Consider the following 71841-nt stretch of genomic DNA (forward strand, 5'->3'; position numbering starts at 1 on the left):
TAGTGATAATAATTTTGAGAATTTAACTAATTGTATTGAAATAAGAAATTAAGTATTTTTTGTTTTATGTTTATGATTTATTACAAATGATTGTGTATTTATTTGAAATATTAATGTATTATATTTATTTAATGTAGTGTGTCCTAAGCGTGTGGATGTCTTACCTTTTTAAAAATATATCGCGTACGTTCCTGTATCTTTTGTCCTGTGTCTGTGCAATTTAACTCCTAGTTTATGAGACTGCTCCATACACCAAGTTAATCAACCAAGGTTTTTTTTATTACCAAGAAAAAATGAAGTATGCAACCTAGCTCCTGATTTATGAAACTACTCCGCACACCAAGCTAATCGACCAAGGTTTTTTTATTACAAAAAACAAATGAAGTTTTTTTTTTAAATTCGTTTTTATCTCTTTTTTTTTTTATTATTAATGAATGATCATAAAAAATAAGGAAACTAAATTCTTTTTTGGAAAAAACTTATGTGGAAATAAAGGAAAAATAAAATTAATTTTTCTCTATAAATTTATTTTTATAGTTTTGTTTTATTTTCCTTCTTATTTGAAGATAAAATTATCGGAATTATTTTCCCTTATATTCTTTTCTTATTTCTAAATAAAACAGTTTTTGCTTATTAATATTAGTTTAGTTTAGTTTTCTTTTCTTTTTCCCTCTCACATGACATTATCTGAAAATATAAAAAACAACTTATCTTCTTACAACCGTTGTCGTTACAATTTTTCTTTTTACAATTATGCTAAATAACTGCTTTTATTATACTTGATAATTTGAAAAATTTATACTGAGCCATCATCTAAGATAACTTCTCTGCTTTTATATATTATATAGATTTTTGGTTCTGTACGCTTGACAAATACTGCTTTTTTTTTTTTTTTTTTGGGGAAAAATTCAAGGGTTTAAATTAGGTTACTAGAATCAAACCGTAATATATCAAAAACCAGGGTTGTGGAGTACTATTCCACTCAACACTTTCAGATACAGAACCACGACTCTTGCCATGCAACGAGCAGTCTGATTCGCTAAACGATCCATAAAAGACATATAACCCAAAGATAGCTCTTGTATTTGAGCTTTACAATCAGAAAACACAGAACGAAAGGGCGAATTATCAAGATATGAACTGTTAATAGCATTGACGACCTCCTGACAATTCGATTCCATTAGAACTCCTGACAACACGATAACAACTCACGAACCCCTAAAGCCTCATACAATCGAGCTTCATTAAAACCAATATCGGGTTTACAACTCCAGCAAGAAATGCCCATGAAGATCTTTGCAAATAAAAGCAAAAACCTTCGTGTACAATCTTGAGATATTGACGCGTTAACGTTGACTGTCCAAAGGAGGAGATATCCATTTCTCAGTAATTAAAACTGCTTGGTTACGACCTGCAGAATCTGTAGAACCATGAGCCATTCCAATCCTCTAAATACCTATCAACAACTCTAACAAGATAGGAAGTATTAGACCGCTTGTTATTCTAGACCAGATCATTGCGAGCTTTCCATATAAACCAAAGAAGAGATAGTTTGACATATGTCAGACCTGGAACATATTTCCTTTAACACCAAGAATCGGTACCAAAAACTACCAACCTGCCCCCAGTAACCAACAGTCGATTGCAACCAATAGCTCCTAGTAAAGACATAATGAATCAAAGCATGAGCAGAGGTCTCATTAGCCATATGACAAATCGGACAAAGTGGAGACATAAGGATACACTTTTCAATTAAATTCTCTAAAGTAGGTAACACATTATTCAAAACTCTCCCGCAAAAGTTTCTAATTTTTAGTGACAAAGATAAACTCTATAAGAAACGCCCCACCCTGCTGCTATTGAGAAACATTAGCCAGAACCTGAGAACAAAGTCGATAACGAACATAATTTACTTCGTGTTAAAGCCACATCTTCAACGTTAAATATTTTTGACAATAAATCAACATCCCTACGTCCATCCGCACCAAATAAATCAGCAACAACAGTATCTTCTATTCCCATGTTATTTATCTGAACTGACAAACGAATTATTTGGATAATTAAGCCGTGGATCACATTAGGCTGTTGTTGATAAACTGTTACTAAATCATCTAAAACAACTACGAGGGAATACTTCCCAAGCCCTCCAGATACTGTTCCAAACATAGCTAACATTATTCCCTCTCTCTGATTCCAAAAAAGAACTCGAAAAATACCGAGCCTTCATAAGTCTTGTCATCAATGAATTAGGCTGAGTAAGCATTCTCCAATCTTGCTTAGCTAATAATTCAAGTTGAAATTTCGAATTACTCGAAAACCCAATCCACCATTTTCCTTCCTATTACATATCTTTTCCAAGACATTCACTGTATACTAGAAGAGTTGCTACCCCATTAGGCCACCAAAAAGCATTTAAACATCTTTTAATAGATAAACAAATATTCATAGGTAACATATAAATACTCATCCCGTAAATAAGGATAGCCTGGGCAACTGACCAGATTAACACTTCCTTTCCTGCTTGGATAAGCTTTTTGATTTCCAACTCTGAAGGCGTTTCCAAACTTGATCCACCAAAAAACAAAAAGCTATATTTTTATTCCTCCCTAAACTCATCAACATGCCCAAGTAATTGGCAAAAGTCCTCTTTAGAAACCTGTAATAAAGCACAGAGCTCCTCCTACAACTCATTTGCAACATTAGGACTAAAGATAACCGAACAACTTGATATGATGTAGCTTCATAAGCTGATAAGAAATATTTAATCCTAACAACCTTTTCCTGTTTTGCCTTTAAAAAGAACATGCTATCATCGACAAAAAGGTGTGACACCACAGGGCTGCACTATTCAATCCAATACCAGGCAAAAGACCTTACCTCTCAAACTTTTAAGTAATTGTGGAAACCATTTTGCACATAGAATGAAAAGGTAAGGAGAAATAGGATCCCCTTGACTTAAACCACCGGAAGGAACAATAGGCCTTATATCATTGGCTCCACAAGCAATAGAGTAACTAACAGTGTTAACCAGAATCTTAGGAGTTACACAATTCAGAATCTCATCACAATGACTTGATGAAGTAGTAAATAAAGAACGAAAATATTGAATAATCAGACCATCCAAACCTGTATTCCACGTTTTCCATTTCCCAAGCTCATCATGTAATTGGGACAATATATTCTTCCGTTTTCGACTAGAAAGCTAAAAACATGGAAAAACAACAATTTTTGTCACCATCCGCCAACCAGAACTGTTTCGCCTTATGTATCCAATAAATTTCTTGTTGCTCCAAAATAACATATAAAGCTTCACAGGCAGTACGATACATTTGGACAGGGAAAACATTCGTAGCCCCCTTATAATGCTGCATCTGCTTACAACAAATATCTAATTTCCATTTAAAGATAAGTTGGCATTGAAGATCCCAATCATTCGGCACCTTTGAACATGGCCAATCTGTAAATCGATCAGTTAACCAGTACCACTGTTCCATCTATCACACACTATTGTTCGACAATCCTCATCCTTAGTCAACATATCCTCGTGTACCATCTTAACAGATGCTGTTAAGATAGCATAATATGATGCGTTTTGCTCATTTTCAAAATATAAATTAGTGATTGGATGAAGATTTTATTTTAAGGCGCCTCGATCGTTTTCTCTAATTCTCTTTGTTTTTCACTTTGAGCCGAACCCATATACTCAAATTTGATCATGAGAATTAAAATTTTTAATCAAACTGAAGTTGAATTCCAAGTTTGGAGTCTTCTAGTTGAGTCAGTTCAATCTCACATTGAACTCAATTTTAATTGATTTATACTTCCTTAATAATAATACCATCAATTATAATTAAGGATGAAATTGTAACAGAGATTTTACTGTTACACAAATACTACTTAACGAATTGAAATGTAGCAATGATAAATGATAGAGTCTATGCTTTAGGAACTACAGGTGATAATAAATAGTTGAAAAAGCAAGTTGAAGAAATTACAAAATAGATAAACAAGAACTCCATTTCCATCTTTTGGCTTGATCGTTTTCCAAATCTAAGCTTAATATTTATTTATTTTATTAAATTAAAGGTCTCAATATGAAATTGAAATTTGTTTAGATTAATTTTTTAGGTGGAAAATAAAATCCAGCAAGGATGTACACGTTAGCCCAATTGCACTTTTTAGCCTAAAAACCTCTCTTCCTTTACCCTTTCCCATCAAAATTCTCATAAATCAAAAAGTTGGATTTTGAACTGAACCATGCGTTTAGCATGTTTTGTTACTTGTTAGGATATTAAGACTGGAATCTTTGTTTGATTTTTTATTTGAAAAAATATATTTCACCTAAGCAAATTTTAGTTCATCGGCTGAAATTAACATTTAAATGAAATGCTAAAAATTAATAGTATTTTCCGAAAAACCTATTCTAAAGTGTAGTTTGATAAGTTTTTTTACTTTTTATAACAATGCGTAAATGAGAGGATTTTGAATTGAGTATCTCCGAACGCATAATAAAACTTCATTAATTTGGTAAAAATTATTAAATTAATGTTTTGTATGCTTTCTTTGCCTTGTTCAATTATTAGATTTATGAAAAAGCAAAAAATTGCAACATTATTATACAGAATTTCCAATTTAAGGAGTTAGATTAGTGATAATAATAATAATAATAATAATAATTAGGCTGCTAACTCAAGCAAAGGAAAAAATGCACAGTGAGTTGAGTCTTAACTCTTAAAAACATTCCTTCCTTCAATTAAATAAACAGAGCTAGAATTTTGTATGGATGCTCTTGTACGTGTCGCACTGCTATCTGAATGCTTATGGACAGAGAAATAGTACAATTCACTTTAATTTTAAAACTTGTACTCATTTCATTCACAGTCAAGCAAGGTACACTGAAGCTACTGTATTACTAAATATTTATCACATATACGTGGATTTTCCAAATAATAAATTATTTTTCATTTTTACCCTATGGTCGTTTATTTTAATTCTTTAATAATTTATTATAATTTAAATAAATTAAAAATAATATAGTCAATTCATTCAAAAATTTATTATAATTATATCAAATATAACAAAGTATTTAAGAAAAAAAGAGAGTAGATGCTGTCATCGTATCCAATATCAAGAAATCTCAAAAGACCTTATCTAGTGGACTATTGGATGATGACAAGGAAAGTAAAATTATTTACACACAAAGAAAAAAGAAAGGAAATATCTAAAATAAATAAGAATTGTTTATGCAAGGAAAAGATGCATAAGATACTTCACATTAATAGAGATTTATGTTCATAAAGATTTTCTGTATTTATGCTGCACTAAAACTAATAGAGAATGCAAGGAATTATTCACAAGTGCACCAGCAAAGATATTGCATTTTCTGGTAAGAGAGGCAAGTTGAAGAAAGAGACAATAGGTCTGTCTTTATAGCAAAATTTCAAATTTTTCAAAAGTGAATTCCCCACTACACTTATTCTCATACTTTTGACCTTATTTAGAAAAAATTCTTCCTTACCACTGTCATAAACACAGTACTTTAATTACTTCCCTACCAATTCACTTCTTTATTCCTCTCCTATATCACAGCAATAACACATGTAAAAAGAAAATTATAATAAGCTAATAATACCCAAACATTTGAACTGCCAAGATTTAAATTTTATTACAGACCTAAATAATACGAGAAAAAATAAACCCAAGCATTTGCCTAAATTGTACAAGTTTTGCTTTTGGGTCCCTCTTTTTTTTTTTCTTTTTTTTTTCTCTCTTTAGTTTTTCAACTGGGCTAAGACACTTTTTAATTTGTTCAATAAGATGGTGAAATTAATTTTAATTGGATTTATAAAAATTATTCTAATTTCATCAAAGTCAATCAAACTCTGTAAAATCTAATAGAATCTGTGGAAATCCTACAATTCCATAATTCCATCAAACTCAACGATTCTTTTAAAATTTAAAAAGAATCGGGTTTTGGCCATATTCCGGTTTTGGAACCAGAACTGGAGGGGTTCTATCGGTGGCTCCAACACATTTTTTCATTAAAATCTCCAAATTAAACCCTCGTAACAACTAGAAATAGCTATATATATTACATTTAATTATGTTAAGAGTATTTGTGTAAGTTACATTTTTTGGATTTTAAAATTATGCGAACAGTCCAAAACCGATTCTTTTTTTTTTTTTTGAATTATAACTACGTCCGGTTTGAGTACTACGTCCGGTTTGAGTGCTGCAGGGTCCATATAAGGGGTGACTCTCCCAACGCAACAATTTCCAATCACTCCTTTGGTTAAGGGAGAAGGATCCCGAACACTCCAATTCTTAATTAAACTTTGGAATTGATGTTTGAGTGGTCAAAATGAAACAATAAAAAATAATTATAATAGTAACACACGCAAGAAAATGAATCTTGTTTTGCTCTTTCAGACTGAGTTGATGAAAACTAAAGCCTAGTGGGCGGACAAGATTTTAGACTTAGTGTCAGCCTGTGTAGCTCTCCTTTGCTTAAAGAACCAATGAACCAAAAGACATGACAAGAAGGAAGATGGAATCTATCTTTTAACTCAAATGACAAAAATACCCTCACAAGAAAGATTCTTACAATTGCATGGTGAGCATTTCTACAATGATACTTAACCATCAAAACAGGCAAAAATAAATACACATCAAAAGTAGATCAACATATATGCCACATGTATAATCAACATTTTCAATAATCGAAATACTAGATTTATATATCCAAAAGGGCAATAAACATGTAGTTTCCTGACACTCAGTCAGACAAATTAAGGTCATTATGGGAATTGAGAAATATTTTTAATGAAGCTTCTGTTAAAACAGGTGATGCTACATCAGCTTTTCATAATCTGCTAAAGCAACAAAGATAGCATATAAGAGAATTGTAAACAAGGATTCACACATACACACACAAAGTTATAAATATATAAGTGAAGATATCTTCAATCTTCAATCACTAGTTGCCATGATTTCCTTAGCAGATGTATATCATGTGGTGGCTGCTACAATTCCGCTCTATTTTGCTATGATGTTAGCCTACATATCTATGAAATGGTGGAGGCTCTTTACACCAGATCAGTGTGCAGGCATAAACATGTTTGTTGCTAAGTTTTCAATCCCCTTACTATCGTTCCAGGTCATTTCCAGCAACAATCCCTACAAAATGAATCTGAAACTCATATTGGCTGACTTTCTTCAAAAAATATTGGCTGTTTTAGTACTAACAGCAATCACTAAAATCAGCTCCAGAGGAAGGCTAAATTGGGTCATTACTGGTCTCTCTCTTTCAACATTGCCCAATACTTTGATCCTGGGAATTCCACTTTTGAAGGCTATGTATGGGGAAGAAGCCGACTCGCTCCTCTCCCAGATTATTGTCTTACAAAGCTTAGTTTGGTATAATTTGTTATTGTTTCTTTTTGAGCTCAATGCCACCTATGCAGCCCCAGTGACACCATCTTCAGAAACCACAGGTAGGCTGTATTCAGGTTTTGCAACCTTATCTTGGAAAAAAAAAAATTATTGAGGTTTTGCATTTTTTTGAGGGCAATCCCTAACATGAGCTATAGATACCAAATTCATATGTAGATCATTCCAAAATCTAATTTGACATCTCACAGATGGACAGTCTTTCAATCTCAATCCAGTTCAGTCAACTTTAGTTAGAGAAGATAACTCTAGTGGGCCCTTAAAACATTTCAATTATCTTTCCATTTCTTTCCTTTTATGTTCTTCCAATCAAATTCTCTCAATATGATTAAATACCTGTAATTAGAACCTTCATATAAACATCTCCAAGAAAGTAAATAAGAATTGAAAATTGATGGAACATGTTAAAATAATACAAATGTGTAACAAAATTGTTGATTTTGTTTAATGATTTAAATGTCCTTCAAAAAAAACAAAAATGGTTTCTTTTCTGATTCAAGAGGACCAGGAGGCCCCTGAAGAGGCACAATTAAAAGAGGGAGAAGATGAAACTCACACTAGACCAACAAGGAGAGTCAAGACCATGCTCATTCTCTTGACAGTGGGGAAGAAGCTATTGAGAAATCCGAATTTTCATGCTACTTCGTTGGGTCTCATTTGGGCAAGCATACATTTTAGGTAATTCTGCAGAAACATGAAAGAAAAATAGTTGCACCTTAGTTGGTTTCTAGTTAATAAACTTGTTTCAGGTGGGAAGTGAAATTACCAGACGTTGTTGATCAATCTATACGGATTTTATCAACAGGAGGGCTTGGTATGGCAATGTTCAGCTTAGGTATCATATCATATATCAGTAATATTATCAAATATTACAGGAATTTAAAAAACTGGGTTTTTAATGTCATCTCATTCTAATAGGTTTATTTATGGCATCTCGGACCAGTATAATAGCATGTGGCATTCGAATGGCAATAGTATCTATGGCAATCAAGTTTATTTCAGGGCCTGCCCTAATGGCAGTTTCTTCCTTTGCCCTTGTTCTAAAGGGCACAGTGTTTAAAGTGGCAATTGTGCAGGTGCATAAATTTTGTTTCTTTTGTTTACTAATCAAGATAAAAGGTTAAATAATGTTTCCATACTGCAGGCAGCTCTACCTCAAGGGATTGTTCCGTTTGTCTTTGCTAAAGAATATAATATTCATCCAGACATATTAAGCACAGGGTAACTAATATTTCTATGCACCTCAAACTCCAATTTTCAAATTTGCTCATGCCTTAACTTAATTTTCAGATATGCTTCTTTTTGTTGTAGGGTAATTTTTGGCATGCTTATTGCATTGCCAATAGCATTGGCCTACTACTCCCTATTAGCATTGTGAAAATCCTAAAGAATTATGCAGAACCCCGAAACAGCAGATTAGTACTACATTATTTCAAGGAAAGGGTCTAACTGTTGAAGATGAACTTTAGAAGTCTCATTCAATTGGTTCAATTTTTATCTTTTTTTTATCAGTTTTCTTTCATATGTTAATGTGATATGAAATATTTTTCTTTTCTTTTTTTTTTTTGTTTTCTTTAGCAAAAAAACATAAATGTATCTATCAAAAATTAGCAAGCTAATGCAATAATGAAACAGTCACTTACAAGTAAATTAGATTCAAATTATAATTAAAAGAGGGGAATAATTATAAATCTAAACAAAATTATAAAAAAAATACAAGTCTCACTATCAGATAAGATCAGAATGGGTTACCCAGTTCATTGTTCAGCTTCCAAGTATTGAAACAATCAGATTTACTTCTTTCATTGGCTTAAGAGACCAATACCTAAAAAAAATAAAATGAGAACACAAACTAATTAAGTGTGAACCAAACTCAAAACTTCCAAGAAATATTAAAAATAACAAAATAGTATTTTACAGCAAAATTCAACCTATGAATTCACAGAACATGCAGTTGATTTTCTTCAATGACTAAAGTTTCCAAGAAATGAAAAAAATATGTTTCTAATTTTCTCGCGAAGCAAGTGGAGGCAGAATATCTGTCAAAACAAGTAAGATCCAGTATCTGGTTTTCGACTTACTTAATTTGAAGCAGTGAACAATCACCACAATGGTTGGATTTCCAGCAAGCAATAGAGTCCAAATATAGGTATGAGCAGAAGCCTGTAACTATGTTTATCTGTGGATAGAAGAAATTCGCGAGGGTGGAACGGTCAATTGAAGTTCTAAATGAGGCGCCCAAGGGATGCTAGGGATGCTGGGTCAAAAGACTCGAACCATTATCTTATTATTATCCTTTCAGTAGGCGTTCCGTGGCAGCATTTCAACTAGCGTTTTGGAATTAAATTACCATTTTATAAAAATTTAATTTTATCGCTAAAATAACTAACAGATAAATTAGCTAATTTTTACAAACAGACACAACGACTAGTAACTATAAAAATTTTTAAACTATTCAATTTGAATTAATTTTTTAACTGTAGCTGATTCTGGTGTAATTTCAATGAACAACTAATTTCCACGATATCCATATTATTTATTTCATAAAGTTAATAGAAATTTATTTCTAAAGTTCCGTCTCTTTCCTTTAAAAATTAATGTGTATTTGGAAAAAGAATTAGTAAACTTTTTCAATATTTTAAAACGCTTATATTCATATAGAAAATAAAATTCATTAAATTTAAAAATAAAATAAAATAATCAAAGAAATTATGATTTTATTTTGTCTAAATATTCTTAATTAAATAAATTGTTAGAAAAATTTAAAAAATATTTCGAATAATGTAATTTTGGACTAAAGTAAAAAAATTTAAAAGGGAAAAACGTTGTTAGACTTTAGAGGTGCATATAATGAACTAAGTGATCATAAATTTTTCAAAATAAAAATAGAATTTTCGGTTTGAACTAGACCGAGAGCGTCATTTCAGGTTCATTAATATGACCTTAATTGGCCTATGAAATGTTGGTTCTAGATTAATTTTGAAAAAATGATATCGATTCAGTTCCAATTCATAATACAGTACGATTTGATTTTAGTTCGAACCAAACCAGTGGCATGCCTAAATACATGTAAACACCACGTGGAATTAAATATATGCTTGTTCATTAAGATTACGAGACATCAAATTTTATTTTTTAAAAAAAAACATAAATTTGATGAGATAGGTCATATTTTATTTTTAAAATTTATATTTGCTCCCTCTTTAAATGATGAGTTTCGAGCAATATCTAATAAGTCAAATAAAATAGAGGTACACAAGCAGTTGATCCAGTTAAAATCGAACCGGATAAAGATTTTGAAAGGCAAATAAAATTTCTTGAATAAAAACAAATCAAACCAAAATTACGATAAAAATCAAAATTGATTTGATTTGACTCGGTTCAAAAAATTTTTTAGTTTTTAATAGAATTGAATGGTTTTAAACCTAACCGGTTGGATTCTATAAAACTGAGAATTGAACGTATTGTGAGCAAATTAACAAAACTGAACACTATATATTTGTTCTTCAATTTAATCGATCCTTTTGTTCAGCCCTAAAATAAAAAATGAATATCCTTAAATATACTGTGAAGCATACAAATTTTAACGGATGATCTTAATTAAAGCGAACCATAAAGCTCAATTGAGTATAATGGTTTAAATTTCGACTCTTCTTAGAAGGAACCAGTTTTTATAATGTATTAGAATCAATTAGAACTTTATTGAATTGAGTTCTTGCTTTCTCTAAAATTAAAAAAATATATATATGAGAGATTTAAAATTCAAATTTCTTAATTTGGTAAAGATTATTAAAGAAAAAAAGCTTATTATAGACAAATAAAAGAATGATTTTCAATTAAAAACAAATTGAAATTTCTCACTTATGAAGCTCTCAAAGCTTTTTCCAATTTTGATTTTTGTTAGTAGTATCTACCATCTAGACTAAGTAAAGTGTTGGAGAATATGTCAATGGAATGGGCATTTATTTATTTGTCTGTAAATGTGGTGTAATGCACAAACAAAAGGGACCCACACGCTAACTTTTTACAGACAATAGGAATATTTACACTGCATGTAAAATGTAGACCATGTAAGATTAAGATAGCTGTTTTTATAGTTGAACTAATTCTTAGGTTGGTGTGGGGTCTATATGTTTCCAAAGTGGTCCCAATTTTCCCTATTATCATTTTCAGATAACAATTTTACAACCCAAATTGAGTGCACATATATTCACATTGAGGAATTTTGACAAGAATTGAAGTTTGGCTTTTAATTGTTTTTTTAATACTATTTTTAGTATTTTATAATAAGCATAAACTCCAATTTTTCTATTTGTAATTCAAAAAAAAAAAAAAATCAATTTTTAGCTTAATTTACTCCATGAATAGTGTAAAAAGTCCTCTGTTATCAGTTTGTGATTGGTAGAAATTCAAATTCAAGAGGTAAATTGAACGAAAATAATTAAGTTTAAGTTTTTTTTTTCCCTGAATTATAAGTTAATGGGAACAAATTGAGTTTTATTCTTATAATATAATAATATAATGGAACATAATCAAATATATTCTTGTTATCTACATATAATATTATGATTAACAAGCTAAACATGGTTAAACATAATCTTATAAGATAGATAATAATAATAGTTTAATTTTAAAATGCTGATGCCAAAAAAAAGGTTTTTAGTTTAAATAATATTTTTAATTAGAATAGAAAAATTGATATTATCATCTTGTAGAGTATTAAAAGGAAACATGACTTCCTTATTTGAACTCATTTAATTTTCATATTTTAACTAATTTATTTTTATATTTTGAACTTAAATTTTCTAATTTTTTTAACAAAACAATCTTATAAAACATTTAAGTCTATTTTCTCTAATACAAAATACTTAGAGGTTGATTATACACAACTTTATATTTAATTAATTAACTTTTTACATTAAGAAAATAATATAGTGAGTATCTAATTTTCTAATTCATATTTCACCTTAACCTATTTACTTTTAGGTCTTTATCATTTAAAATATATTCAAAAATACTCAAATTCTCCATCCTAAAAATTGAAAAGTCTGCCTTATTAGAATTAATTCCACATATGGAAGTGTCATTTTCATCAAAATCTTGTTCTAGACAAGTGCCACTATCACTTGCTTTATTGATTTCATTCTCAAATCTCAACATTTCATTACATTCTCAAATCTCTTTTACCAAATTGAATTTGACCTAAAAGTTAGTTGGATATAATTTAATAAAAGTCTCATATGTATAAATTCACCATTGAATTTTACAATTTTAATTTTGTGGCACCCTGAACTTTGCGGATGACTTATCGTTCACTTGAATTTATAAATTTTGGTAGTATTAAACACATTTCGATATTAACATCAATAATTTTTGGGAGTTTTGGCTTTTATCTATAGAATATCGACTTAATATATAGTTAACATGACTTCTGAAATAATAATTTTTAAAAATTTTAACTTTTTAATGAGTGTTAAATTTGCAGGTTGAAGTGTTCAATAAAATAATTTTGAAAATTGAAGTATTTTATAGATGTAGTTTTATAAGTTAAAATATTTAATGAGTCAAGATAAAAATTAAGAGTTTAAAGTAATAAAGTTCAGGTGAATTTATATATTCCTCCTTTAATAAAATTAAAATGGTTACTCTACTAAAATAAAATAATATGCCTATGTTTTTGGATATAGTGGCAAATTAGATTATTTAGCTAAACCTCATAAGTTAAAGTTTCAAAAAAATAAAAAAAAAGTACATAAAGTAAATATTAATATTATACTGCATATAAAGTTCTTACACATTTAAGGCTTAATAACAATACTATCAACTCTTTGTTTTTTTTCCTTTGAGTCAGCACCCACCAACTTATTTGGATAAAGGTGGTTCTTTTTCACTCTTTCTTTACTTAATTTTTTTAAATAATACATTATTTTTGTGATCATTTGTAAATTTATTCTCTCAAATTTATCATATAGTTGATAAATTTGAATATTTATGGTATCCTCTTAGTGGAATTGTGTCTAGGGCTGAATAAACGGTCAATTCGATTCAAATTGAACCGAACGGAGGCTATAAAATAAAAATCAAATTTTTTATAACAGATCGAATCGAACTGAAATTTGAATGTGAACTGAACTAATCGATTCGATATGTGTTTATCGATTTTTCCCATTTCAGTTCGATTTTAAATCCAACCGATGAATTTCTATGCAATCAATTCGAACCGGACAATAAATATGATTCAAACCAAATGAACCAATTATTCAAATCTCTCTTAAACACTTGACTGAACCGAACTAAAATGGATTGATTCGATTTTCAGTTAGGTCCAATGAGTAGTTTTGCTCACCCCTAGTTGTGTCTTTTTATTTTATTGTGTTTGAATATTTTCGTTTCTTTCATAGAGTTATTCCTCGCTGTTGACGATATTATATGTGTGGTTTTGATTCCTTCTTTGTTGGCACTTTAAAATACAAGATGATTTTGTTTTTTTTAGGTTTGTTGATTTATTATTATCACATCCTATTGTAATTTTTCTAATTTTTTTTTTTTTAAAAAACGTCAACAATCATATATGGCTCACATGATGGATTTGATTTAGGCCATTAATATATTATATGGTTACCCACTCTCTACGCTTCTAATTTTAGATATCTTTGTATTTAAATGCGAAAAAAACTCTTTAATTGCATTATCCAACTCCATTCCTTTATCCATTACTTAGCTAAGGTTCAAAAAAGAGAATTAAATAATAATAATAATAAATGGAGTTGGCTAAGATAGTTTTGATCTTTGTTCTTTTTGTTTCCACTATTATTCCAAATCTAACGGCAGCAGATGATACCATTGGCGTTTACGACGAGGTATGGAAAAAACGACAACAGGAAGCCAAGAGCCACCTGATGGACGCCTATGTTGCCGCCGCTACTGCCCAGTAATTATCCAACTTTTCATTTCTTTTAATCACGATTAGATGTTTTCACTAATTTTTCAGAGGTGGTTTAGATTGATAGAATTTGAATTATAAAATTTAAATATTTTATTATTTTACTGAATTTTTTTATTTAATTGAAAAAATATAGATAAAGATGGAATAAGATTTTCCTCAATTATTATATATATATATATATTATTAATGAAATTTAAATTATTTAATTTCATTTGGAAAATACTTTAATTGAGGTTTAAATCATTTTTCTTATTGCTTCAAAGGAAAAAAAAAAACATTAGGCCTGGCCCATTCAATTAAACTTGGACCCAAGTTTGGGTAAGAAGTTTTGTTCTCGGCCTGGCTCGTGAGAGCTAACTCTTAGCAAGGCCTTTTACATAGGACTTGTCCTCATAATAATAATATATTATATATAATATTCATTAAGAATATTTTGTAATAAAAATATTACCTTTAAAAAATATTTTTTTAAGTAACTGATTTTTTCTTATTTTAATTATAACATTGAAAATTAGTTAAAAACTAATTTTTTTTTAATTCAATAAGGTTACAAATATATTTTGAATTGGACAAAATTTAATTTTTTTAATAGTTGTCAGCTATATTAGTTACTCTTTTCATATTTATCAAATGTTGAAAGAAGCGACGTTTCATAATCTATTCTACAAATACTAACAGTTATGTTAAAATTATTGCCCGACAGGGACATAAATTTGAAAAAATTATGAAATTAAATTAAAAATAGATAAATCTATAATTATAAAAAAATATTTAGAAAGTAAAATTTGAAAATAATGTCATGTCATTCAATTGATGGTTGCAGTGGAAGTGCACCTGCAAATGCTCCAAGTGAACATTCTCCAGGTGCAAATGCTCCAAGTGAACATTCTCCAGGTGCACATGCTCCAAGTGAAAATTCATCAGGTGCAAATTCTCCAGGTGCAAACTCTCCAGCTGCGTAGAAAACAACACTAGAGACCCTAATAATTCTACTCTTGGAGGGTGATTTCTATTTGTACGCATCTTTAATGGATGATCCGCTGGGTTACTAGACTTCTTTATTTTATTATAATGTAAATTTATTCATTTTATTTTATATTTTTTAAAATTACTTCCAAATTTCTTTAAGTGGAGAAATGGTGGCAGATTTGAATTTATGCACTGTGCCATTATTATTATTTTTAGAATACTAATCATTGGAACAGCAAATTGTTCCACAAATTGCAATTTATTTAATTTTTTTTTTAGCATGGAAAATATGATTTGAGCTTGGATCTATTGTCATGTTGTAATGTACTTACCATTAAACTATGCCTTGATGTGCCAATTTATTTAATCTTAGAAATAATAGTAAATCAAATGAATTAAAAATGTAAAAAATTTATATATAATTTTCAAAAAGATAAAATATAAAATATGAAACTTTAACTATTAGTTTTGTTTAAATACTAAATATTGGAAGAAAAAAATTTATTCGAATATGTTAATAGCAACTTGTTTAGTCTTAAAAATAAGCATCGTGGTCCAGCTCATACTAAGTTGTGTTGCCTTCTTTAGGTTTTTTCATGACAACATTCATTGGCTCGAGAGCCTCTTGCTCTTCAGGCACATATTGAATTTTTCAATTCTGAACTTTATAGTTATCACCATTAAATTTAATTTCATTGTTGAGTTCAAGAACTATGTTTTTCATAATGTATGTCATTGAATAGATACACAATCTATAGTAGACAATATTTACTCACTTTTATTAATATGAAATACACACAAGAAAATTATTTTTAATATCCAATTGCACATATTAATAACAATTCACACCATCCATATACAATATGAGATAATATAACATAGCAAATAATAATAATAATAATTAGAAAAAATTTCTATTACATATCTATATATCGGTCAAATATACTAATTAGGACATACTTTTTATAAAATACATGATCATGTTCTTAAATTACGGTATTGTTAGACACTTTTGTCCTTCCGTTCACTTTCACTTTTTAAGCGTTTATCCGTGAGTCACAACACTAAAATGCGAGCAAAAGAGAGATAATATTTTTTATGACTAAAATACCCTCACTATCCTTCCCCTCTTACCATTCTCTCTCTTCATCTCCCGTGACCTTCAGCTGCAGTAATGGCGGCTGAGGAATTGATTCAGTAAAAGGACAACAATTGCCATGGAATTATTAACCAGTGAAGACAAATATTGGGACTACTTTGTTGGATTAGAGTAATTTTTTTAGGAGCTGGCTGAAAATGATCATAATAGGTGTGGGACACCTCCAGCTTCAAAAGTCGGCTATTGACGCTTTGTCTACCATCAAAATCACTAAGAAGTCGTTGAATTTGGAGAATGAATCAATTTGCTACTTGCAAAGATGAGTTCGAGAAGGAGCTGAGACAAATAAATGCCACGTAAACATGTTTTGAGGAATATTGTATTGTAGGTTTATACTAGAAAATTATCCAATAGTTTTTTTAAAAGTTATCCAAAAGAAGACATGAAAGACTCCCTTCGTTCTTTTTATATAGACAAATTTTTGTTTTTTTTGTTGTTCTTTCTATATAAACAAAATCAACTTATTTGGTAAATTTGGAAAGGATGCCTAATTTAATTTTTTTTCTTCTAAAAAATCCTAAAGTAATGGCAGACGAAAATTAAGTTGAGCATTAATTATTAAGAGAAATCATGGGGATTTTTTTTTAAATCAAATTTCCATTGAGTTTTTTTTATTGCTATTTGTTTGCAAAAGTGAGCTCAGTTTAAAATAGCTCGAGTAGTATTGGGCACTACTTATCAATATTTTGGTACAACTTCTTTATAGAGGGACTAACTGAATTTATATATTCAAAGATATTTTTTCGTTTGTTTGCCTTTCTTGCATGTTTAGATAGATCATTTTCGACTATCTTTCCAATGACCATCTCTTCTTCTATTGGAGAAACCTTTAAATTGATTAGAATTTCATTGCATATGGGAACAACTTACGAGTTTGTAGACGAGTCTTGGAGAAAATCATTGAGAGTTAATTGATTTGGTTGGATTCATGCTGGACGAACATATTGTGGATTGCAATATCTAATTGTGTTCCAGTCAAAAATTTATATATATGTTCTCGTTTTTATGAAGTTAAGGAGACTCTATAATTCAAATAAAAAAATTGGCTCTTAAATTTTGATTAATTTTTTCGTGCAAAAAGGTCAATGAAGGGCCTAAAATTAAGTTTCAAAATTTTGAATTTTCATTTATAAATGTGATTAGTTAATATCCCATTAATTAAGCAACAACCACAAATAATCCCTCCAAATTTTTAGAGAGACAATGCATTTATAGCTATATTAACCTAAGAAATGTGAATAAATATTTGCATTTTAGAGTAGTAGTTAATGTTATTTTAGGGATAATATAGGCAAAAAAGAAAAAAAAATTAGTTTAACTAATTTCTTGGTATTGATAAAAATTGTGCGTATATAAAAAGAAGGGAGTAGCTTAATACATAAATTTAATCCTGAATTTTCGTTCGTTCTTCTTGTGGCCCCTAAACTTTATAGGAATCCAATTATAACCATACATTTTCACATTTAAATAATAACTATATTCCTCACAAAAATAGCTTTGTAGAGGTTAAATGATTAAGAAGTTTTTCTCAGTTGAAGTTTTATATATTTGTAAGGTGTAGTTTTTTTTTAACTCTATTTTATTTTAAGTAAATTATTTCTAATTTCTAAGATAAAATATTTTTGTAATTTCTTATAACATATTTAATTTTCATAATTTTCCATATAAAACTCTAATTCAGATTCACAATATCTATTACTTAAATTCAAAATGATTCATTCATGAGATCATTATAAAATATCAAATTAATTCAAATATAAAAAAAATTAAATAAATGATTATAAAGTTTCAAATTAACCAATAATTTATGATTAAATATATTGATTAATTTATTATTATTAATAAAAATTTTCAGTACGACATTGAAAATTTTAAAGTTTTCAATATAAGTCAATAACAATAATTATCAAGTAACATGTAAATGTCCACATGCTACAAAGCACAATATACAGTAATAAAGCAACTGTGACGTGGATCTTCACCTAATGAATATAAAAACTCAAAGCATGATGGTAAAAAAAATAAATAAATAAATAAACATTAACGAAAAAACAATTATTATTAAAAAAAATAAACTCGAAAAAACATGATAGCAATCAGCAAAAAAATATCCCTAACCTAAGAATTCCTATAAGTGATGGGAATGGGCCAGGAGTTCATAATTCCCGGTCTCATCCCAAAATATTGGGACGTAAAAATGAAGTTCCAATCCCGTCCCAAAAGATATATAATTCCGTCTCATTCTGATTTAGAAAAGACAAAAATTTAGATTTATGCGACAAAATGGAATGAGTCAGGACGGAAATTAATTAGAATTTCCCATAATCTTACTAAATTACTTTTCATATAAAAAAAATAAAAAAATTACTATAATCATTAATTACAATCAAATAAAAGTATATATTGGAACCATTTGAGTGGAGCCATTTGTTATTTTTGGAAAAAGTATATATAAACATTGTTATTGGAAAAACTATATATTGCATAAGATTCCTGCAAGTGTTAAGGAAAACGAAACGAAAGGAAGCAAACTTACATAGCTGCTATGGAGGATTTGATTTAGGCCAGTAATATATTATATGGTTACCCATTCTCTGCGCTTCTAATTTTAGTTGTATAATCTTTTATTAGTTTGCTATTTATACATAGCCAAAATCTATAAACCAGCAGAGCAATAATATTGCTATGTACTAATAAAATCAAGCTCCTTATGGTCTAGTGTGGTCTGAACCCAGATCTTCTTTTGCACCAATTACAGTGGTCCATGGTTCAGTCCTAGACCTTCTCTATCTATTACCTAGATAGAGTTTTTAAAAAATTTTATATATTGAATAAAGAGAATAAAGAAAAGAAAAGAAAAAAAAAACAAGAAAAGGACAGAAAGAAAGAAAGAAAAACAATACAAAGTACGATAATTTTGTAGTGAAAATGGAGGTGGCCAAGATAGCTTTCATGTTTGTGTTTTGGTTTGGTTTTATTACTCCAAATCTAATGGCAGACATGAAAAAATATGATAAGGTCTGGCAAGAAAGATCAGAAGAAGCCAGGAAGAACATGATGGAAGCCTACGATCCTGATCCTATTGCAGTCACTGCAGAGGTCAACGAGCAAGTTAATCATCAGTAATTTATTCTACTTCATTGTTCTCTTCATTTCTTTTTCGTTTTGTAGGAATCAGATTTTACAAATACAACTATATATATATATATATATATATATATATATATTGACATCACAGGAGATAAATTAACTTATAACTGGGTGGAAATGTAAAAAATATTCTTCCTTTTACATCACTTTAGATATGTATAAAAAGAATATTGCGACATATCTTTTCATACAGCTTTCTCAAACTGATATTTTTTATATACCGAAATAGAGGATTCCAACATTTAGAGTCAAAAGGAATAGTTACGTGAGGTTTTTCAAACCAGAAAAAATCTTCATATTTATCTGTCAATATTTCTAACTTTGAATTTTCTTATTTTCATTCTGATAAAAAAATTTATAAAAGTGGTTTATTTCTATGGCATGTCTCTTTAAAGTGAAAATGGAATTCATCCTTTGTTTTATCCTTTCCATTCACTTGGATCTCTTTCGTTTTCGTCGATTTTATCCGGATCCTCATTTTCTTCTGAAAAAAGGGAAGAAGAGGATCTTCTTCGGTGGATCCCTCTTGTTCCGATTTAGTCCCCTCCGTTTCGGAAGTTGTTTCTCTTTCTGCATCAGTTTCATGTTTTAGTTTATTTCATTAAGTAGATTAGAGAAAGGAGACATAACCCATATCTATGAATTATGTTCTTGATTGTTGCAGGATAGATGGAAATGCAAAGACAAACTCTACAATTAACCACACAAAAGGGACTAATAATTTTGAAACCGGGGCAGAAGCCAACAACACTAGGAGAAGCCTTAAGCAAAAAAAACAAAAATACAATGGTCCATGCCAAGCCAACAACCCAATTGACAAGTGCTGGAGGTGCAGAAAGAACTGGGTCAAAGACCGGCAACGGCTCGCATCATGTGCACTAGGGTTTGGTCGTCGAACGACAGGAGGCAAAGGCGGAAAAATCTACGTTGTCACTGATAATTCAGACCATGATTGTGTAGAGCCTAAACCCGGGACTTTACGCCATGCAGTGATTCAAAAAGAACCATTATGGATTATATTTGCATGTGATATGAACATAAAGTTAAGCCAAGAGCTTATTATGGCTCATAATAAGACTATCGATGGAAGAGGATTTAATGTTCATATTTCTCATGGTGCTGGCATTACGATTCAATTTGTTAGTAATATAATTATTCACGGTTTGCGAATTCACCATATTTGTTCTACTTGTGGTGGAATGATTAGAGATTCGGTTGATCATGTCGGACTTAGGACAGCGAGTGATGGGGATGGAATTAGTATCTTCGGATCTACAAATGTTTGGATTGATCATGTTTCTATGTCTAATTGCCAAGATGGACTTATTGATGCAATTCAAGGATCTACTGCAATTACCATTTCAAATTGCCACTTCAGCAACCATAATGATGTAAGTAACCACTTAATTATATTTCCATGTCTGGGATGAATGGTTTTACCTTTGATCTTAGATAAACTTAATACAATAAGCGAAAGCTAACTCGCCATACCACAATCCATTACATTGAGTATTTTTTTAGATTGTGACTAACTATGGACCAAGTAATTTGAACGTCGGCATTGACGGAGTGAGGGGCTAGGGGTGGCCCCTCCTAACTTTTTTTTTTTTTAAAAAAAATTGCCCACTTTTATCTTCTAATCCTGGCTCCGTCACTGGCCGTCGAATCAGCAATACCATTACTAAAATTGACCAACTTCTCTAAGAAATTTTTGCTCGATTCAAAGAGTGTGCATGACTTTATAGGAATCACATCTCTGAAATTGCTATAGGAAAGAATTAGTTTTAGAATATGATATATAAATAATCAAGTTTTTGGATGATTTATGTGCAGGCAATCCTGTTGGGTGCAAGTGATAGCTTCTCAGGTGATCAATTTATGCAAATAACAGTAGCATTCAACCATTTTGGTCAGGGACTTGTACAAAGAATGCCAAGATGCAGATGGGGTTTCTTCCATGTAGTTAACAATGATTATACTCACTGGCTATTGTACGCCATTGGTGGTAGCATGCACCCCACCATTGTTAGCCAGGGTAACCAATTTGTTGCCCCAGATGACAAGTATATAAAAGAGGTAACGAAAAATTATAACAGAACTATATTTGTAATGAACAGTTTTCTGGTTCTGGAATCGTTTCCAAAACCCTGAGAGATTTAGAGTTTGAATCTTATAAACCACGAAGTTATTACACCAAGTAACTCACATATTTTTGTGTGGTTATAGGTGACAAAGAGGGACTATGCACCAATGTCAGAATGGAAGAAATGGAATTGGAGATCAGAAGGAGATTTGATGGTGAATGGAGCGTTCTTTGTTGAATCTGGAGAACCTGCCTTGCATCTAAGACCAAGTAAGAAGTTTATGATCAAAGCAAAGCATGGACGTTTTGCTACACAAATGACACGCTTTGCAGGAGCACTTGATTGTAAATATGGAAAAAAATGTTAGAAAAACGGGCTCTGATCATCAATTATGATTTACACATTGGATGGAAGAGACATGCATATATGAAATTTGCTGCTTTTGTTGGATGTGTGGAGAAGAACTAAGGTCATGTTTGTATGATTTTTTTTCTTGTTATTTATTTTGTTTGGGGAAAATGGGGAAAAAAAGTAGATTGGGATTTAGATGGGAAGTGGGAAAAAAGATTTTTTATTTGCCCCATATTTTCCCCCTATTTTTATATGTTGAGCTTGTATTAGTATTTTTTTTTTTTTTTTTACCTACTTTCATTGTGTCTTACTATTTTATTTTATTTTTTAATTATAGCAGGCAATTAATGATGAAAAGAATTGATTGGACAATTGAAATCAATTAGTTATGTACATGTAATTTTGTTATTAATTTTAAGTAATAATGACAATTTATTAAAAACTATTAGTGATATTATTGTTTTATTTAGTACCTTAAAGTAATATTAATTATTTTATTAATTAATAAAAAAACTTAAAAATTTTATTATTTAGAAAAAATCAATGATATTATAAATGTAATAACTAAAAAATATCATTAGTATTATTAATAATATATAAATTTCATCTTCATCAATTTCTAAATTAAAAGAAAACTAAATTATAAAAAGATCAAAAAAATTTTAAAAAAAACATGAAAAAACAAAATATATAGATATACTATTTACATAAATATAGATAAAAAAGTAATTTCTTTCAAAACGGAAAAAACTTTAAAAATATTAATGGTATTATTAATTTCACAATGACCTATATAGATCTTAATGATATATATATATATATATATATATATATATTTTAGATACTGAGGAGGGAGAGAGCCCAAACAAGAACACTACTTACAACATCTAACCACCCTCGGCTGAGCAACACCTCGTAAATCTTCCTGCAACAGAGTGCCCAACATAGGAAGAGGGGAATCATGTCTTTGCAAGCCAGCCACCATACTATCAACCGCTATAGCAGCCAAACCGTCCGCTACCCTATTATCCTCACAATAACAGTGCTCCAAGCGGACCTGCCAATCACGGGCAAGAACTTCTCTAATTAAGGAGACAATACCTGAATGCCTGAGCTGATAATCAGTAGAACGGAGGAGCTGCAGAGCTTCCTGGGAGTCCAAATTAACAACCACCCTCCTGTACCCCAGGTCCCAGGCACACACTAAACCATAAAACAGGACATGTAACTCAGCTACTATAGAAGTGCTCCTACAAAGCCAGATTGAAAAGCCAGCAATCCATCTCCCCAAATGACCTCGCAGCAGCCTGCCACCACCATCAAGGCTCGGATTCGCCCGGCAAGCACCATTAGTATTTAGGCTTCACTCACCCCAGCTCCGGACCCCTCCATGCAACAGCCACTACCCTCTTAGCTCGACAGGGCAGAAGACAACCAGGAGAATCCCAAGCCAGATATTAATGATATTATTATCTTATTAATCACTTCAAAATAATATTAATGATATTATTAATTTCACTAATCATTAACAACTGAAATATTTTGATTACTATTAAAAAAAAGAAATTTAAAGATTTTTAAAGTACTAAAACATCTATTATTATGGTCAAAAAATTATTGTGGCCAATTTAAAAGAAAATTTTAAAATTTCTTACTGAGTTAAATAGGAGAAAAATATTATAGATTTCAAAAGAGTTTCATCTAGGCATGGCCAATCGATTCATTTTGAACTGGAATCGAACTGTATTATAGATGAATTGAAATTAGATCGAAATTGTTGGTTCAAGGGCCGGTTAAAGTTCATGTAAATATTAAAATCTGAACATGATCCGGCCCAGAATCGGCGGTTAGTCGGCGATTTTTGGTCCAGTTCAAACCAAAAATTTTCTATTTTTCTTTTCAAAATAATAATCACTTAGTTTATTCTACACACATTTAAAAGTCTCAATAATATTTTACTACATGATACAATTTACTTAAGATTTTTTTTTTTAAAATACACTTTACTTTAAAAGTTAAAAATCTAAAAAATAAAATTGTAAAAAAAAAAGAGAAATATTTAGTCTAAACTTATATTGTTTTTACCTTTTTTTTCCTTTTAAATTATTTACTACGTTCGAAATAACATTCTTTGAAGCATTTTTCAAAATTTTCTAATAATTTATTTAATTAATAATATTTACACAAAATAAAGTGTCACGACCCATTTCCATGGACCGGACCGGCACTAGGACCTAGGTGGGCTTAAGGCCCCCGAAGCCCATAGTAAGCCTAACTTATTTAAATCTCACTTTCTATTCATAATTATGGATTCAGGCCCATTAACATTTTATACATATGCATCCAAAATGCAGTTCATATATTTAATATGGACTTTTACTATTTGTTTACAACCCAACTGGAATACAATTGCGGAACTCTACCTTTACATTCACATCGTTATTTCTATCATTAACAATCTTCTACAATAAGTGTCTCAACTCCATAGGGCTTTCCTTTCTTTCTATTACCTGAAAAAAAATAGTAGGCAGGGATGAGCGCCAAACTCAATGAGTAGGGTTAGATAACCCTCTCACCCCACACAATCACACAGATGCTAAAATATTTTTATCCGGTTACCGTTTAATTATATGATCATGCACTTTGTCACACAAATGGCAATACAACAGCAATCACAAGTATTATCACCTTCATATAATCACATCACGTGGAAATTAGTCAATGGCACCACCTGAATCCCCAGCGAGCCGTCCTCACACATGGCTCGCCCTCTCATACATGTGCACCAGGGAGCCGATCCCCCATACGGCCAACTGGTCTAATCCTCACTGACCAGTCCTCTCATTGTTTTTCCATTCTCTCTTTTCTTTTCCATACCAACAGGAGGCAACCCGGTGGTCTCCATCCAATCTAGATCATCAAGTGCTCACAACAGGAGGCCACCCTGCGGGCTACAATCAAATCTAGATTATCAGGTGCGCAACAACAAGAAGCCATCCTGTGGTTTTCCATATAATCCATATCATCAGGTGCACACGAGGGCGCCGATCTCCCATTTTCCCGGCCGACGGTCAAATTCCATATCATATCATATTCAGGATCCATATCACAGACCGTCCTCACAAACCCATGGTGGTCCACGTCATCCCAATTCCACACAAACAAGGCACAGTATATTCATAGCACAAGTAATCAAACAATTTTTAATATCAACGAATAGTGCATCATAATATGGCAATTCAACAAAATAATGCATGATAACATTTAGCCGTGAATGCATGAATGCAGGCGGATGACGCTAGTTATCTAACACTACTCACAGTTCTTTATTGTCCTTTAAAAGGACTGCCTTTTTAGCCACATGCTTCCAGCTTTTGTCCTCGCATTTTGTATTTTATAAGCCTTTAAAATAAACAAGAAAATTCTAAATAAGAATTTTAATTCAAAAACTTATATTTCACATTCGTTTATTTACTTTGGCTACCGGTCATTTAATTCACTTGTTATATATGCATATATATATCTAGGTTCTCTCATTTATATAAATAACTATTCTAATTTATAACCTTCAGATAAAATCTCTAATTATTCGGTGAGAAATATTATATAATGATAATTCTAATATTGTATAATATTTCTTAATACCTCAAATTTTCGTCGTCACTACTTCTTAAGAATAACTAATTTAATTCTTCATTAAGTGTTTTATTAAAAATTCGACAGCATTTCCTCTATAAACTGGACTATCCAAATTTTTTTCAAATTTTCACAAATCCACACACACAGCCCATCCATCGGGCAAATTCATATCCACTAATCCCGTCCGCCATATCCATCATTTATTCGGTCACTTAATTCACATAATCCATTATAATTAATTGTTCTATAACTATTTATTTGTTAATAAAATTCCTAAAATTTATTATTAGCTAGGAATATATTTTTTTTTTTGTACCAACCTTATAGTTATAATTAATATTCATAAAATCTATTTAATAATATTTAATTTAATTTACTTAAATACTTAATTAAGTTCATTAATTAATTAATTCAGAATTTATTCAAAAATTGCGGATTAAGCTTTAGAGTGTACCGATTTAAAATCAAATTTCATTTCCGTGTTCCGCACGAAGAGGAGAGCATTCTGTCCCTTGAAGTCTCGCCGGAGTCTCGCCGGCCGGTCGCCGGACCGCCGCCGCCGCCACCGTGCACGGTGGCCGGAAAATTTAACCTTCACCAAAATTGACAAACAATACATCATTTTATTCGTTTCGATGAGAGGATCACTAATATGTGTTCAAATCAAGGTGGGTGTGAACCAGTTGGCCGGAAATTGGGCGGAAAGGTTCGGTGATACCCATTTTGGGTTTTCCGATTCCGGCTATTACAGTCGACGAGGAGGCCATCAAATGAAAGAGGAAGAAGAGAGGAGTCATTTGGTACTCACCTTGTGTCCAAGGCTTGCCTGAAACGGCGTGAATCGTCGGAAAAAGGTGTCCAAAACTTCAAGCTCTTCCCCTTCAAAATAGACACAATTTCAGTTCAAATCTAAGCTATAATCTTCTTCCTCACGTTGAGTAGATATTTTTAGAGTATTCATTTGCTGAATTTGGTGGCCGGAGGAAGGAGATCGAAGGAGAGGAAGGAGGAGGAGGAGGAGGAGGCCACGCTACTGGAGAAGGAGAAGGAAGAAAAGAAAAGAAAAGAAAAAGAAAGAAAAAGAAAAGAAAAGAAAAGTGGGCCGATCCGGTTCGATTCGAACCGGTTCGGTCTGATTCAGTGATTTGGTCTCATTTCGTTTGGTTTTTCGAGTTTTCCGATCGATTTTCGGATCCTTCGTGTGGTTCTCGACAAATTAAATTGATTTTTAGGTCCGGTTTAATTTATTTTGATTATTTTAGTTAGGTTCTATAACATTCCTTCAATTTACTTAATGTTAATATTAATAATCATATATATATATATATATATATATATATATATATTTTTGATAAATTTCGATAATGTGTTTTGGGCTTGAGCCCAACTTCGTAAACTTGGGCTTGAATTGAGGCTATTTTATACTTGCAGTCCACATGATTAAAATTTCTGATTTTTGATTTAATAAAAATTCAAAAGTTTCGAAAATAAGAATTCGGGGTATTACAATCTCCCCCCCTTAAGACAATTCGTCCTCGAATTGAATCTAGTGGGAAAGAATAAGAATGGATGCATGGGGAATTTTAAAGTCACAAGAAATTGCTTCCACTACCAAGGAGACAGCTCAAAAGCGAAAATACAGATCGAGGAAAGGCAGTGAGTGGGGTATTCGGGTTGTACTTCTACAGCCAATTATCATATTTAGAATAAAATTTCGTTCAAGCTACATAGTACCACCTAGCTGAAGCTTATAAGGAGTTTTATTACATTAATCTTCAATACTATCATCGTTCGGCTATTGGAATCTTTAGAAAATCGTTCTTTAAATAAAAATCTTATAATTAATCGAGTTTTTCAATAAAATGCTTAATATATATATCTATGTTCCCCAAGATTATTTAATTTCATTTGAAAATTAAATTTTATTACGCATTCCTTTATGAAATCCAAATATATAATGTAAAATAAATTTGAAATTTAATTTATTTATTATAAAACTTGATTTATTTAATCTACATATGTTATGACTAAATATTTGCTTAATCAAAGTTGAAAAACTATTACTATAATCCAAAATTTTAAGAATTTTTTTTTTTTTTTTTTTTTTTTTGTAATTCCCATTGTTTATAATATCGCAGGGTGATTCCAGCTCACTCTATCAGTTCTTTTTTTTTTTTTTTTTTTTTTTTTTTTTTTTTTCACGACTTATCCGATTACTATTGTTTCAATCTAATCTTTATTATTTTCTTAAGTCCCGATCTAACGCTTTCTTACAATTTCGACATCACACCAATTAAGAAAACATCAATAACTCAATTTCTTTCACCCAACTCTGCGTCAACTAAATAATTTATTCATTTCCATATGAAAGTTCAATTTATGCCTTAATTATGAAATGATAGCAAGGCCCTAATTAGCCCTTATAATACTTAAGCTAATCGTTAAATTTCTCCATCCAAGTTTTAAAATATAGTATCAATTTATTTATCTCATCCTTACTTATTTATGTCTAGCAAGGTATTTATGATTTCCTTAAATTTATCCATGTAACCTTATCATTTCTAGTTTCTCAGGTTAGCACACTGCCACCTGGTATTATTATCTAGACCTCGACTGAGTTCTGGTCCTTCCTCCTTTCGCTGACATGTCAAAATTTTTATCCATTACCTTACGATTCACTTCACTAGCTTCTTTTATTCTCTTTTCTGTAAGGATTTAAATTTATTAATTGTTATACTTATTGAAAAGCCTGAAGAAATTAATTGCCACATATTTCCATTGAACTCCAAAATATCCTCTAGAGTTAAATACTTTTCTTATGATCTCATAAATTACCAGAAAATTTAAATTTTCACATCAAATCTCTTTAGTTCTGATTTGTCACAATTTACTACAGTTAAAAAGGTATAGTACTAAAACTTTCAATTCTAAATGTATCTATTTCTAAGTTTTCTTGATTTGTATTTCTTATTCTTGAGAAAATTTCCATTTTAATGAGTTCATTTATAATAATAGTCTACAACACTAATTATCTCATATCAGGCATTTCATCAAATGTGTCTACTAAAGATTTTTGAGTAACTTAAGAGTCCTCATTTATTCATATTTCCACTATACATTGTTTCACCGTTATAAATTATTAGATTAATTGTTTATTCAAAATTCGACTAATGAGTTGACAACTACAGCCTAGGTTGACCATCCTATGGGTAACTGACTATTTAGAAACTTTCAAAATAATTTTCCTTTCCAACTTTTAAAAACATCGGCATGTCACTCACACAAAACCTTGAAATTCTTTTAATAGAAATTTGCATTTACTTTTATTTTAAACCAATCTCAATCGTGGTATAAAAAATATTTTTATAAAGTTTGAAAATCAACACTCATTGTATTTTCTAAAACCTTTTGGTATTTAACAAAAATGAATTATCTATCTCCACGAGGACAATCCTTAAATCATCTAGTTCCAGTCTACTGTTACATATTTCATCCCTAAATGATCCTCTTAAACCAAGAATATTCTAATCTCCATCATTACTATTCCTTTCGCTATTACTAGTCTCTCAAGTAGATTGGTCCACACCTTAAATTTTCCCAAAAGTTATTTTCAGTAGTGATTTATATTTATATTTATATTTATATTTATATTTATATTATTATTTTATCTTTATTTATTTCGTTACTTATTTTATCATCATTTTTTTTTATATATATATGTATATTTCTTACATCTGAATTTTACTTCTTTCCCAATTTGTTTCTAATTATTTATTCTAGTATTTCACAGTAGATAAATTAATTGATCATCATTGGCTTTTCTATTATTTAACATCCCCCTAGTTCTATCCAAGTTCTTTAGCTGTTTGATTCATTTTAATCTTTCTTTTATCATTCATGTCTCCTTAGTGTACCCAACCTCATTTAAGTCCTATCCCTGAAAGAGTTTAATGCTGGGTACATGAATCTATGGCGTGAAACCGTTATTCTACACAAAATTTAATTCCGTCGTAAGGTCATTATTTCTTGAATTTCTTATTCTAATTTTTTTTTTTTTTTTATCTCTACTTCATCATTATGAGTTATCTTTGACCTTTATTCTCTTCCAAATTTATTAACTTTTATTTTATTTTATTTTATTTTAGCACCTCGATCTAAATTTGTACTTAATTCTTTAAAGCAGGTTTTATACACGTTTCTTATCATTACCTTAGATTAATAAATGGTATTAGTCCTTTCTACATAACTCTCTACCTAGATACATCCAATTTCCTTAATTTATTAAGCTTCCTACAGCATCCACGTTCCTTTCCCCATTCATTCCCCATTATTCATCATCTTCTACATTCATTTTATTATAATAGATTTATGAACTTAGTCTAGCCCTTTAAGCATCCTACATGTGCTAGGATCTTAATTATATAATATCTAATACACTTACTACACTTTCACCTTATAAAATTTTAGATTATACCAACTATCCCTTAGTTACACATTAGTTCCATAAGTCTATTATCGATTCAATCTAATTGCTCATTTTATTATAAAAGATTCATAATTATTTCATGGCTTGTAATTACTTCTATTAACTATTAGTCAATCTTTTCCATATTAATCAAATTTTCGATTCAAACTTTTGCCCAATTATTTACCAACCAATTTTACTTTTAATTCTATATTAAAACACCCAAAATCTTACCCTTCATATTAGTTGTGCAAAGGAAGTTTTACCCATTTCCTTATTATATTCTGCCTCACCTCAATATGACCTATCCAGTTAAAAATTATTTTCTTCATATTTAATCACATAATTAGTTTACCTTTGTCTTTTATTTTAATTTCATTGCTCTATTTAAATTCTATATGTCGAGATTCACCTCAATCAATACTTTTTAAGACACAAATTATTGTTTCCACGTCTAACTCTATTTAATTTTTCCAATAAGTCTCTATCCTCCTTAATGTTATGCTTAAGTAAGTTACAAATTTTCTCTTTACATCCTTAAGTTTCGCTTGGTTAATTGAGGATTTCTTGTCTAGTATGACTATTTGTCCTAAATCCTTCTTTTGCTAACCCTTAATTTAATGTACATTACAATTTTCACTTTTTATTCCCTAACAGTAACATTTCTAGAATTTAATCTATATCTTAATTGAAATTTTAATTCAAATTCATATTCTATACCATTTATTATTAATTTATCAATATTAATTTCTATAGGCCTAATTTAGTCCTCGGGATAGACAATATGATAAAATAAATCAAACATGCAATCATTGTAAATAATTTAAATTCTAAAATCAGATAAATTTTTTTTTGACATGCCGACAAAACAATAAAACCAAGCAATTAATTGCAACTTCAAAACAATTTCCAATAAGCAAATAATAAAACATGTTTCTCAAATCATAGTTCAAATAAATTTACTTTCTTATTGTCTTTAAAACTCCGAATTCTTTTCTAAATAATTTCAATTTTTTTTTTTTTTTTTTTTTTTTTTTGAAGCAGTGTCTCTTGTCGAATCATGGTGTACTGGGTGATCAGGCCATTACACCAATTTCTAACTGATCTTCTGCTTCAAAATAGATGGAGGGGATTTAGCAAAACTCGAAATGTTTATTTTATAAACGTCAGTTACCCGGACCTTTTTATGATTTACTATTACTTATATACATTTAATTCTCATCCTAAGTTTCATATAGATTTCCTTCCATCCTCGTGCACGATGCGTCCACCGGCACTAAAATGGAATTCAATCCAGACTACACCTCCTTTGTTGGTTACGGCCGATCCCAACATAGGAGCTCTCTATTTAATTTCCTATGTTCCGCAATTGATTCCTAAGGCCCGACTTATGCTCTGATACCAACTTTGTCACGACCCATTTCCATGGACCGGACCGGCACTAGGACCTAGGTGGGCTTAAGGCCCCCGAAGCCCGTAGTAAGCCTAACTTATTTAAATCTCACTTTCTATTCATAATTATGGATTCAGGCCCATTAACATTTTATACATATGCATCCAAAATGCAGTTCATATATTTAATATGGACTTTTACTATTTGTTTACAACCCAACTGGAATACAATTGCGGAACTCTACCTTTACATTCACATCGTTATTTCTATCATTAACAATCTTCTACAATAAGTGTCTCAACTCCATAGGGCTTTCCTTTCTTTCTATTACCTGAAAAAAAATAGTAGGCAGGGATGAGCGCCAAACTCAATGAGTAGGGTTAGATAACCCTCTCACCCCACACAATCACACAGATGCTAAAATATTTTTATCCGGTTACCGTTTAATTATATGATCATGCACTTTGTCACACAAATGGCAATACAACAGCAATCACAAGTATTATCACCTTCATATAATCACATCACGTGGAAATTAGTCAATGGCACCACCTGAATCCCCAGCGAGCCGTCCTCACACATGGCTCGCCCTCTCATACATGTGCACCAGGGAGCCGATCCCCCATACGGCCAACTGGTCTAATCCTCACTGACCAGTCCTCTCATTGTTTTTCCATTCTCTCTTTTCTTTTCCATACCAACAGGAGGCAACCCGGTGGTCTCCATCCAATCTAGATCATCAAGTGCTCACAACAGGAGGCCACCCTGCGGGCTACAATCAAATCTAGATTATCAGGTGCGCAACAACAAGAAGCCATCCTGTGGTTTTCCATATAATCCATATCATCAGGTGCACACGGGGGCGCCGATCTCCCATTTTCCCGGCCGACGGTCAAATTCCATATCATATCATATTCAGGATCCATATCACAGACCGTCCTCACAAACCCATGGTGGTCCACGTCATCCCAATTCCACACAAACAAGGCACAGTATATTCATAGCACAAGTAATCAAACAATTTTTAATATCAACGAATAGTGCATCATAATATGGCAATTCAACAAAATAATGCATGATAACATTTAGCCGTGAATGCATGAATGCAGGCGGATGACGCTAGTTATCTAACACTACTCACAGTTCTTTATTGTCCTTTAAAAGGACTGCCTTTTTAGCCACATGCTTCCAGCTTTTGTCCTCGCATTTTGTATTTTATAAGCCTTTAAAATAAACAAGAAAATTCTAAATAAGAATTTTAATTCAAAAACTTATATTTCACATTCGTTTATTTACTTTGGCTACCGGTCATTTAATTCACTTGTTATATATGCATATATATATCTAGGTTCTCTCATTTATAAATTTATAACCTTCAGATAAAATCTCTAATTATTCGGTGAGAAATATTATATAATGATAATTCTAATATTGTATAATATTTCTTAATACCTCAAATTTTCGTCGTCACTACTTCTTAAGAATAACTAATTTAATTCTTCATTAAGTGTTTTATTAAAAATTCGACAGCATTTCCTCTATAAACTGGACTATCCAAATTTTTTTCAAATTTTCACAAATCCACACACACAGCCCATCCATCGGGCAAATTCATATCCACTAATCCCGTCCGCCATATCCATCATTTATTCGGTCACTTAATTCACATAATCCATTATAATTAATTGTTCTATAACTATTTATTTGTTAATAAAATTCCTAAAATTTATTATTAGCTAGGAATATATTTTTTTTTTTGTACCAACCTTATAGTTATAATTAATATTCATAAAATCTATTTAATAATATTTAATTTAATTTACTTAAATACTTAATTAAGTTCATTAATTAATTAATTCAGAATTTATTCAAAAATTGCGGATTAAGCTTTAGAGTGTACCGATTTAAAATCAAATTTCATTTCCGTGTTCCGCACGAAGAGGAGAGCATTCTGTCCCTTGAAGTCTCGCCGGAGTCTCGCCGGCCGGTCGCCGGACCGCCGCCGCCGCCACCGTGCACGGTGGCCGGAAAATTTAACCTTCACCAAAATTGACAAACAATACATCATTTTATTCGTTTCGATGAGAGGATCACTAATATGTGTTCAAATCAAGGTGGGTGTGAACCAGTTGGCCGGAAATTGGGCGGAAAGGTTCGGTGATACCCATTTTGGGTTTTCCGATTCCGGCTATTACAGTCGACGAGGAGGCCATCAAATGAAAGAGGAAGAAGAGAGGAGTCATTTGGTACTCACCTTGTGTCCAAGGCTTGCCTGAAACGGCGTGAATCGTCGGAAAAAGGTGTCCAAAACTTCAAGCTCTTCCCCTTCAAAATAGACACAATTTCAGTTCAAATCTAAGCTATAATCTTCTTCCTCACGTTGAGTAGATATTTTTAGAGTATTCATTTGCTGAATTTGGTGGCCGGAGGAAGGAGATCGAAGGAGAGGAAGGAGGAGGAGGAGGAGGAGGCCACGCTACTGGAGAAGGAGAAGGAAGAAAAGAAAAGAAAAGAAAAAGAAAGAAAAAGAAAAGAAAAGAAAAGTGGGCCGATCCGGTTCGATTCGAACCGGTTCGGTCTGATTCAGTGATTTGGTCTCATTTCGTTTGGTTTTTCGAGTTTTCCGATCGATTTTCGGATCCTTCGTGTGGTTCTCGACAAATTAAATTGATTTTTAGGTCCGGTTTAATTTATTTTGATTATTTTAGTTAGGTTCTATAACATTCCTTCAATTTACTTAATGTTAATATTAATAATCATATATATATATATATATATATATATTTTTGATAAATTTCGATAATGTGTTTTGGGCTTGAGCCCAACTTCGTAAACTTGGGCTTGAATTGAGGCTATTTTATACTTGCAGTCCACATGATTAAAATTTCTGATTTTTGATTTAATAAAAATTCAAAAGTTTCGAAAATAAGAATTCGGGGTATTACATAAAGTGATAATTTATTTGATTATTTTGTAAAATTAATTAATTTTATTCTTATATGAGTATGAGCATTCTAAAATTTATTTAAAATAAAATTTACCAATATTTTTTAAGCTCATATTAATATTTTTGAAAGAAAGATGTAATATTAGAACTAATTAAAAAAAAACATAAATAACCAGAAACAGTGATTAGGACCGTCGGTTTATCAGAACCGCACTGAAACTGATCAAAACTGAAACCGGACTAGAACCAATGTTCCAAAGGCCATTCAAGTTCAATATTTTAAAAATTTTGAACCGCGTGCCTAGTTTCATCGTTTATATTAATTCCAAAGTTATTGATGTGATTATGGGTGGAACCGAGTGAGTTTTCGTAGATATCTAGCCCATAAAAATCTATTTATAGTAGATTTAGATACAATTAAGTAGGTTTAGGATATGTATGAGTATCAAATTAACTATCCACTACAAGTTTGAGTTGAGTTTGAAGCAAACGGAGTCTAATAAGATGTTAATTTGGGAATGAGATAAAATAAGAATCAAAATTTGAATAAATGAACGGCAAATAAAAATAGCACTTATGATGAGTTAAAATTTATAGAATAAATGTAAAATTAAATACCAAGTACTTGAAATCGTTAGAGCCTTCTTGGATTAATAATTTTAAATTATTTGACTTTATTTTTTTAAAACTCTTAAGTTAAATAAACGTAAAATTTAATTGTCCTGACTACTTGAAATTATCTGTTTGAATTATTTGGTTTTACTATTTTTTTTTTTTTTTATTGCAAGATTCATAAGAAAATTGTAAAATTTGATAGCTTGAGATTTTATGTTTTATAATGCTTAATACTAAGCAGCAACCTACAATGAGTTCAATAAATATATGAATAATTAAATTATTTACTTTTTTACTAAATTTGTAAATGATAAACTTTTATTTAATTACAATTGATAACTATAACAACTTTTTTAATATAATTTTGGAACAGGACAGAAAATTACGTAACACACACGTGCCATGCCGTTCCTTCCGTCCTTAACCGCCAATGGATAGTAGGAAATAAAATGAGAAGAAAAAATAAAAGCCATCCTTCCGATTCAAAAACCACAAAGACCTCTTTCATTTCATTGCCAAAGCAAACCCATATAAAAAGATACGAATTTCTACCATATCCATTGACATGAAATTTAGAATGCAATAATGGCTTTACACAGAAAAGGATTCCTCCAGTCTCAAAATTTCGTAAATTAGCATTATTACTACTATCTATTCCGTATCAGATTCATTCCCCGAGTCTACATTCACTGGCTGTGGGTTCTTGTAGCCGCTGACTTCTTCTTCATAACGCTTTTTATCTGCTCGAGCCTTTGCTTCATATGGTTCTCTTTCCTCCGCTGCATATCAAGACACAAAACAAAATGCAGAAAAACCTTAATACAGAACCCCCATCTTAATAAGTAACAATGTAAAACAAAAATCACGAGAGAATATGCAACCTGACAATTGTTTCCACCTATCTCCGAGTACTTTGCCAACCCCGCCAAAAGCAATGCCAGGATGACTTTTCTTAACATTCTGCCATCAACATGCCAAGATTAGCAGCTTATTCGAGTAAATTATAATCACGCTAGATATCTTTGATTTGATTGCAATGGAAGAGTATTAGGCTCACCTCCCTTTCCATTTGTGAGAAGAACATGAAACCAGACATTGCCTTTTTTGGTGCATTTGGATCCTTCTTCTTTTTCTGTTTTTTCTTCTTAGACAAATCCTCATTTGCATCTTTGGATCTCTTCTTAGATGCTGGCTTAGAAGATGAAGGCTCCTTAGTAGATTCCTTTTTTACGGGCTTCTGAAATTGCAATCCATTTGACATAAAATATACAACAGTTAACCATCTAAAAGTTAGTTTCAATAATATGCGCAGAGAGAATGCTTTACCTTTTTCTCACCATCACTGTCACTAGCATCAGAATCTTCCTCCCCAGAATCATCAGTAGGGGAGCCTCCATCATCTTTGTCAGCAACAAAATCTTCATCCTGTAAATATTAGATTCATTCTGTCAGCACCAAATGACCATTACTCTCAGACAAGCTAGGGGATGCACATGTAACCATACAAAGTGTGTCAAAACAAGTGGGTTCAATTTGTATTCGGCTACAGCAAATATGGAAAACATAAAGTTAGTGCGACTATGAAATAGATATAGTAAAATTTAAAAATAAGAAATTAGAAATAGAAATAAGAATTAAAAGCAAAAAACAGATCAAGGGAGCAATTTGTATAAAAAAGTTTTAGAAATTTTTCAAAGTTGATCATTTGAAAAAAAAAAAAAATGCTTGTCAAGCACAAAAAAAAAGGGAATGATGATACTTTTTCCTAATCACTTGACAATACTCAAAAAGATCAATGATAAACATGCAAATTGTGACTCTGTAAAGCATGCTTCTTTTTGTATTTTGACTCTTTGATATTCAAGCTTATATTGATAATTATTATGATTAAAGTATTTCATTAAACTATATAGTTTTAGAATGAAATAAGAGTTTCTTTAATATTAAATTTCGAAAATATTTTACTCAAGTTCTATATTTTAAAATATATAATTAAAACTAAATATGAAAAAAATAGAAGTCTGGTATATAGATCGGAATTGGAAATTTCTATTAGTTTCTACTCCATATTCCATATACCAATATTTTAAAAAGTACATTCCACTTTAAATTCTACATTCCAAAATTCCATTCCAAATTGAAATTCGATTTGGAAATTCGATATGGATTGGTATATTCCAAACTAATTTATACCCTTACAAAATATTAATTTGATGTGTAATTAGCATAACTTTTAAAACAACAATTTTCACATTTTCCAACTATTTAATAGGTGTTATTTTAATATAATTTTGCCAGTTGAAATGCTCAATAAAATAATTCCACAAGTGAAATGTCCAATAGGTGGAATTTATAAGTTGAAGTGTTTAATGCGTCAAAGTAAAAGTTGAGGGTGCCATTTTTAGGAGTGAATTTATATATTCAACTGTTTGTATTAAGTGTGTCTAACACATGCATACACATACACGCAGTCATGGATGAAATGAAGTCTACCAGTTACGTTACAGTGTCTCTAAGCCTATGGAAGATATAGCATTAAACCATTAACTAAAAATTTTACCTCTTCATCACTCTCATCTCCAGCTTCATTCTTAATGCGCTCAAGATGTGGATCAACCGCATCATCATCATCATTCTGGAGAACAGCGGCCACTCCATTTGTAGCTTGCATATCACCCAGATTCATAATTTTCAGACCCTTCCCACTGTATGGACAAACGAAACATAAAGCTTCAGTAAAGAATATGAAAGAACAGCCATGCTAGGCACATAAACAAGAAAGGAACTTTCCTAATGAAGTCAAAAAGATTGTGGTACTCATTTCTCTGGATGTTCCGAAACAGATGTTCTTGTTCAGTTTTGAGTCTAATAAGAAGATCAAAGTAATGCATATTTGAGCCACCAGCTGCATGCCTCTCAAATTCAACATAATCAATCTTGCATATGAACCAAAGGGAAACTATGAGGAACCGGCAAAAATCAAAGAAACAAATATCCTTTAAAACATATTACTGCACCAGCTTAAATGAAAAACATTGTACCTCTTCATGAAGAATGAGAGTTGGAGGCTTGGGTAAGAAGAAGAAGCTTTTCTCAAGTGGATATAAGAGGCCATCTTCAGCTTTCAATGATGACTTCACAGCATAACCATCTTGACAGCTGCGGAATTTTCCTGGTTTAGTAACTTTAGCACCAGATAGTCCACGCAGTATTGTTGTAAACACCTCATGAATGAGTCCCTGTTTGATGAGAAACCAAAGCATGGAAAGGCATTTCAATCTTTGTGAAAAAATTCCAAGTCATTCTCTCTTCAAACTTAAACACAATGGTATTTGTACCTGTTCAGAACAGAAAAGAGAACAAAAAAGCATAGCTATTACCTTATAAGATGATTCTAACTTGTCCTTATACTTTGTGCTTAAAAGGTCTTCATTTATTGACAAAGAGCTCTGAACGACATTGTCGGTATCAAACTATACACAAAAATAGAACAAACAATAAGTCCATGAAAGTAATAATTATAAGAAAACCAAATCCTAAGTAACTAAATGATACCTGTAACACAATGTGTGGATACAAAGTTTGGCCCTTGCGAATAGGTGGATCAAGAGTAACAATAACAAAGGTATGTGGCTGGTTAGACTGCAGTGAAAAAAAAATGTTATAACCATTGAGGAGAAGGTCATCAAAGAACAAGCTGCAATGACTCTCAAAGGGAATAAAAAAATCACAACATCTTTATGAAGAAAAACAAGCAAATACAATTGAAAATAGTCATTCGCAGTTTCGCAGATAAACAATCAGTGCCTATAAAGATGGGGGTAAACCTTTGGAAGCAAAAAGAGGCGAACAACACTGCTGTACTGAATTTTGAAATCATTGGCCTGTCCTTGGAGCCGCAAAAATGACAAATGAAGTTCGACATTGTAACGACCCCTGTATGAAAAAAAATCCGTAAACTAACATCAAAGAGCCAGCATATGAAATGCCAAAGCATTCAAAGATGTGACATCTCATGGTTGTCTTCAATTAGCCACAAAATTAAGTGAATATGTGTGCATGCGGATTCCATGGTTTTTACCTTGGTGTCAGGATTGCAACACCATCAAATGTAACAACAGCTTCTTCACCTCCAGGACCAACATCTGCCATTGACATTATTTTGTCTCGGAAAACCTTGTACAGAGTGGATAGATAATAAGTCAATGGGCAGTTGAAGAGCATATACATATATTTAAATTACTTGTCATGGATACATCCATTTACAATTACTTTTTGTTATTAAATGAACAAGCACATACAACAAAAATAATAAGAATAATGAGAAATAAATAACTACCTGAGCAGGAGGACGATTTTCATCACCAACAAACTGGGTATTGTTACTAGGTATATGGAAACTTATCTCCATCAAGGAATCTTTCTGCAAGCATAAACCATTATGCTTAAGAAATAATAATCTCACTTTTAAATGAAAGAACAAAAATTTAAAATTGATAAATTATTTCCCACTAGTCGTATATGTTATAATCTCATAGCAAGTCAAATAAGATTTCGGGAAGGGCCACAGAGGTAGCCATAGAACCATGCAAATGAAATGTTGCAGCTAAGACTGTCCCAGAGGAATGAATAGTGCAAATAATAAAAATAAACCTCATTAGCTCCAGTTGTATCATCCACATGGAACTCCAAGATGACATCATTTTTCCCTTGCATTTGTGTTTGTGAGACATCTGCTAATGATACTTCAAATGCTTGCTTTGAACCAACCGAAAAAGTGAGCATATTTCCTGGAAAATGCATGCAAGTTCTCAAGATAAATATATATATGCAGCGCATATGCTATGAAGGAGGTAGCACAAATATGAGAAACTAACCAACCATCGTAAAGAGCAAAGGTTATATGAAATTCAAAGGCAAGACAATCCAACTAGTTGTCCCCGAGAATCTAATAGAGCATATAGTTACCAACCATTTAGATCAACATCCCCCCAATTACGGCCACTAACTGAAAGCTGCTTCTCTTCTGGTGTTATTCCACAAGTGCTTTGGAAATAATTGGTCAAGTTTGCTAGGTCCTATAAAGCATGAATGAGAGAGAAGTTACACTTGGGAAATTATGACGTCCTATACAATGTTTATCAAGGTAAAAGCCAAAAGAGTTCCATAAAATGATAACACAAAAACTGCAAGAGTTGAGAACCAAGGCCATGAGACAATAAAGAGAATCAGTACGCTACTGTGGACAAGTTCTAAGGTCCTCTTCTAGAGAATCCAAAGCATGCATGCAACAAATTAAATGTAATAAGAACTTCATGAAGCCATGATAGAAGAAGTAAATCACCATCAGCTTGTCAAGGCAAGTTACAAAACAGTATATTGATGCACTAAAGAGAAAAAAAAGGTCAGCAATGGCATGCATTCCATACTAATGGAATCTAGTGACATGGCAACTTTGTACATGTGGAATAGTCCAACTTAATAATAACAGGGGAGGGGGGTTGAAGAGGAGACCTGATCTCGGAATCCAGTGAATTTGTAGTACAATCCATCTTTGATTCGAATGCCAAGTTGATTTGTTCTTGGTACTTTCATCCATGTTATTCCTACAACATCAGCTTTATCCACTTCCACTGCTTTACCACCTCCTTGTTTCTTCCATAGGATTCCTCCAGAATGTATTTTAAGCTGCCCGGGATTCTGCATTTCAAAATTTAACCAGATAAACCATATTTTTGAGATTCCAGTTTTCCACTTTTTGACTATCTTAATTGCCAAAATTTAAAGGTACAAAAAGCAGAAAAATAAATTAAATGGAAAAATATTTATCAAATTCAACAAATTAGGTTTCAGTATTTTTATGCAATACAGCTAGACTAAGTGGCAGCAATTATAGATCCAACTATCTAAACTGTTTTCCGTTTGTTTTCAGGATTCACAGAAGCCAAACTTGAAACTTATGCAACAAACAAACTGAATTCAAGGAAAATAATGCCATCATTTTGACATAGGAATAAAGAAAGGAGGCGAGAATTATATGATTTCAGGATATTAGCAGATAAAATTAAAAAGAATTAATTGGATTTTTTTTTTATCACCATCAACTTGCATGATATCACTCATAGTCTGCAAGAAATAAATACAACCAAAATGATAAAATTACAATGATAAATTGGATCACATTCAACAAGTTAGAGTTTTAACTGATGAAATGATAGCCATAAAATAGTTGATATTCTTCTTAAGTCTTAGAGACTGAAAAAAGCCCCAATTCTTGGTCCCTTCTGATCAACTTAAAAGAGAAATTTCAGTTAAACCCTAATTACGGTTTCATATATTACAATCATAAGATATTAAAAAAAAAAAAATCTCAACCATTGATGATACCTTATCCTATTAACACTAAACCGAAAAAGCAAAAAAAAAAAAAAAAAAAAAAAAAAAAAAAAAAAAAAAAAAAAAAAAAAAAAAGGCACATATGCCCAGAAGGAAAATAGAAATTAGGGTTTCAAAAAGCAAAGCATAACAGAGCAATACTAAATAATCAATCACTAGTTCATTCAACTAAAAACTCTCAGCAAACGAAGTCTCAGGCCAACCACCCAAGCTATACAAGTAAAAAGGGAAAATTTAGGGTTTCAGAAAGCAGATTTACTACATAAAAAAAACAAATTTCTAATATTTATTCATTCTCCTCCTAATTTCTAGGAACTAAACCACTAAAATCCATAAACAAAGCTACAAAAAGAACAAAATAGCGTTTGAAAGAAGCTAGGGTTCGAAAATAAACAAAATTGAACTCATACTGAACACCATAACACTAAACTTGCATAGCTAATAAAAAGCGACGGGAGGAGAAGAGAGACGAGCAGAGGGGAAAAGAAGAGGGTTACAAAGAGAAAAAGAGCTTACAGTGCCTCCACGGCCGCCGAGAGAGATATTGTTGAAGAGGTGACCATCAGTCATTTCTGCTATATCGAGCAATCGAGCAATAGGCAGAGAGTGTCTCTGTAATTAAAATAAATAACAAACAGAAAAGGAAGCGAAATGATTTTATAGTTAGCGAGCGGTGAGTAATGCGTACCCTTGGCTTGTGGCGCGAAACAGGTGGATGACATGCTACGGTGCGTTTTGCTGAATTGTGTATCACTAAACTTTTGTTGCTTGCTATGGTAGCTTTATAAAAGAAAACTTGAGAAGATTTGGACCAGTTATCTGCTCAACAGGTAAAATATTTTCTTTAAGTATTAATTTTAAGAAAAAGGAAATTAAGTTTATACAAAAAAAAAAAAAAAAAAAAAAAAAAGGGGAAAGGAGATAAGTTGAGTTTTAATTAGTTCCTCTATGTCAAATGTCAAAACTCTGAATCTGCCTTTGTAAGGAAAAATTAAAATGTGTCCAGGAAATATAGTTTAATTAATATTTTTCTTTTTCTTTTTCACCAGCAGACAAGCGTAGTTTCAATTCTCCAGCTCGGGGTCCATACAAATGCTTCCTCCATATGCACGGGGCAAATCTCCAATATGCATGCCTTATGATCTATGAATATTAGTGGGCTTAAGTCCAAGCAAGGATTAATTAACTGCTTGGATACCTCCAACTAAGGATGACAAAATCAACCTGACTCTGATGAGTATACATCCAACCCGAACTTAGTCAAATTTCAATTTTAGGGTTTTGACTGGGTTTGGATAGGGCATGGGTAAAACTCGAAAGTTTTATTTTGAGTATGGGTGGGGTATGGATATTACTAATATAAATCGAACCCAACCCTTACTCGAAATTCAAATCCAAGAGATTTAAAAATTTATTATTTTTAAAAAAATTATAGTATATAATTTTTAATAAATTGGATTACTTTATAAATTATAATCTTACTTTTAATTTAATATAGTGTAATACAAAACAACTTTACCTGATTTTCACATATTAATTTGAATTGGTCAAATTTTTAAAATTTTATATCTTGAAATTTAAATTTTAAGTTTTAATATTTGATGTAAACTTCAATTTCAAATAATGGAAAAAAATCATAATGATAATAGTAATTTGAAGTGTTCAGATAATAATAGTTTATGTGGGTTTTTGAGTTATTCTATTAATTGATTTTAATTACACTTAAATAGTTTGTTACCATTTCATTTCAGTGAAGTATTATAATAAGAACATTTTTGGAGTTAAAACTTTAATTTATCATTGTTTAAACATTTATTTATGTATTGACTTGTTTTCATACTTTCTTTATGTATGATATAAGTCATTTGGATAAATACTTTAATTTTTTAATTCAATATAATGTAACTTTTAAACAATATTAGTCCGTAGATAAATGGATATCCGTGGGTAATATATATCCATAAAAATCCAAGGATAATGGGTACTCATAGATATAACCAAACCCATTAGATTTGGGATGAGTATAACTAAACTCATTGGATACCCGACAGGGCATGGGGATTGAGGATATAATTGGGTTTGGATATAAGTATTGCACTATCCAATCCGAACCCTATCCATTCCAATCCCTACCCCCAAGGAATCACCATCCAAACCCTACCCATTGCAATCCCTACCCTTAAGGAATCACCGAAAATTTGTCTAGCTTGATTTGTATTAGACTAACTCTTTAGAGGTTTATTTGTGGATGATGTTGTTGATTTACATGATGTATATTCATTCACAGGTCAATCACTACTTGATATTATTACTTCAAGTTGTTATTGGTATATAAGATTTTTTTGAAGGTACACAAGATTGATGTATCATAATAAATAGTTATAAATATTTCTTAGTGAAATTTAAAAAGAAGACTAAAAAGAAGATATATAATTAGATGATGTGGGATGTAAAATAAATATTGAATAAAATATATGAATGTATAGCCGTGTAATATACAGGAAATTGGCCCAAACTCATTATGTGTGATTAGACACGGTATCAAAATAGATTGATATGTCATGTTCGATACGGATTCGCCTAACAGGCGACACAATTAGAGTCAACACAAATATGATATAAAAATTAGATAGGTAACACGAACACGATACATATAACCTGTATAATTTCTACGTTTTAACCTATTTAACTCAAATTATATTTAAAAATAATTTTCATACATAAAATATATAGATTCTTCAATATTCATAATTAAAATAAAAAAGTTAAATACAACAATAACTAATTAGAGTATTTATATCTGACATTAAAATTATCTCTTTATCTTTAAATAAATAGATCATTCGCCTAATCCGTTCGTCAACTTGTGACAAGATACATCTATATTTGTATTATAAACGAATGACCCATTAATGATACAAATATATTTAGTCTAAAATTTAATCCGTTTATTTCACTTATTAATCAAATTGTGTTCGTATATCATGACTAATTTTAATATGCGGTTATTACAATGCAGTTAAGGCTTAATATGGACTTCAAATGCCTTAAGCGGACTCGAGTTCTATTGTCGCTTCCACTCCAGAAAATGGACCGTGACATCATATATATAAAATCTAAATAAAAAATTATAACAAAAAAAAAAAAAAAAAAAAAAAAAAAAAAACCTAGTTTACAAGCCTTGGATGTGTACATTTTGAGCACACATCTGAAACCATGTTATACATTCTTGAAACATGGACACGTCTCCAACAAGCAGCATACACAACTCTTATTGCATTTTAGCTCTGATGTCACCTAAATTCAACCATGTACTTTTACAAAAAAATTCTCATGGTATTCTTAAATTTTATTTTGACCAGTTAAATATTTTAATTTATAAAATTATATTTATTAAATACTTTATTTGACTCATTAACAATCCAACTTATAAAATTAGATCGATTAAACACTTATTAAAAAATAAAAAAATGTAAAACTATTGTTCCAAAAATTGTATTAACCACATCTAATTGATATTTTGCATATAAAAGCAAAAAAAACTTTAAAATTTACTGTTTTTAGTGTGAGAAAGTGTGAAATTATTACAAAAAATGAAATTCATAGTGCCACAAGGTCAATTTTATAATTCAGAGTGTTATAATTTTTTTTTTTTTTTTTGTCAAAATTCAAGTGTTAAATGATGTATTTGGACATTTTAGTTCTCATTTTGTTGGAAGTATCTAAGTAAAGCCAAAGACTTTTAATTCTATATTTAATTTCATCAAATTTTCTGATAATTTCATCACATTTTAGTTCACCATTAAAAATGATGTATGCAATTTCATCTTAGTAGTCCTTGAAATTTAAAAATAAGAATTGCATTTTTATTTATAAATTATTAAATTGTAAATAACTATAGTCCCACAAAATCTATTCAGAGATCTTGCATTTTCACTTTAGGCAGCGTTTGGTTCAACTTTTTCATGCAATAGATAGTTAATTATGGCGCAATAACTAGATTAAAAATATTTAGTAAAGATTCCAATTAGCAGTTAATAATTAATAGAACTCTCAATCCGTTATTGATTTCATCATCAGCTGGAGCTTTTTACCAACTGCTATTAGTATTTTACATAAATAGACTAAAATATCATATTACTAATAATGTTACATATCTCACATACCTTTTTTTCTTCTAACATTAATATATTTTCTTTGCCCATTGAGAATAAAAGAATATTAAAAGAACATTTTTTTTTTTCTTCCAACATTAATATATTTTCTTTGCCCATTAAGAATAAAATAATATTAAAAGAAGATCATAGTTTAACCTATTATCATCAGGTAAAATTTTCTACTCTTTTTATTATTTTATTGATTGACATATATTAATTGTGTTGTATTGGATTTTTATTAGATAATTAGATAAGTTTTATTAATATGTTTATTAATATTAAGATACATAGTTTTATCTATATGTTCATATATTTTATTAATTAAGATACATAGTTTAATTAATTTTTTATTTTTATTTTTCTTATTTTTTAGTTCATTAGAAATAGATTAGAAATATTTTATATGTAAATTTTAATTTATTTAATATATATTTTTATTAGTCATTTTACGTATTAACAGCAACACACTGATTACACATTTACCAAACACTCACTATTCATTCGCTATCAGTAACAACTATCAACAATAACTATCCGCTATCAACAATCAGCAACCGCTATCAGCTGTCTAAAACTGCTTAACCAAACAAGCCCTTAATATGGTATATGCACCGAGTTGCTACTTTTGCAACAATAGAGAATAAAATATGTATTAAGATTGGGGGTGGAAGCGAGTGTGATTTTGCAAATTTTAAGCTATTTATATCTGTTTAAAATTTTATTATTTGTATCCATTTAAAGTACTTTTAAATAGTTAGGTACCCGCGAATCTAAACTATTGAAATCTGAATTTATTTAAAATATATTTTTTATTAAATGGATATGGTATTTGCGGGCATCCACTATCAATGGATGATAGATATCCAAAGATCTATGCTTGTACCTGATCCATATTTTGTTACAGATAGTAAGTTCATTACTCATACCTATCTCAAACTCATTTATAACTACTAATATCTCTTTAAACACATCAGATCGGGGCAGATATCTAAAAATGCATGTACCACTTTCATTCTTAATTAAGACAAATCCCATGGATTTATTGCAACTAAACTAACCCTGTTAAATCAACCTTTTTTTTTTTTTGGAAAATAATGTAAGCCACATGAAATAGAAGAAAATATTATATATATATATATATATATATATAACCAATTGCAAGTCCTAACTCTTAACTAATAATGCACACCAAGGAATAGTCTAGTGATAAGTGCATGTACAACTTAACAATATATCTAGATTCGAGTTCTCTTCTCAATACTCAAAAAAAACTCTTAACTAATAATGGATTTGATTACTGTAATGTTCATTTAACTTGAAGTGCTGCTGTCTCATAAACAACAAACTAATAATGATCCCAAAGGCTAAACATAATCTCTGAAAAGGAAACATATATAGAACTTTCAGTAATCCCATGGGCTAAATGGAAGCTTACCATTAAACTATAGCAAATAAAGCCAATTCATAGCATCTTATTTGATGGGTATGTCAAGTCATGTAACATTATTAATCATGTTTGACAGAATCAATTAAATACATACAAACTACTAACTCTGCTTCAAGTCTTTTGCTAGAAAATTAAATTTTATTTTAAGCAATTTGTCAATTAAATTGTGACATTAATATCCGAATTTGCTTCCTTAAACTAGTAATATTACAAGAATCCAAATATATAAATTGATAAATTAATCAAAAGAATGAAAAATAAAAAAGAACGAGCGAGGCGATTACTTCTATAGCAGAATAAGTGACTGCTAATACCTGCTATGGGAATATTCCATCACTTGATTCCATAGGAAACACCGTTTAGAAGTTTAGAAAATACTAACCGATGAATCCAAGAATATGTATGCTGTTTTAGACCATATCTACTGTTACTGATACGGTCATATTCTTGTCTGGAAGTAGCATATCTTATGCTGTTCTTATCACAAAGTAAAACAAATGGGGTTCTGGAGTATTCTTCTCAAGGATACACCAAATAAATTTTGATTTTACTTGAGAATTTTTCAATTCTCCTAAATATTCAAAAAAGGAGAATTTTAGAAAGAACTGTTGCCAGCTTTGGCTGTCACTATTTCTGGGGCATGCAAATTAATTTCAAGAAATAATGTTGAAAGACAAACATCAAAACATCAATTAATTCTGTTTTTGATACTTGCAGAAGGTATCAAAAAGTTTAAGGCTCTACAAACTTGACTAGTCTCCACTTGCCTTTGGAGGCAAAGGGGTTGGCCCGGGGAAATTTACGCTGTGAAGGATCAAACGCATGAGTTAAGCTATGGTAATTATCCCCGCAAGTGCTTTGTGCCACTGAATTACCATGTTCGAATCAATTAATTCTGTATTTGTGATTCTAGCTTCTGTAGAATAATAATAAAGCTCATGGTCCGTACACTCGTGGACTTATAAGTGAGTGAATATTAGATGATGGCTTAGACCAGATCCAATAACCATTCAATTATACTTTTCAAAATGGCCTAATATTTAAACATACCCTCATACTTTACGGAAAAAATCTTGTGGTACCCAAAACTTTGTGAGTAACCTATTATGCATCTGAAGTTACAAATTTTATTAACATTACATCACTCCCTACACTAGCAATAGCATTTTTTTTGTGTGTGTTTTTGGCATTTATGTGCAAGATATTCACTTAATATGTTGTTATTATAACCATTAAAATAATAATTTTCATATTTTTCAAAATAAGTATTTAATTGATCTAATTTAAGAAGTTTGAGTATTCAATAGAATAATTTTTGCAAATTGAAGTATTTAATTGGTAGAGCTCTATGAATTGAAGTGTTCAATATATCAAAGTAAAAGTTGAGGTGCCACAATGTTTTTACGTAAAGTACATAAGTGAGTTTATGCATTAGGCCGTTTCTAATGGACTTGCTAAATGGAGGTTTATAAATACAAATTGATCATTAAAATGATGTAATAAACCCTAATTACACTGAAGTTGCAATGACAAAAACCCTATTTAACCTAATTTAAAATGATAACCAAAATTACCACAAAAAGCCAAGAAGCTGGAGTAAGTCAATAAACAAATAAATAAGTAAATATGTGGACAGAACATGGTTTGAACAGAATATAGAGACATCATTTTGGCTTATACTGCTTTGAAATCGTCGTCTCATTTTGTTTTCGGCTTGAAACGTAGTTGTTGCAGCTAAAAAACAAAATGCAACAAAGGCCAAAACAAGCATACATGTTATATATACATACATTGTTATAATCATCTCCATGTGTGAGCAACCACAGAAAGAAAGAAAGACAGAAAAGTTTCCAAGCAAGAAAGGAAAATATGGAATTGATGATGGTGAAGAATAAACAAAACCCAGGAAGACAACGAATGTGCATAACAGAAGGCGAGGCACAAGCAACTCGTTGCGTAAAAAGAAGACGCAGAGATGCAGTTGACAATCAAATTCTGCAGCAACAAACTGATCAAACTTCTGCTACTGCTGCTGCTACTGTGAAAAGAAGTTCAAGGTTCCGGGGTGTCAGCAGGTAAGTAATTATAGCATAAAATTTTTAATCTGTTATAGGAAAGTTTGATCTTCATCTTCTCTTCTAACTGAGCAACTAACATATATAAATATCAAATTTAAATTACAGACATCGATGGACAGGGAGATATGAAGCACACTTGTGGGATAAGCTCTCATGGAATGTAACGCAGAAGAAGAAAGGAAAACAAGGTTTATAAAATTACTTTTTCTCTTCTTTTTTTTTTTTTTTTCCAATTTAGTGTACTTATCCATTTTATTTAATTTCTTGATGCTGATACGTTTTTTATTTATTTTCTTGCATTGGATTAATCATTATGCTTCAAACTTTTTTATATGGATTCAACAGTTTACCTTGGTGAGTATTCTTATTTAAGCACCAACTTAAGGATTTTTTTTTTTTTTAAAGTATTTATCTGCTTTATGGAAAAATTGACAAATTTATTTTAAATTTCTTAGGAGCTTATGATGAAGAAGAATCTGCAGCAAGAGCATATGATTTAGCTGCATTAAAATATTGGGGGACATCAACATTTACTAATTTTCCGGTACTATATTATCTAACTCAATTGTAATTTCATACCCAGATAAGAAAATAAAATAAATGACAAAATCCAACATCCAAAATGGAATTTTGCAGATATCAGATTATGAGAAAGAGATTGAGATAATGCAAACCGTAACAAAAGAGGAATATTTGGCATCTTTGAGGAGGTAAGAGTTTCATCAACCAACTATGTGTATCTCTGCATGAGTGGAAATCATACAAATTTAAGTGCAATGTTATTCCGATCCATTGATCCTTTCATAAATTAAAAAAAATGCAATTTAATTAAAATATTAGGGATTAAGGTACGAGTACGACATGTTAGCAAATTGAAACCATAAGGACCACGTGAGCATATATTAAGATAAACTCCATGGAATTTTAGCAATTAATCCTACCATTATGCTGAGAGTAACCAGTGAATGCTTTCTCTAACTGTTTTTTTTTTTTTTTTTTTTGGTTTACAGAAAAAGCAGTGGGTTTTCAAGAGGAGTATCCAAGTACAGAGGAGTTGCAAGGTATTTTCTTCTTGACTTTGATCAAATAAATAAATAATTAACCATATATTTACAAATAGAAAGCAATTTGTAATGAATCATTTTTGATAATGTGCAGACACCATCACAATGGGAGATGGGAAGCAAGGATTGGAAGAGTTTTTGGAAACAAATACCTTTACCTTGGAACCTATAGTATGTTACACCTATTCAATTTCATGTGAATAATTTTCTTCTAATTACTATTTTTTTGGGTCAATCATAAATAAGTCCCTACTATTTTGAAATTAGCAATCTTAGTATCTGTATTGCAATTAACAAAAAAAAAAAAAACGATATTTTGAAGGACTAAAGTGATGTACAATTTAAATAATTTAGAAACTACATTTGATTTTAAAAGTTCAAGGATTAAAGTGCTATACAATATAAAACGTTAGATGCTAAATCATGGTAAAAAAAAAAAAAAAATTTCATAGTTCGACCCTTTCATAGTATATAGTAAACTTGATTGATTAAAATGGGTAAATTTTGTTAATTAGCAGAGATCTTAGGGGTTGTTTCATAATTAGCCCTTTTCTTTTTAAAGAACCATAAACAGAAATATCAAGTGGAAGGTAGAAATAACAGTAACTTGATATTTCTTCACAGGCACACAAGAGGAGGCGGCTCGCGCCTATGACATAGCAGCAATTGAGTACAGAGGGATCAATGCAGTAACCAATTTCGACCTGAGTACTTATATCAGATGGTTAAAGCCAGGAGTAGCTGCAAATGAACCGGAGACGATTCTAGAGCCATCAATGTTTCCATCGACTGATAACTACATTCCAATAGAAGAAAATAAGCCCTCATTCTTCAACATTACTCAGTTCAGTTCAGATTGCCTAAACTCCCCCAAAAGACCAGAAGTTTTCCAGAATAAAATCTCCAGTAGCCCTTACCAGAAGACATCGTCGCCTACTGCACTTAGTCTCCTCCTCCGATCTTCGATATTTAGGGAATTAGTTGAGAAGAATTCCAATGTGTCTGGCGATGAAAATGATGGGGAAGAGGGGAAGAACCAACCGCAGATAGGTGGCGATGATGAATTCAGCGGGATCTTTTATGAAGGAATTGGTGAAATTCCCACATTTGCTTACTCTTCCGACAAAGATGGACTAGATTTGCAAGAAAGAGAACTTCAATTTGTTTTATAATCAGAAAAGAATGTGTTTTCATGGTACAGCAAAGTGTAAATTCCTCATTTTGTCAATTAGATTATAAATGGGTTTGAATATCTGCATAAGTTTCTCAATTACAGCTTCCTTCTGTTAATATGCAACATTTAAAATAACTTTTCCTCTTCCGCATTATTCACATATGTAAACAAGTTTTGGCTCACAGAGAAATAAACAGAGCATTTTGGATTAAAATTTCCCTAGGAAATGCATAGTTCAGTTATCAATTTAGCTAAGGATGCATGATCTATTAGGTGCATAGACATAAGAAAGAAAAAGAACAGAAGAAAAGAAAGATGGACTCCGAGCAAAGGTACCGAAAGTCTCAGAGTTCTCCTACCAAAAGGAGTCAAAAGAGAAGGAAAAACTTACCTCCATCATACAGCTAATTATATATCCAGAAACAAAAAGGTTAGAGATACCTGATGATCTTATTGAAGAAAGCAACAGAGCATTTGCATTTGATTTCAGCCACACAAAATTCAGGAGATTAGAATTCCATCAAGAAAGTATCTGCAATTCAAGAACAAGATAAACTGAATATTCATAACTAGAGAATTTGGAAGGCCTTCAACCACATCTCTTCATCCATCAAATCTACTATAGCTGCTTCACATATTGAAATACACTTTTACAAAATCCCTATCCACACAGTAAACTAATAGAATCACCATCAGAGTTTGCCCTTCCCTTTCCATCAACGTCTCTATAGTCACCATAAGTTCCACAATATCAACTCCTTTAACACCCAAGTCCCATAACTTCAATCTGTCCCTTCATAATTTTAATATTCAACTGCAACTCGTTATTCACTCTTTATGTTCAAATATAATTGATTCAAATTCTTGTAAAGATAATGCTACTATCCCTAATAAGTCATCCTTTTTTATCTAGGCCTATATCCATAAGGTCCATAACATTACCTGATATTGATCAACACCTTTAACACCCAAGTCCCAAAACTTTGATCCACCCTCCATAATTTTACTATACAATTGCAACTCATTAATCACTCTTTATATTCAAATATGCAATGTACTAATTCAAATTCTTGTAAAGATAATATTACTACCCCTAGGGGTATAAATGAACCAAGCCAACTCGCGAACTATTCGAGCTCTGGCTCGAAAAAAGTTCGAAAACGCTTCGCTTGAATCGAGCTCGAAATCCTGCTCATTTAGTAAACGAGCCGAGCTCGAACCTAATGATGTTCAATTTGAAAGCTCATCGAGCCTTATGTCGAGCTTTGATATATACATAAATAAAATATTATTTTAGGTTACTCGAGCATCGAGCTTTTCTGAGTTGAACTCGAGCCTTTCATCGAGTTCGAGTCTAAATTTTCAGGCTTACTGATTTTCGAGCCAAGCTCAAGCCAACCTTCGAGCCCGACAGATTCGAGCTCGGCTCAGCTCATTTACACCCCTAATAATTCCTTTTTTCTCTAGGCCTGTATCTAGTCTAAATCTAAAAAATCCCTATTCAATACTTGAATCTATGTTTAGGTTGTGATAATCCAACAAATGCTAAATAGAGCTGAAGGCACTCCCTTCCATGCTGAAGCAAAACCGACAAATCCACCTTGTGTCCTCTATCCAACACCTCCCTAGACAAATCTTCTGCCTTCCACAATTTTCCTCTGTCAGCTGCCAAAAGATTTCTAGAAATAAACTAAACATTGCTGTTTTGAAAATATGGCAATACACTTGATGACCTAAAAACTCAACAAGTTAAGCATAACTATTAGAAGCATACCAGAGTATACTATTATGCTGGTCATCAAGATAAGATATTTCTAACATAAGGATATGCAAAGATGAGTCCCATCCGTTATTTCTCTACGCATGATGCAATACAGATTTTAAGTATACGATAACCAAAAACTCAACAATATATATCTAAGGGCCTCACGAAAAGGCAGAGCATTTGCAATTACACAAGTAACATGATAAATCCCCAAATAATTTAGTTAGTGTAGCAAGCCAAGCTCCCAAAGACCGTCTATACTCTATACATTACAAACAATGGCTCTAAAAACCAACACGCATTTTTTTTGTAGTCATAAATAACTGAATTTCCGGGAAGAAAAAACTTGAAATTGGTTTGAGATCTAATAAGAAACCAAACCTTTTAAGTGTTTAAAACTTGTGAAAATCTTCTAAGAGGTAACCAACATTTAAAGCCCCTTCTGTAATGAGTTTACCTCTAAGTTTGGAAGTCGTATACAATTTTCAGGGGATCCAAGTTGCCATTCTGAACCTAAAATTCATTACCTGTCATAAAGATCTGAAAAATCTGTGTACTCCAACATTTTCCATGGGAAGGCACAAATCAAAACTTTACAGTGAGAACTGTTACAAATAATGTCACTTCCCCAAACTTCAAGGATCTTTAAATGGTTTTCATTTTCCTTGGACTCAATATACTTAAAGGAAAAGGCAAGGAAAGCAGGCACAACAAAGTGCAGAACAAACACCAAACATTCCAATAAACTAAATATTGCTGGCATTCATCTAGAAGTTATGAGAATACAGAATAAAATTGAAACAACCAAGTAACTGGGAAAAATGTTAGGTTAAACTGCAGTAAAATTTTCAGCAAAACTGAACACTAATTTCTGACATGAGACCTTTTCGTCTTACAGACATACATGTGCTGTATTGCATTGAAATGATACAAAATTCTATTCCTCTAGAGAGCATCAAAACTGCTTTCTTTTATTTCTAAAAAGTTTGTCCCTTTTGGAATAAACATAAAACAGTGCAAAGAAGCCTATTGCTGATATTGAAACTGAACCCCAGGGAAATGGCGGATCCTTGAAACAGCGTAGTGATGCCTCCAATTCCTGGGAAGCATGGTAAACAAGAGAATGAATGGCATATAAATCATGGTCTGAAGACCTCAAGTAATATAAAGCCATCTCAAAATCAAAATGAGACATTGCAGAAACTGCTTTGTCCAGCTTGTACTTAAACAGATTCCATCTCTGTATGAACTCAGCATGCTGATTCTGTTTAAGGAGATTCCTGTCACCACCATGTCCTACTATAGACTCAAGAACATCAATAGCGCTAGTTATACTGTAATTCATTGACGTCAATATAACATTTCTCCGAGCGGCATCCCTCTGCACAAAAGACAGTGACGAAGTCTCCGAGAAAGGCCCAAATGGAGTCTGCCCAACACTCCAAGTATAATCAACCAAAGTATTGTTATGCCTTGAACTCCATAACAAATGGGTTGGTGACACTCCCCACATACTTTGTAGAATTGAACCAACAAGTGATCGCTCAAGCTCTCTAGTATGTGTAAACACGTGACGTCCATTGCAACTGTAATCACTAACAGTCTGAGTAGTCTTTGTCCTCACTGCAATAACCATATCCCTGAATGCAACCGATTGATGATACCGATCAAGCAACAATAGGGTATTATAATCCAAATCAAACACATAAACAGGAAGCACTCTACCAAAATCCTCTTCAGGGATCCCAGCCATTCTCCTGAACTCCTCAGCAGAATCAGATAATATTTGATGCAACCTTTTCGAGTCCAAATACTCACTCACAATCAAAGTGTAGTTATCAAACAAAAACCTTGAAGTATATGAATTAATAGACCGCGAAATTGCATAAGAGCAAATAGAACACTCAGAATACTTAATTCCGTAGCTCCTAAACATCAAAGATTGATCACCTAACAACAGCCCACCATCATCAACATCATCCCTAAAAGTCTGTTCAATAGCTTTCCAATCCAATCCGCTAAGATCCTTCCCACTATCAGACCCATATACATGTACAAACTCAACTATCAGAGAATTCTCAAAATGCACGGGAATTCTTAAAGAGGGCACAAGTAATACCTGATAAGCACTCCAAATCAAAGAAGACAAATCTGCAAGCATTGCCTTTTGAGACTTGGGCCGGCCATGCATAGCTGTTAAAGGATGAAACTCTCCTCTAGGCAAAACCCCATCTCCAGACAAAGCAGGGCCATAATCGACAGGACCTGCAGAAAGATCAATCCAAAGATATCTTTCTTTACCAGTCCAAATAGTTCCTAAGCATTTTGTAAAACCAGGAGAAGAATCTCCTGGTGTATAAGTATATGCATAGTTTTTTGATTGAGATCCTAAAGAAAGCAAGTAAATATAAATCCCTTGAATAGGTTTTTCTTTATCAAACTCTGGTTTAATTATACGATCAATTGTATCATAAGGAATAGAAAGAAGAGGCGAACGAAGCGAAGATGGAGAAGAAGAAATCGCCTCTTTAAGGGCATCAAAGAGACGTGACGCAAAGGCTGGACCAGAGTGGGAAATATCGAGATGAGGAGAATGTTTAATGGCGAGATTGTGAGAGTGGTGTTCCGGTGGAGGATCGGTGGTGATAACATGGAAGTGATCGGAGGTGTGAGTGGTGGAAAGGAAAGAATTGAGGAGGGAGGAAGAGTCAGGAGGGAAAGAAGAGCCGACAAGACGAATATGAAGGGAAAGAGGAAGAGAAAGAGAAAGAAGAGAAGAGATTAGAGAAGGTATGTGAGGGTGAGGAGAGGCAAGGGAAAGAGACTTTTTGAGAGAAGAAGAAAGGGAATGGAAAGAATCATTAGTGGATTTTGGGTCAAGACGAGATTGTTGAGAAAGGAAGGTGTCTATACCCGGAATTGGAACTGAGGTGGCGGTGGCGAGGAGGAGGAGGAGGAGAAGGAGGAGGAAGGTGGTGATGGTCGTGGGCATTTTGGAGAAATTAGGGTTATACGTGGTCGGATTTGATAGAATAGAGAAGTGAGAGCAAGTGGAGTGGTGAGTAGCGGCCACGGCGGCGGCGGTACCAGCAACGGTGGCGCGAGGGCTAATTGCTTGGATTTAACAGTGAAGAGAATGTGAATATTTGGCTTGAGTTGATCTCCAAGTCAACAAACAGTATCAAATCGGCAAATCCAACTCTTCAAAAAGAAAAATGGCCATAGGAATTTAATAAATATTTTCGGTTGTGAAGTTTAAACTGGTTTCTTTTCGCCTCAATTTCGTTAGAAATTATTATAATTCTAGCAATAATATTTATTAAACATGGAATATATAATTAATAAAATAAAAATTTAAGCAACCTAATTTTATTTTTAAAAATATTGTCTAAAAATCTATAAGTTTTAATTTTAAAACCAAATCATAAAATATAAAATTTTACATATTAACATCCTATGTATTCTATGATTCAAATTATTCGTTTGTGTGGAATTTCGTATTTGGAATGAAAAAAATATATATAAATTTTAATTATAGAAATTTAATTCTATGAATTTTTTATTTATTTAAATTATTTATTTTATCAAAATTGACCAAAATTATTTAAGAATTTTATTGTTTTTTATAAAAATATTTTTTTATTATTATATTTTTATTCTAATATTTTTCATCTTTTTATATTAATATTTTTTAGCACTTTTTTTACTATTGAGGAGAGATATTCAAGTGTTTTTTTTTTTTTTTTTGAGTGGAGAGAAAAATATTCAAGTTAAATATATATTATCATTAAATTTAATGAAGTAATTTTATTAATATTATTTTTATTTTATATTCAATAAAATTATAAAAAAATTATATAGCATAACATAAATAGAATTGGTATTTATTACTTATTTTTGTAAAAAAATTATCAAAAAAAAAACAAAAACAAATGAATTTTCAATTATGAATTTATTTCATATATTGAATTACATGTTTTAAATTAATTAACGAAGATACAATGTCTTCTCTCTATCCTTGATCTTAGTTTTGTTTTACTGCCCTTACGTCCTACATTATATTCTCCTTTTCGCTTCACTTCTTTTTACTTTAATCTTTTATTCACTTTAATAAATTCAAATCTATTTTTTTTTACAATAGATTTGTCCTTTTTTATTATTGTTATTTTGTTTCCATATTTGGAGTTTTTTTCTTCCTTTTTTACGAGTAGTCTCTTCATTGTGAGGGTTTATTACTAATTAAAATAATATGATATTTAATTTTATTTGATTGGAGACTTTAGATCTTGATTTACAGGTACAGATTTTCGATAAATGGAGTCTAATAGTGTGACCTGTTCCTCTATTGATACTATTGAGGCATAGTGGCGTAAATTCATTTGTGTTCCTCATATGTTGTAAATTCTTAGAACAATAATCCAGGTATAGAAGATCTAGAAGAGTTATTATTTTATCATCCAAATCATTTAACGGACTAGGTGCTGCTATGAAAATTTATATCTTTTGTTAAGGACAAATCCAAGCTGATGAAGATCAAATATTATATTTTATAATTTTAATTTTATTGTTCAAAAGATATGAATTCTTTTGATCTATTAAAATATCAGCGAACTCTGTTAACTACTAATAGTAGAGTTTTATATCTGATCTATATGAGTATTTGTAATTCTTAATATTATTATTAATGAATTATATATTTTTTTAAAAAAAATAATTATACCAAATATAAAAATTTATTCACAGATAAATTTCATATTGTGAATTCATTTATACGAAACGGGGTGTTCGAAAAATTAAAAATTATCTAAAAATGAGTTAAATATTTACTTTAGATTTATTAGTTTTATTAAAAATAAAAAATTATGCTAAAAAATAAAAAAAAAAGTTAAGAAATTAAGCCTTTTGAAAAAATAGTCTACTCCCAGTTAAGAATTAACCAAATGCCATACCTGTTTTTCCTTGGCAAGACGAAAATAAGAGGGAAGAAGATTTATGGAAAATAGAAAAAGAAAACGGGATTCTATTGTTTGGGAAGGAGGGAAAGTTAAAGGAAGGAAAATTTTCCTTTATTCGAACCTTATTTAAACATTTCCAATTTGCCACTTGGACTTGGAGAAAAAAGAAATATAGAGGAAAAATAAAGGAAACCTCGTTTTTGCTTTCCTTCCATAACCAAACAAAATGAGGAAAAATAGAACGAAAAACAACTCCACATTTTCCCTTGATATCTTCCTTCTCCTTCATTTTCTTCCAAAAGATGAGTTAGTGGGGGAGTGGAGATCTCAATCTCCAATCTGCACTTTCTGTGTTTTTTTTTTTTTTCCAGAAAACTTTTCAATAGAATTAAATTTTCAAAATTAATATTTTGTATATAAAAACAAAAAATTCTAAAATCTATTGCTATTAATATGAAAAGGTATACGGTTTTATCAAAATTTGCAATTTAAAATGCATGATAGCTCATTAATTTGCAATTTAAAGTGCACGGTAGTTCATTCATAAAGTTTAAAATGTTACAAGATTAAAATTGCAAAATTTAAGAATGAAATTTATGAGTTTCTATCCTTATCATATAGCCTGCTTAAAATTCCCATATGCCAGAAGAATAATTTATTACCTGTCTAATAAGAAGAGCACACTGGCAGTGGCTTTTTTGTTTCAGAGAAAAGATCATGTGATCATTTTCATATAAATATACACCTTCATTGTACATTGTTCAGTACCTCATATCTATTTAATAAATACAACATCTTTCCTTCCTATTTTTAACTCACCAACCCAAACCCTGTTCATCTTCATCAGACAAACTCAAATACACTAGTGTTCAAAAAGCAACAAGATACCTAAATTGTTACAGGACTGCAAGGGAACATGAATACAAATTAAATTTAAAGTCAAATTAAATTGATGAGTTTATTCAGCCATTCGAGCTATCCGCTATCACTATAAGGTTGTGGATCCCAAAACTTGGAAGTGTGCTCATCTTCATGTCTCAGAACAGGACAAGATGCATTAAAGAAATCCCTGAAGCGAACAATTCCGTTCTCTTCACCAGAAGTAGTAGTAACAATCTGAGTGCCATTCACAGCCATGGCTGAACACCCAGAGCTAGCAACTGCTTCCTCAGGAGGGCAGCAAATCAACGAATTTGTTTGTATGCCAGTGTCAGCTTCCCAAACATTGACGTATGGATCCGCTGGTCCACTTGTAACTATTTTATATGGATCCATATGCAAATGCGTCAATGGACCTGTATGTCCATCCAACTCGGCTATTGGTTCCGGTTTTAGTGTCTCCTGGTTTCTCCTAATATCCCAAAGCATAGCTCTGTCAAATATAAAACATTTTCCACAATTAATTAAATATTTACAGCAAAATATATAAGGAGAGTAACCAAAACAAATCAAATCAATCCATTGTAGATTTGATTGTTTCATGTCTTTTTATTTAAAATTTCCTCTTAGAAAAACAAAATGACTTCAGATTTCTGCAGATTATCTTACTTGCCATTTCCACCGGTGCAGATTAAGGATTTTGAAGGCATAATTGCGAATGAATACAATTTAGGTTGGTAGATAGCTGCAGTGATAACTTTTTGCATTGTCCTCAAATCAACTGTTACAACAGAGGACCCAGCAGCAACATAAAGCAGTGATTCATGGCATTTCATATCCACAGGTGTACCAAACAGAGAAGTCATTCCCACACAGCATGAAGATCGAACAGCAGATGATGTAGCCGTATCCCAAACTCTAACCTGTTAAAGCATTGAAATAATCGAAGATAGAAAAATCAAAGATGGAATACAATATAGCAATTTAGAACAAACATGGATACATTTTCATTAAGATCTTAGCTGAACAATTCTAGCAAGTTTTATGCTAGTCAACATTTACATTCGCAGGTCAACTACAAAACAACAATTTACATCTAAAAGATAAAATAATTGTTAGGCACAGGCAATTTTGATTTAGGTAAATTAATTAAAAAATTTTGATCGACACCTTCAGTTGCAATGTATTTTTCAACCCCCTACAATAATTAACAAATTTGACATTAAAGACTGCATGAGATCGCCACAGCATCTATTAACCAATGATTTTAAAATCACTGGTAGAAACTAAAAAGGTGTGCAAATCAAATTTCACAAGTTGAGGGGAGTATCAACATCAGAAAAAAAAAAAAAAAAAAAAAAAAATTGACAACTGACAAAACTTATAATTGAGGAGATGCCCACAAAATGTACATAAACAATTCACACCCTATCCCTCTGTTATCATAAAACTCATCAAATGGCAGCAAAAGCTTAATTATTTATATGAACAAGTTTGATGATCCAATAATATGTTGCATACTGATGTAGCATTCTTTTATATAACAAAATCCCGTTTAAAAAGGATCATAAAACTAGTGACTTGCCAGTTCAATTACAAAAAGACCAAATGAAACACATACCAATAACTGCTATAGTCATAGACATATAGATGCCCCAAGAATACTGTGTTTATATTTCACTAACAGTTGCCAAGTTGGTTGAAATACATGAACAATTATAGAACAAAGAGAACCAGATTGGCATGTCGTTATTTCTATCCATCAAAATAACATTACTTTTAATCAGAATGACTTTATAGCTTTTATCCTTTCCCCTCTTTTGGTCCATGTCTATTAAAATAAAAGTCCCTAATGAGACCAAGTCCCCGTACCACTTTAAAGTTTAATTTTCTAAAGAGGTCAGTGCATCAGCACCTAGAGACAATTCTGGAGACACACACCCCTGTATCGCTAGTGTACCTTTTTACACCAAAAAAATAAATCCATTTTTAAAGCCAAATGCCGGTATCAACATTTCAAAGTCTCATAAAAATTACAAAAATGTTAAAGCTACTGTGTTGACTGTAACTACACTAGGATAATTGTGGATGTGCAAATTAAATTAATCAAGGGAACGAATTTCTTATTCCGTCCTCAAGCCCAGCTCGTGAGAGAAGTCTCTTATTCGAGAAGGTCAGATCTTGGTGCAGATTACTTCTATGGGTAATTCTATGGGAAAGTCTTACCGCCTATGAAAAAAGGATTTATTTTGCTCACAAATATGATTCTATGATAAAATTGTTGCAGTTTTCAAACTCCAGTAGAAAGAATGCAAGCATATGTCCTATATATGTTGACATGAGGAACAATATGATATGATTATGGTCATGCATGAAATATCACATTTATCAGAACAGAAGTTATTCAATGACATGTTTTATTACGGCAACAAATAAGAAGTCATTAGACCCCTCGAAGATAAAATGTGATAATAACTAAGGAATGTTGTATAATCAAAGTTGTCCTAAAAATCATAATATAGGTACCTTGGAATCCTTTGACATGGTTACCAAAAGGGAAGTTTTGTGCCTGAGGGAAGAAAGGATGAGACTTTAATTAGGGTGGTCAGAAGAAATATAAACCTCAATGAGCGAGTACTCCTTATAACTAGATAAAACCTAGGAACCACTTGAAGCACTTGCAAATTCAGTGGTATATGATACATTTAGAACCCATAGAACAAGTTACTCATAAGATATTCTGTTCATCGGTTCAGTACATCAAATTAGCGATCAATTCCAAAATCACTTCCATGAACCAAAACAGAAGCTTGAAAAGAGAAAATGGAGTCTCTTAAGCCATGTTAGCTTATTAGACTCATACACATATTGCCGAAAATGGATTGATAAAACATTAAATAATATAATCTACCAACTCCTCACTTCCTGTTACAGAATCAGGTATGTGCTACAGTTACAAATATCTAACTAATCCACATATAATATTAAAATGAGTTTAGTAATCTAATAACAAGTGAAAGAAATTAAAACCTTTAACCATTCTAATCAATTTTCACAAAACCTAGCATTCTGTCGAGTCTCTTTACACAAACCATGTTCCATAACACAAAGAATCAGATTAAATTCAGCCGTGGAACCTGTCCTTATGTCAAGAGAAGGCCTTAGCCCTGCACTAGAGTTTGGCTTTTCATTTTGTATCATAAGGAAACAACAGTGTGATTTGGTATTGATAAAAGCAAAATCTGGAATTATAAATACGACAATCTCTGGAATTTGTGAACTCTTGAAGCACAAGAATACCACTTTAAACATATTCATGCAAAATGTTAAAAGCTAAGAATATGCATATCCAATTTTCCTTGGAGGTGGAAATTAGCTGCTATATAAAGCAATCAGCACATACCCTGCAACTGACATCAATCTAATAGGTTTCTCATGCCCATAAAATGTAGCTTTCAAAGCATGTTGGCCCCGCTTTCCTCTAGAGCTAAGGGACCAAAGGCGAACTGTACCATCCTCTCCACCACTTGCCAGTACCTTATTCGAACTGCTATCACCTAACAATTTATCTGACAAGGTTGAAACAGGACCATTATGTCCTCTAAAACAGCGTTGGCAAGAGCCCTACAACAAAAGAATGACATTAGTAAGTCCCAAGAGTTTCAAAACCAGTAATAAACAGGAATTACAATAATATTCTCTCAACCAGAAAGGTAAAGAACAATCTATAACCAAATAATGAAGAGATGCTACTGGTAATGTAGGTTCCCTAAATAACTTCCATTAAGATAGCAGATATTAGGCCAGAATGAAAATAAAGCGAAAAAGAAAAATGCAAGCTTAACAGAAACATTTTGATAATATGGTAGCAAATAGTAATTCATGCAAATACCTTCCACCATAGACGAATGGAGCGATCACAACTGGAGGTTACCAAAACATTTTCTTCTCCTTGTGACTCACTTCGATAAAGAGAGGTTTCATCAATGAGAAACAATCTGCAGGTGTCATTTCTTATATGTTAAGCAACAATATTTTAGCTATATATATATATATATTGCATTGCAAAGATGCAATCATGCATAATACATGCATCCATTTACATCTGAAAATGGATTTTCTGCAAAGATCTATACATGCCATTAAAATAAATGCCATTTTTGTGTTACCAAGTAAAAGTAACAATAGAATACATAAAATGGAATCCTGCAAAGCCAAATACATAATCGGAGTCAGCAGATAAACTCTGATAGTTATTATACATTTGTGGCAGATAAAATCCATGTTCAAGTCATGCTCGACAAAAACGTGACTTTCTATGAGTGCAGCTTAATAGTACTTTCTACAGATTCCTATTGGCATGTAAATGCCATATTCTGTAGACGAAAAATAGGAACAACTGAATTATACACTTGACGAGATTCCACACTGCACCTCCTTTAGTCTTCCACTCATACACACCACCAAAAATAACTATTCTTTTACATTTAGAAACAAAATCTGAGTTGCATAATACCACAGCAACAGATCCAAAGAAAAATGCATAAGCAACTACAATCTAAGGAACCATAAACATGAACATAAAGTTACCAATTGAAATGCAGTAATGGAACAAGAAAATCCATCAGAATTTCTGACCTCATACATGTAATTCTTGCATTATGATCACTTAATGTGGTCATAGAGTCTTTTCCATTTAAAAAGCTATCAATCTTCACCGTCTGTATAGACGAACCCTAACCAGTAAAATCAAATAAAATAAATAACATTAATTTTTTTTAAAAAAAAAAATTGCAATAATATCCAACAATTCTATATTTACAATTGAAATTATGAAATGAACAAACCAGAGTAAAATGATAAAAATAAATAAAACAGCAACCTGAGAAAAGATTATAGTATCATTTTTATCCAATATGATATGGTCAAAAGGTTTTGAATCCGTATAGATATCAGCAGAGAGAGGATCAACAAATTTGAATCGATGCATCGCAACATGCCTAGCCAAATATGCTTCCCTCGCTCCTGATTTGTGGGACAATATAGGAGCTGCTTCTTGTGGCCACCGCTCCCTGTACAAAAAGATTATGAATATGAAATTCTTTGTTTCTTCACAAAATTGAACTAAAAGAAGCATTGAAAGAGAGAGAGAAAGAAAAAGAGTACTTGAAGCAGTGTTGCCAGATGGAATCAGAATAAGCGACGCGCTTGAGGAACTTGCAGGACATGGCCAAGTTGGAGAGGTCCTGCAGGCTTAAGTAAGTGGCGCAGTGAGCAAGTGAGTCCTCGTTTAATTCTGTAATCTTTGTTGCTGGTGGTGGTGTTTGTTGTGGCGGTGGTGAGCTCAAATCGGTCTTCGGTTCCGATGGTGATGGCTCCGTCATATTGGTAGATTTTTGTATCACCGAGAGTAAAGGTTGAAAGAGACATATAAAAGTGAATATATTACATCGGAAACGAAAGATACGGTGGCAGCACCATCGCACTTTTTGCAGTTTTTTAAAAGGCTGTGTTGTCCCCTTATTCTCTAGGCCAACTCACGGCGGATTCATTTCATGGTTTCTGTTTTAATAGGTGTGCATTAGTAGTGTTTAGAATTAGCAGTAGCTTTTGTAAAACGTGAAGGCTAAACCTGAAAGTCATTAATTATATATCATAAAGCTATGCTACATGAAACTATAAAAAATAGCTTTTAATTAATTAATTATATATCATACACTTTAATTTAGTAAATAAATAATTATAAATTTAATTTATTTTTTATAAAATTAAATTATTATTTTAAAATTCTATAATTCTATGCGGCAAACAATAATGCGACTAATCAATCACTTTAAAATATAAAAAGTTATTATTTTGGCAAATAATATACTACTTATTAAGAGATATAATTATTACTGAAATATGAAAATATACGATAGTAATACATCCCTTGCAAACTTAATGAGATTACTATAAGGCAAATTTATGAATTAGACATTTTTTTAGTTCATAATATTTATATGATAATAAATATCATATAAATTAAGGTTAAAAAATATTATTTCATATTTATTTATTAAATATTTGTTCAGAAAACAATAAAAGATAATATCTTTAATAATACTAATCGATGCACATTCTTAAAGTTAAAGTTTATTGTTCTATCGACAAAGATTATAAATTCAAGTGAAAAAATTTATTATTTATAATCAAGAATTGTAAAACCCATATACAAATATATTGAAAAAAGGATTTTGCTACTTTGGACATATAAAATTTTGCTATTTAATTAATACATATAAAGAATTGTAAAAACAATATATAGACATATTAAAAATCAAATAACCAATGGCAAGATAATAAATCTTTTTTTTTTTTGAGAATTCAAGATAATAAATCTTAAACGTATTCTTGATAGCAAAATCTAAAATTATTGATAGAAAAAATAAATAAATTCTTGATAGTCAAAAGCAAATAAAACTAAACATATATATATAATGATATGATATGATAAAATTTTTCACAATAGTTCTAATTTCTAATAAAAATAAGACAAAAAATTCTCAATTAGTATTCCAATATATAGTTGTTTTAATATATTTATAATATTAAAAATAATATAATTTATATTGTATAGACAAATAAAATAATATATTATCAACTTATCCTTAATAAAATATATTTATATTAAGTAAATATTAATTATTTATTAGTATGTAAATCCATAAATATTTACTAATCAAATATAGTATATAGTATATAGTACAAATAAATATATATATTATCAACTTAATATTAAAATATAATTATTATAAATAAATATTAATATTAGTATATAAATCCATAAATATTAATTATATTAATCAACCGTGAGATTTATTTTTGGTTTAGAAAATTAATAGATTAGTCAAAGAATTTAGATTTAAATAGAAAAACTAATATAACCAACCATTTAGCATACTAGTCAAAGAATTTAGATGTAGTTGAATAGAAAACTATTATAACCAATTAAAATTAAAATATATTTATTTTTTCAACCAATAAAATTAAAATCCTTCAAAGTACTTTTGTTATTCTATAAACTTAATATGTACATTTTTAGCAATCACAATCTTCGCCTCCGTATCCTCATTCTTTTTTATATTTTTTATACTAGTTTTTTTTTTTTTCCAACATGCGCTGCACGTTATTTGTACTCATTAACTTTTACTCATTGTAAGTAAATATAACTTAAAATATATATAATTTTTTATTAATTTTTCTAATAAATTAAAATGTTACAAACAATTTTTATTACTAAAACATCCAATAACATTGACAAAGTAGAAGAAAATATTTAATGAAATAATAAAGTAAAAAAAATAACAAAATTTCTTAAAGTGAAGATTACTTTGACTTAATTTGTTACATTTAAAATTTATATTATAGATATTATATAATAGATAAATAGTTATTATAATAATTAATATATTAGTCATTATTTTTTAGCATAGTTTATAATTTTAATATTTTTTTTATTTTTTACTAAAGTATGTAAAAGTATAATTAATTTTATGGGTTTTTTTTTAATTCTTTCAATATGGTATATGTTTTGCTAATGTAACTTGTTATATTATAATTTTTTTTATATATTTTAGTGAATTTATTTTTTATTTTATATCGAATAATAAATCTTATAATATATTTTTTTAACCAATATAATAAATTACATTTCTTCTTTGTAAAATAACTATAACCAATCAAATTAAAGATTTAATAAAAGTAATAATAAAAATATATTATATTCTTACCATATTTAATAGATACCTTATTTAGTATATAATATAATTTCTTAATTTTTTCAATAGAATTTAAATTTAAATAAAAAATTAATATATATATACATTTTATTGAAGCATCCATATCCATTCTTTATTTTATGTTACAAAGTCTAAAATCTAAATCTGTTTTTTCTTCCTTTATGTTTAAAGTTAATTTCATAGTTGATCTTTTAATTTTTTTTCATCAATTTAATTGTTTTAATTAAGTTATTATGAATCTGAGTTATATATTATTTATACTTGGTAATACTTAATTGTGATTAAAATTTTATATATATATATATGCATACTATGGCATATATATATATATATATATATATATATATATATATATATATATATATATATATATATATATATATATATATATATATATAAAAGTGTGCATATATATAATTTTTTTGTATATTTTAAGATTATCAATAGAAGTATTCTATAATATTAAGCGCCTTTGAAGGATATATTTTATTAATTTATTTAATAGTATAAAGCAATAAAATATATAAAGATTGAAAATACAAATACATTAAATAAATATAAAATAAAATAAAGTGAAAATAAAATATAACTTGAGAAAATTTTTTTAAATTAAGGATTAATTTGACTTGGCTTATTGTATTTTTGAAATATATTATCGAATAATATGTATTATAGATAGATAATCTTTATTGTTTGCAATTTTGATTTTTTCTTTTTATTTTTTGCTACATTGTACGAGCATACAATTAATCTTATGGTTACTTTTTTTTCAGAAAAAAATTTATTTTAATGTGCTATATAGTTTGGTAATATAATATTTTATATCATAATTTTATATTTTATACTTATTTCTAGTAAATTTTATTTTCTATTTTATATGAAACAATAAATCTTATAATATATTCTTCAATAAATAATTTCATCTATTTTATTAGCTCAAAAATAATATAAGAAATGATATTATATATTAAATATTATAAGAATATAAGAACTTAATTTAATTTATTTCTAATATTTATTTAATTAAGTAACCTAAACTTTTGTTCAAATTAAATAGACTACTTAAATAGAATTGAGGTTCAAGAAATTTACTATGTGAAAGGTTAAGTTTTTTTTTTTTTTCTCAATTTTTAATTTTTATCGATTTTGTTATTTTATATTATGATAAAGGTATGCTATTTTAATTTTTTAAACTTATTGACAAAAGACAAGAGTAGCATTAAACTGATCAAATCAATAACTGAATGAACATTGATATTCTATAAAGTTCAAATATATTGCAATACACATATGCAATGGCATCACTAAAATTTCAAGCATCCAACTTCAAAAACAATTAAAAGAAATATGGCTAAGAACTTTGACTTTGAGTTGCAAGATTATGAAACCACCCGATCTTTTGTTTTCAAAAATTTCTAATTAAATTAAAATTAGAAATTCGAGATATTATCATAATTATTATTTGTCAAAAGGTAATTGGTTGAATTGAAAACTAAATTGAAAACTACCTAAATCAAGTCTAAATTGTTTGAAAACCAAAACAAACATTCTAGAAATCGATTTGAACCGGACTTGTTTGGTTTGGACCAAACCAGATTATATATCAACACAAAAACCTCATCCTCCTTCATTGCCAACGGAAATAGCTCTCTCCCTCTTTCTTTTATTTGTTCTTCGACCATCGACCATCGAATCCGGCGATTAAGGACTCTAAACTTAATAGCTCGATGAGAGGAACAATTTGGTGGCTTTGGGTTGCGAGATAAGGGTCTAGATCGAGAGGAAACTCGATCAGTGTGAATTGTCACCGCTGCAATTAATGGTAATATTTGGTTAAGAGTTTATCGATCTAACTTAATTGTTTGGGTTTAGCTGAACTAAATGTATAGCCAAAGCAGAAAATATTTAAATGTTAGCTTAGCTGAGTTAGATTATCAATTAACTTAATCAAAGGGAAAGTTAGAATAAAAAGAATCTGATATCTAATTACCATTTATTATTTATATAATTCGAATGGTGTGTAAGTAATGAGAACGCAGTTGTTAGATTCATTTAACGATAATAATGGTACTATCTAAATTGGTAAATGTATATTCGTGCTTTTAATACGTGATTTGACAGCTATCAGCTATCTCAATTTAACGTTGTTAGATTTTCAGTATATTTAAAAATATTTAATAATGAATTAAATAATTATATCAATAGTGAGAATGACTAATAAAATTACTACTACTCGTATTATTAATATAATAATAATAATATTACCAGAAGAACCACAATATTGATAAAGTATCAATTAGAGTGATCAAGTAAAAGAAAGAATTATAGTTGTATAGCTAATAAACTAAATAAGGGACGTAACGTAGCGACTATGGTTAATTAATGAATAAAAATTAAATTTCTTAAATTAAAATTCTTACTTAAAATTTTCTTTCTAGATGCTTGTAAGGTTTCAGATTGAAAAGACAAAAACTGGAAGGAAGCAGTAATAAAAATAGTCATGTTAAGGGCGATAACGAACTGTGAGTAGAGTTAGATTATCCACATCGCTCATACATTTTACATTCATGCATGTATGAATAATATGCTATCTATGTGAAGCATGCATACATGTAGAAATAAAGGCGTGTATGCCATGAAATGCATCGAACACATATACTTATATATATATTGAAATATATGGCGATGCTAGATATTATATACTATGTAAAATTTTGTGATTGAATACGCATTATTTGTGATGTGCTGTAGAGTTAGAATGATGTGGGTCACCCTGGGGCCTGGGGTAAGAGCACAGGCAAAGTGAGAATGCTTACAGTGGCCGTAAGCAGGTGGAGTGGCTTCCCCCTGTGCATTCTAGGATTTGATGCACATCAATAATAAAAGAAAGAAGAAAAAGGAAAAGAAAGAAAAGTGACAAAAGGAAAAAGAAAAGAAAAAAAGAATTAGACGGATGAGATCCATCAAGCTCGATTGGGGGTAGGCTGCCTGAGTGCACTTGACACAAGGATCATGGATTATTTTTCCGGAAATTATATTAAAGCATGCTTTTAGGGTGAGCAGGATCCTTGTTTATAATGGATGACTCCACAGACTAATGTTCACTGTTAGATTATTTGATTTGTTGCGACTTGTTTGATAAGTGTACATTCATGTTTGCTTGTTCATTCATAGTTAGTCGGAGGGCTATTGATTGTATAACATGATTATCATATGTATGACTATCTAGGTGAGAGGGTTATTTAACCCTACTCATTAGTTTGGCGTTCACCCCTGCCTTCTTATTTTTCCAAGTATTAGAAGAAGAGAAGAATCTTATAGATCCAACTGAATTGAAAAATAACAATCAATATATAAAGCATGTTAATGTAAAGATTGTAATTTATAAAGTTCCGCAAATTCGGAATGAGTTATAATTGAATAATATAGATATATTTAATTGTATTTTTGATACGTTTGTGGACTGTTAAATTAGATTTTAATTATGAGGATATAAATATTAGGCTTGAGGCTACAATTATGAACAGAATATGGGTTTAATAAATGTAAGCTTACTATGGTCTAGGAGGCCTTAAGTCCACCTAGGCCCTTGTACCTGTCCGATCCTTAGAAACGGGTCGTGACAGATTATCTATAATAACATACATGTATAACATATTTAGACTCTAATATATATTATATTAAAGTATAATATTGATTTTTCAGTATAAATTTATTATTATATTAATTAATATAAACATACCCTAAGTCATATAAAATATTAACATAATCAACTAAAATTAAATAACTTCCTAACAGAATTTAGATTCAAATAGGAACTTAATGTAATCAATCAAAATTAAACTATATTAAAGTTTTTAATAATATTTTTATCAATTCATAAATTTAGTAGAGGTATTTTAAGAACCTAATGTTCCCTTCACACTAAATACAAATAAGTATGGTTAAAGGATTACTAAATCATAAAAAAATATAAATAAAAACTATTATATTAATTTATAAATAGAGAGAATTAAGATTATACTTATCGCTAGAAAAAAACATGATTGCAAACTCAATAATTTTAAATTAGCAAAAGCTTGATGTGATAATTTTTTAATAATAAAAAGCAACAAATTCTTAATTTAAATAGGATTAAACTCCTAATTATATTAGTTGATTTTATAATATTAAATTAACAATTAAAATTTCGTATACCAACATAACTAATTAAAACGTGTACCAAGAGTATTACATTCATGTCTGTGCTTTTATTACATTAAACCAAACAATTAAAATTTTTAAATAATGATTTTCTATTTAGAATTTGATTAAACTTCCCAACGTAATTTAATTAATGTAATCAATTAAAAAAAATTTTTAACCAATAAAATTAAAATCATTAATGATATTTTTATCGATTCATAAACTTAATAAAAACATTTTAAAAACTCAATATTCCTCGTTCGTATTTTTATATATATACTTTATATATATTGTAGATTATAGATAAATAGATTATGCTATTGTTTGACCGGGAAAATAATCCACAAACAAAATAAAAATTGATGTTAGAAGGTTTTTATTAGAGGAATTAATCATTGAAGAAAGGCATTATTTGAGAAGATTTTTATTAGAGGAATTAATCATCGACGAAAAGCATTATTTGAGAGGAATCAATCCACAGGAATTGATTGATCGATGAAGTTGAAATTATTTTCACAAGCAGGATCTCATTCGACAACAATAATACACCTGATGAGTCTGCATACAAGATTTGACCCTTGAAACACATATAAAAAAATATTTTAAAAAAAGAACTTATTTTTAACGAGGATCCTGCAGACATGCAGCTAGGCAATCTCCACAACTTAAAAATAATCAACAGATTGTCCATGAAAGAGCAATTTACATCAGAATAAGCAGAAAGCCAAGTGGTTATTTCTAGTGGCTCGCAACGCGACTAAAATATGAAGACGACACTGTCATGAACTCTAGA

At 30.6% G+C, this 71841-nt stretch overlaps 8 protein-coding genes and 2 long non-coding RNA genes across 11 annotated transcripts in view; 4 read left to right on the forward strand and 6 right to left on the reverse strand.

Annotated features, from left to right (window-relative positions):
- Positions 1 to 6709: 6709 nt before the first annotated feature.
- On the reverse strand, positions 6710 to 9723 carry LOC149492531 (uncharacterized). 2 transcript variants are annotated; one of them, XR_016318870.1, is made up of 4 exons: positions 9531 to 9723; positions 9202 to 9274; positions 8006 to 8133; positions 6710 to 7518 (listed from the first exon to the last, which is right to left on the reverse strand). It is a non-coding gene; the product is annotated as an uncharacterized LOC149492531 (long non-coding RNA). The 2 variants fall into 2 exon arrangements; XR_016318869.1 differs by having other exon boundaries at positions 6710 to 7785; positions 9531 to 9721.
- On the forward strand, positions 6986 to 9004 carry PIN8 (Auxin efflux carrier family protein). Its single transcript, XM_089716521.1, has 6 exons — positions 6986 to 7493; positions 7950 to 8127; positions 8199 to 8284; positions 8368 to 8525; positions 8594 to 8670; positions 8761 to 9004. Exons 1-6 carry the CDS (start codon positions 6986 to 6988, stop codon positions 8825 to 8827), a joined length of 1074 nt encoding a protein of 357 aa, XP_089572647.1. The 3' UTR covers positions 8828 to 9004.
- Positions 9724 to 14131: 4408 nt separating the features above from the next.
- On the forward strand, positions 14132 to 15673 carry LOC149492533 (uncharacterized). The gene is made up of 2 exons (XM_089716515.1): positions 14132 to 14380; positions 15219 to 15673. Exons 1-2 carry the CDS (start codon positions 14211 to 14213, stop codon positions 15355 to 15357), a joined length of 309 nt encoding a protein of 102 aa, XP_089572641.1. The 5' UTR covers positions 14132 to 14210; the 3' UTR covers positions 15358 to 15673.
- Positions 15674 to 19201: 3528 nt separating this feature from the next.
- Positions 19202 to 22396, forward strand: LOC149492534 (putative pectate lyase P59). Its single transcript, XM_089716514.1, has 4 exons — positions 19202 to 19645; positions 20338 to 21064; positions 21507 to 21749; positions 21900 to 22396. The coding sequence occupies exons 1-4, from the start codon at positions 19452 to 19454 to the stop codon at positions 22122 to 22124; spliced, it is 1389 nt and encodes a 462-aa protein (XP_089572640.1). The 5' UTR covers positions 19202 to 19451; the 3' UTR covers positions 22125 to 22396.
- Positions 22397 to 24384: 1988 nt separating this feature from the next.
- Positions 24385 to 34352, reverse strand: LOC149492535 (uncharacterized). The gene is made up of 7 exons (XR_016318774.1): positions 33860 to 34352; positions 33506 to 33643; positions 32747 to 32828; positions 26556 to 31936; positions 26202 to 26339; positions 25429 to 25510; positions 24385 to 24618 (listed from the first exon to the last, which is right to left on the reverse strand). It is a non-coding gene; the product is annotated as an uncharacterized LOC149492535 (long non-coding RNA).
- Positions 34353 to 35642: 1290 nt separating this feature from the next.
- On the reverse strand, positions 35643 to 42233 carry HMG (high mobility group). Its single transcript, XM_089716669.1, has 16 exons — positions 42080 to 42233; positions 40682 to 40867; positions 40140 to 40245; positions 39821 to 39957; positions 39507 to 39590; positions 39249 to 39343; positions 38995 to 39103; positions 38723 to 38809; positions 38548 to 38640; positions 38209 to 38406; positions 37958 to 38103; positions 37728 to 37872; positions 36494 to 36592; positions 36225 to 36404; positions 36049 to 36127; positions 35643 to 35946 (listed from the first exon to the last, which is right to left on the reverse strand). Exons 1-16 carry the CDS (start codon positions 42131 to 42133, stop codon positions 35819 to 35821), a joined length of 1926 nt encoding a protein of 641 aa, XP_089572795.1. The 5' UTR covers positions 42134 to 42233; the 3' UTR covers positions 35643 to 35818.
- A 6763-nt stretch (positions 42234 to 48996) lies between these two features.
- LOC105642683 (AP2-like ethylene-responsive transcription factor At1g79700) lies at positions 48997 to 51561 on the forward strand. Its single transcript, XM_012227592.3, has 8 exons — positions 48997 to 49242; positions 49351 to 49433; positions 49591 to 49599; positions 49701 to 49789; positions 49882 to 49955; positions 50256 to 50306; positions 50404 to 50480; positions 50934 to 51561. The coding sequence occupies exons 1-8, from the start codon at positions 49037 to 49039 to the stop codon at positions 51479 to 51481; spliced, it is 1137 nt and encodes a 378-aa protein (XP_012082982.1). The 5' UTR covers positions 48997 to 49036; the 3' UTR covers positions 51482 to 51561.
- Positions 51562 to 54057: 2496 nt separating this feature from the next.
- Positions 54058 to 56476, reverse strand: LOC105642693 (uncharacterized). The gene has a single exon (XM_012227604.4). The coding sequence runs from the start codon at positions 56238 to 56240 to the stop codon at positions 54204 to 54206; it is 2037 nt and encodes a 678-aa protein (XP_012082994.1). The 5' UTR covers positions 56241 to 56476; the 3' UTR covers positions 54058 to 54203.
- A 2453-nt stretch (positions 56477 to 58929) lies between these two features.
- LOC105642701 (protein SPA1-RELATED 3) lies at positions 58930 to 64688 on the reverse strand. Its single transcript, XM_012227618.4, has 8 exons — positions 64249 to 64688; positions 63965 to 64154; positions 63721 to 63818; positions 62975 to 63080; positions 62486 to 62706; positions 61609 to 61651; positions 59752 to 60005; positions 58930 to 59575 (listed from the first exon to the last, which is right to left on the reverse strand). The coding sequence occupies exons 1-8, from the start codon at positions 64464 to 64466 to the stop codon at positions 59179 to 59181; spliced, it is 1527 nt and encodes a 508-aa protein (XP_012083008.1). The 5' UTR covers positions 64467 to 64688; the 3' UTR covers positions 58930 to 59178.
- A 6856-nt stretch (positions 64689 to 71544) lies between these two features.
- The window catches only part of LOC105642710 (V-type proton ATPase subunit d2), a 4853-nt gene continuing 4556 nt past the window's right edge, over positions 71545 to 71841 (reverse strand). Inside the window, exon 10 of the mRNA XM_012227630.4 lies at positions 71545 to 71841. This exon is cut by the window's right edge and continues 96 nt beyond it. Coding sequence (XP_012083020.1) covers positions 71806 to 71841 — 36 coding nt within the window. The 3' untranslated portion in view covers positions 71545 to 71805.

This window comes from Jatropha curcas, chromosome 11 (assembly GCF_041381405.1).
Source record: "Jatropha curcas cultivar XTBG-Jc1 chromosome 11, XTBG_Jcur_1.0, whole genome shotgun sequence".
NCBI classification, from domain to species: Eukaryota; Viridiplantae; Streptophyta; class Magnoliopsida; order Malpighiales; family Euphorbiaceae; genus Jatropha; species Jatropha curcas.

Bases quoted from the DNA above. Each gene is read 5' to 3' on its own strand.
- PIN8 (XM_089716521.1), top strand. From the start codon at position 6,986: ATGATTTCCTTAGCAGATGTATATCATGTGGTGGCTGCTACAATTCCG. The intron at 7,494-7,949 runs GTAGGCTGTATT...TTCTGATTCAAG, and splicing joins ACCATCTTCAGAAACCACAG to AGGACCAGGAGGCCCCTGAA. The intron at 8,671-8,760 runs GTAACTAATATT...TTTTTGTTGTAG, and splicing joins CCAGACATATTAAGCACAGG to GGTAATTTTTGGCATGCTTA.
- LOC149492533 (XM_089716515.1), top strand. From the start codon at position 14,211: ATGGAGTTGGCTAAGATAGTTTTGATCTTTGTTCTTTTTGTTTCCACT. The intron at 14,381-15,218 runs GTAATTATCCAA...TGATGGTTGCAG, and splicing joins GTTGCCGCCGCTACTGCCCA to TGGAAGTGCACCTGCAAATG.
- LOC149492534 (XM_089716514.1), top strand. From the start codon at position 19,452: ATGGAGGTGGCCAAGATAGCTTTCATGTTTGTGTTTTGGTTTGGTTTT. The intron at 19,646-20,337 runs GTAATTTATTCT...TGATTGTTGCAG, and splicing joins AACGAGCAAGTTAATCATCA to GATAGATGGAAATGCAAAGA. The intron at 21,750-21,899 runs GTAACGAAAAAT...GTGTGGTTATAG, and splicing joins ATGACAAGTATATAAAAGAG to GTGACAAAGAGGGACTATGC.
- HMG (XM_089716669.1), bottom strand. From the start codon at position 42,133: ATGACTGATGGTCACCTCTTCAACAATATCTCTCTCGGCGGCCGTGGA. The intron at 39,104-39,248 runs GTAAAAACCATG...TTTTTCATACAG, and splicing joins GTTGCAATCCTGACACCAAG to GGGTCGTTACAATGTCGAAC. The intron at 36,405-36,493 runs GTAAAGCATTCT...TTGCAATTTCAG, and splicing joins ACAGTGATGGTGAGAAAAAG to AAGCCCGTAAAAAAGGAATC.
- LOC105642683 (XM_012227592.3), top strand. From the start codon at position 49,037: ATGGAATTGATGATGGTGAAGAATAAACAAAACCCAGGAAGACAACGA. The intron at 49,790-49,881 runs GTACTATATTAT...GGAATTTTGCAG, and splicing joins CAACATTTACTAATTTTCCG to ATATCAGATTATGAGAAAGA. The intron at 50,481-50,933 runs GTATGTTACACC...ATTTCTTCACAG, and splicing joins CCTTTACCTTGGAACCTATA to GCACACAAGAGGAGGCGGCT.
- LOC105642693 (XM_012227604.4), bottom strand. From the start codon at position 56,240: ATGCCCACGACCATCACCACCTTCCTCCTCCTTCTCCTCCTCCTCCTC.
- LOC105642701 (XM_012227618.4), bottom strand. From the start codon at position 64,466: ATGACGGAGCCATCACCATCGGAACCGAAGACCGATTTGAGCTCACCA. The intron at 62,707-62,974 runs GTATTTGCATGA...CTTTTGTTGTAG, and splicing joins CCATTCGTCTATGGTGGAAG to GGCTCTTGCCAACGCTGTTT. The intron at 60,006-61,608 runs GTACCTATATTA...ATGCTTTAACAG, and splicing joins CCATGTCAAAGGATTCCAAG to GTTAGAGTTTGGGATACGGC.